This window comes from Adiantum capillus-veneris, chromosome 2 (assembly GCF_014529385.1).
Source record: "Adiantum capillus-veneris isolate H3 chromosome 2, ASM1452938v2, whole genome shotgun sequence".
NCBI lineage: Eukaryota > Viridiplantae > Streptophyta > Polypodiopsida > Polypodiales > Pteridaceae > Adiantum > Adiantum capillus-veneris.
In genome coordinates, this window is record NC_140932.1 from 146,154,486 (window position 1) to 146,226,574 (window position 72,089).

The following is a 72,089-nucleotide window of genomic DNA, read 5'->3' on the forward strand; positions in this document are numbered from 1 at the left end:
CAGCCATACAGGAAACTGTATGTGCCTCATTTGGCAGGGTAGTTCTTGAGAATTTCCATCAATGAAATCTATCCTTGGAAGAAATACTCGGTCTCTAAAATTGGAGCTTGTGATTATCTCTCCCTCTATGACTCTCTGCAATGCAATTGCCTGCATATTAACCTTGTGCCATTACAAAGTCCCCTTCTTAGATCCAAATTTCAAAACAGCATGACAGGATCATTTTCTTTCAGACACAATACATGTGGTGGATATACTCCACCTAAATCCAAGCTATTAAAAAATTTAATTGTATACAAAGCACTGCTCTCTTCTGATTCACATAGTGAGTTTGCACTCAAATACTCTCTATAATATCCACACATCTTGCGTAGAGAGTAATCATTGACCATGTCTACATCCTTGTTGCAAGGTGCAATAACTCCCCTATCTTTGAAGAATCCTACATAATCCTTGACTCTTTGAATATATCCATAGATGCTCTCAATAAGATCTGACAAACAGTTTGAATCCTTTGAAGAAGGCAAAGTGACATTGTCAACAATTGCCCCATCATGTATATTCCCATTACCGATATCAAGAACCCAATGTGAAAATTATTTCTCAGCTGCATCAGTCATACAATTTTGCTCACACATATTCTCAGTGAGCCTTAATATTCGTGTGTCTCCAAATGTACGAATGACACAATGTCTCATTCACAATATCTGCTCGACTAACTTTTCGTACAACTGGTAGAATTTGCCTAAAGTCACCTCCAAGAAAAACTACCTTTTCATTAAACAAGCTATCTGTTTGTAAAACATCCGTGAGTGTCCTATCTACTACCTTAAAAGCATGTCGATGAGTCATGGGTGTTTCATTCTATATAATCAAAATTGCATTTCTCAACAGTTCAGCAAGTTGGCAATTCACTTTTATATTGCATGTTGACTCAAAATTTAATTCTAGAGGAATCTTAACCTTGAATGTGTAGTTCTTCCATTGTTAAGGAGCAAAGCTGCAATACTAGATGATGCACATGCCAACGCTACTTGACATTCACCTCAAAGTTGTACAAGCAATGTGTTATAAATATAGGTTTTTCTAGACCCTTGCGGACCATCTAGAAAGAAGATACCCCCTCCTTTGGCTCAACTGCTTATAGCACACATTTGTAAGTGTCACGTTGGCCATTGTTTAAAGACCTTTCCATCTATTCTTCCATACTACATTGTTCGGTAGTATCATACATCGTCTCTTCTGCTAGCACACTACTACTACTTAAAGACATAAAACTTTGATCAATTGGAGGCATCCCAGGATAATCAGAGAGCCTCTTACCATAATGTTGTAGCAAAGAATGCAGATTACGAAGTGCCCAACTTTTAGCAACTTCTTGTCGAACTCTTGCATGTTTAAAGCATATGCATAGTCTTTAGAAAGCTCATCAAAAAACCTATCCCACAATGTCCCTAGACATTATGGCTCACAATATACCAATATAATAGCAAACAATTGGCACAATTTCAATCCAGTTTGTTAAAAAATAGGCTTTTTCCAAGCATGTGATCCACTCCTCGTCACTTTGCAATAACCCTCTAGTATTGCAAGTCTCTTTGAACGTGGCATAAACATGCCCTTCATATGTTTGCAAGTCATCATAACACTGGCATCGCTTACATATGGTTAGCAAAATCCCTAAATAGTAAATATATTTGGCAGTGGAGACAATGTTGTATATTCTTCCAATGGTATCTCCCAATTCTCTCTATGTCCATTGTTTTTTAGTCTTGTTATAGACCCACATAGGAGGACAGTCAGCATATGTTAGTATATGGGTCTCAGGATGATTTTGGTTTATGACAAACCACTCAATGAGTGTTATCTTCTTAGCTTCATTACTAACTCTGTCAAATCATCTGATCTCAAAAATTCACAGTATTTTGATTGGGAAGATGAACTTGAAATCTTTGGATATCAAACTTCTCTTCATGCATGTCAAAACCATAAATTTTCCAAATAGATTTAGATTCAAAAACATATTGTGCATCGAGAGAACTCTCAATTTTTTAAAAAACATCTTCATGATCACGGAGCACCACAATGGCTCAATCATGGCCCTTATAAACATACTTGTACAAATAGACAACAAAAATGGTCGAGAAAATCTCAACATTGATGTGTGCTTTATTGTTGTATGGAACAACCCATCTGTTGTCTAGCTTGCAATATCTTAATTGAACAAAACTTCCATTATCTTGTCTCATATACGTAGGATATCCACTTTCATCCACATTTGTAGATAGGCTAAATTTCATCCACGTGGTTCGTGAATATTGTAATGAATAATCACACTATGCAACTCTAGAAATAGCTCTTTGTTTGGGAGCTCAATTCACACCAATGTATCATAGTGGGATGCTTCCATTGGTTTAAACTCAGATGCTAAAGTCAACAATATATGTGTATGTGGAAGACCTTGCTTTTGAAACTCAATCACACATACATGGCCATCAACATCTCCAAAGACAAACTTTTTGATGAGCAAATGCATCATTTCTTTGAACTTTTGATAGAATACATGTGTAGTTATACCTGAACAATCTGAAGCACTTTATCCTGGTAGTAATGCTTCTTCTATTTCTCTCCATCATGGATTACATGTAAAGGTTATGAAGAGATCATGATTTCCCTCCTTACGAACAATTGTCGTGGCATTTTGGTACAATTGGCGCATGTATCTTGGCCCTCCAGTGAAAGAAGACGGAAAGACAATTCTACGCCAAGATGTTTGTCCCAACATAGCATTGATACCATCCCTAGCCTGAACCATATTAGCCAATCCTTGATAGACCTTAGCATTGAGTGTCCACCGACTATTTCTTAGCCACAACAAACGTGAGTCCTCCATGGAACTATATGCATCCACAATATATTGTTGGAGAAATCTACCACCCCATAAGAGACGCTCAGTAGTGGCATTTCTTATTTGTATCCAAAAACTATAGTATTGTTTTTGTATATTATTCTATCTAGATCCGCTTTGTAGCAAAGGATCCCATCTATCTTCTCCCATTGGAAACAAAAGAACATACATAAGAGGCATGTATGATTGATGCAAATCAGAAATCTTTTTTAAGCCCCCCTCTCAAAGATTTAACACTATGTCACTACAACATAACCCAAAGTTATCGACGCCTTATATATCGACGCTCGTACCTTTCAATGCGGATATCGACGTTCTTTTATCCCGTCGATATACGCATCGAAATAGCCGTCGATATGCGCGTGGCAAGGCGTGATTTTCCACGCGTATATCAATGCACTTTTCGACGCTAAAAAATTCGGGGAAAAAAAGGGGAACCCGCGCGCAGGGGCCATTTTCACCTTCAACGCGCGCGCTCAGATCTTGGCCGAAACCTGCCGCGCAAGTATTATGGCACTCTTCCGCCCCCCCCCCCCCCCCCCCCCCCCCCCCCCCCCCCCCTCTCTCTCTCTCTACATCGTGTGTGTGTGTGTAGGAAAGAGAGAGAGAGAGAGAGAGAGAGAGAGAGAGAGAGAGAGAGAGAGAGAGAGAGAGAGAGAGAGAGAGAGAGAGAGAGAGCGGTGTGTGTGTGTGTGTAGGAGAGAGAGAGAGAGAGAGCGAGAGAGAGAGAGAGAGCCGTGTGTGTGTGTGTGTGTGTAGGAAAGAGAGAGAGAGAGAGAGAGAGAGAGAGAGAGAGAGAGAGAGAGAGAGAGAGAGTGTGTGTGTGCGTGTAGGAAATTAAAGAGAGAGAAAAATGTATACGTAGAAAATTAAAACTAAAGAGGGAGAGAGAGAGAGAATTAATGTATGCGTAGGAAATTCAAATTAAAGAAAGAAATGAAATGAAATATTATATTAACGTCTTCAAAAGGTCAAAGTGACCTATGAGACCATAAACTTACAATGTGGTGGATTTGATACAAAGTCAGAATAACAAGATGACAAAATAAAATATTATGGAATCCTAAACTGCTGCGTGTGGACTAAGCAGCTAAAATAGCTAGCTGGGATAGGTAGATCATAGGAGATCCAGCATCTGTCGCGCTGGCGGACCTCATCAATCTCCTCCATGGTCAGTAGTCTGACCGGGCGTTGTGCATGTCGAGCCAAAGTGACCTGGATCCTCTGATGCAGCCTCTGTCGATGTTGTGTAGTCTGGCCTCCGCAATCGTGGGCGTCTGGATCTCCCTAGCTCAGTCGCTCGTTCGATCAATAGAGAGATAGGAAGTAGAGAGAGAGAGAGAGAGAGAGAGAGAGAGAGAGAGAGAGAGAGAGAGAGATAAGAAAATAGAGAGACAGAGAGAAAGAGATAGGCAATAGAGAGAGAGAGAGAAATAGAGTGATATATATATATATATATATATATATATATATAGAGAGAGAGAGAGAGAGAGAGAGAGAGATAGGGAAGTGGAGAGCGAGACAGAGAGAGAGAGAGATAGGGAAATAGGGAGAGAGAAAAAGATAGGGAAGAGAGAGAGAGAGAGAGAGAGAGAGAGAGAGAGAGAGAGAGAGAGAGAAAGAGAGTGATATATATATATATATATATATATATATATAGAGAGAGAGAGAGAGAGAGAGAGAGATAGGGAATAGAGAGAGAGAGAGAGAGAGAAAGAGAGTGATATATATATATATATATATATATATATATATATATATATATATAGAGAGAGAGAGAGAGAGAGAGAGAGAGAGAGAGAGAGAGAGAGATAGAGAAGTGGAGAGTGAGACGGAGAGAGAGATAGGGAAATAGGAAAATAGAGAGAAAAAGAGATAGCGAGAGCGAGATCGAGAGGGAGAGAGAAAGGGAGATAGTGAGAGCGAGATTGAGAGAGAAAGAACGAGAGATAGGGTACGTAGACAGAGAGAGAGAATTAACTAGAGATAGCTACAGAGGTAGAGAGAGAGGTAGATAGTAGATAGAGAAGAGAGAGAGAAAGAGTTAGGTTGGCTGACCAATTGTGTGAAAAGGACAGAAACTCTCTCTATCTCTCTCTCTCTCTCCCTCTAGAAGAAACTATGGAACTAAAAGAGGCAAAGGGGTTTTGCCCGCTACATGTATTGCCATGTACACCTGGGAGTGCACGTATGTGTCTACCCATATAGGATTTGACCAATAAAGACAAGATTTTGACACGGTGCTCCTGATCTCCGTACACCTCTGGACCGAGGTGTACGGAGATTGGGCAACACTAGAGAATGCGAGGTAGTTTACATTGTGAGGAGTATATATATTAAAACCACATTCATAATCATTGTAAATGGCAACGTCATCAATTAACATGAAGGAAAAAATTGCATGCTCGTGCACGCTCTGCAAGTATCAAATCTTGCGCAAGCGTAGGATATGTAATGAGCATGTGCATAAGTACGGAGAGTTTGCTAGAGAAACCGTACCGAATCTACGATACGACTCCTACGGAATGGGCATTGATTTTTGCAACATAGCACCTACATCTGAGAGAGAGAGAGAGAGAGAGAGAGAGAGAGAGAGAGAGAGAGAGAGAGAGAGAGAGAGAAAGGATTATGCGTGAAGGTCCGACCAACATAGAGCCAAGCATGGAAGCAGAAAAGGGCTCACAGACAGAAGACGACGGCATGGAGGAGATGTTGGATGCCTTCTTCCAGACAAGCGAGGAGAACGCTAACGAAGCAGCACCAGAAGTCGTGCTCCTATCTCCTCAAGACATGTTGAGGAAGTTGGCACGTCTACCAATCTATGAAGACGCCAAAATATCTGTGCTTCGTACTTGTCTCGAGTTTTTGAATCTTCAGTCAGTGTACGGGTGGTCAGATGCAAGCGTCACTAGTTTGTTTAGGTACGTAATTTACAAAAGAGATTTTCCGATTGCAACGGTGATGTGCTCGGAGAGCTTTAATTTTAATTTAATGTGGCTTAAACAGGTTATTGCGGGAGCAACTTCTCCCGGCTGGCAATGAAATGCCCCCCTCCAGGCCAGACGCAAAGCAACTTCTGACCTCAGTTGGCTTGGACTACAACAAGATTCATGCATGTCCAAATGATTGCATTCTTTTTCGCAATGAATTCGCAGATTGTCTGTCGTGTCCTAAGTGCGGAGCAATGCGCTACAAACAAGATGCAGTTGGCGAGACAGTGCCAGCTAAAGTGTTGCAGCATTTCCCTATTATTCCTAGGATAAAAATCATGTTTCGTTGTGGTTCCATTGCAAAGTTGATGCGGTGGCATTTTACGAATAGATCCACTGACGCAACATTTAGGGTGCCCGTTGATTCAAATGCCTGGAGGCACATTGAAGATACTTGGCCACATTTTAAGAGTGAACCACGCAATTTGCGTTTGGGCATGGCAATGGATGGAGTCAATCCATTTGGCTTGAGAAGCTCTTCATGGAGCACTTGGCCTGTGTGCCTTATCAATTACAACCTCCCGCCGTGGCTTTCCATCAAGAAGGGTCATTTGATATTAAGCTTGATTGTACCTGGTAAGTTCAAGGCAAAAAACATGGATGTTTATCTAGCTCCACTAGTTGACGAGCTCCAGGAGTTATGGCATGGGATCGACATAGCAGATGCGGTTGAACCAGTAGGAGAACAACATGCAAGGATCCATGGACTTCTTATGTGGACTATGCATGATAATGTGGACCCGAACATTGCGAGCAAGTGGTCTTTGTACCGGACCCTCGAGAGCGACAATGGTGGTTTGTGGTTCAGGTTGCTCCAAGAAATAAACATGTATTTGAAGGGCAATAGCTCCTGGAGGAAAGTCGGTCAGACGACATCCATACTATTGTGACATTAGATGAGGAGGACAAAGGTATGGCAAAGAAAGTTGACAGATATACGAGGGATGATGCAGACGAGGCAGAATTGACACTTGTAGATGAAGATGCAATGGATGAAGACAATCTGCCAGAACGAGTTGGGGCAGAGTTATGTCTGCAATTAGAGATAGACGATGATACGGTGCAAGATCTTATTGATGATGCCTCACTCGTCGAGGCCTAGGCCTGTAAGTGTTTGTGTGAAGATGTTGATTTAAAATTAAGCTTAAAGTTAATTTAAACAAAGGTGTTCTGACGCTTTATTTTACTTTCTTTGTGCAGGACTTTAGTATGGCATACCAGTTTCCAAATCCCGCTTCTATGAGTGCAGATACATTCATGGCCTTCGTCACACGGATGACGCCCAGTCAGATGGTAGAGGCTTCTCAGTACTCGGTAGCCAGAGGCACGGGTACTATGCCTCCGGGCTTCACACCCGAGGGTCCGACGCCTAAGGGGGGGACACCTATGAGGGGATGCCTATGGGGGGGGAACGCCTACGGATACGACGCCTACGAGGTCTCCCATCACGATCGCTTCGACACCAAGGGGTGCAGCAGAGGTGGGTACGTCCTCATCTTCGCAGCACAGGCGCACTCGTCGATCTCGACGGTCGCCAGGTGGAGGTATTGGTTGTTGTGGAGGAGGGTCCATAGATGCTTCGACCCCTCCTCGCTCACGACCCCCGTCCTACCCAGGCACACCTCTCGACACACCTCTTGGCACACCTCGGACACCTTGGGGGACACACGATCCTAGTACCTCCAAGCTCTATACTGTACGGGCAAATGGTTCTGTTGACATGGATAGAGTCGGGACTGAGATGAGATAGAGGATTCGCCAGCTCGCGGAGCTGCAATTTTTGACCAACATTCTGACACCTTGTCTTGAGCAGGCTGAGGACAAAGTCAATTATATAGTGGAGACCATCCTGAGAGAGTACCAGCCTGCTCCGAGTTCAAAGGCTGTTCCAAGGAGGTGGATCAAGGGTGTTGCACAGAACACCGTGAAACATCGACGAGATGCATCTCGACAGGCTTTCAGGATCGGCTCGCCGAAGCCTTTGGGCATCGCACAGGAGACGTGGCTGTAGATCAGGGAGGATGAGCGGACAGCGGACACGGGTTCAGACAGCAGCGTCAAGCCGCGCAGATACCACAGATGACCAGGGGGACATCTCATCTTGGCAACGGAGGCTTCGACACCTTTCCCTATGAGTTTGTGAGTTTCTAATCCAATCCTAGCTATGGCGATTTTTAAAACGTGATGAATCATGTATTCTTATTACTTTGATTTTTGTATAAACACAGAATCTTGCGATGCATTGAGCTCCGACACGCTAGGAGGAGATAGATGGATATCACAGAGGTATCTATGAAGTATTGAATGATCTTGATGCTTCTGGAGAGCCTATAGGCTGGGAGGCCTTAGAGTCTCGTTGATCGCTTGAGGTGAGACGTTAATATGTGTGAGTTGATTTAATTAAATAAGTATATGTGAAGTAATATCAATACTAATTTTGTGACTTGTCCTATGTGCAGGTTGTGACGCCTAGTCATCAGTGGATTTCATATATATGCTTTGTGAGACACAGACACGATTCTGTGTCTCTTTTTTGTATAGACATATATGGTTATGGTTATTGTTCAGACAATTATTGTTTTCCTTATGGTTATGGTTATTTTCATTGTCATTGTATAGACATGGTTATTTCTCCTATTCTTCTATAGACATGGTTATGGTTCTTGTTTTGTTTATGGTTATGTTTAACTTTCTGGTTATGCTTATGGTTATTGTTAATTTTGTTTATGGTTATGGTTATCTACATTATGGTTTTGATCAAAGTGGTTATGGCCGGTTATGGTTTTAATTTGGTTATGGTTTTGCACAAATTAAGTTCGTTATGGTTATGGTTTTAAGTTGGTACGGTTATGATTTTGCACAAAGTTCATTTCATTTCTTTCATTGGCCTTAAATCTCATGTGAGATCCTACATGGATAGCATGTAGGAGGCGTATACATGATATGGTTTTTTTTTTTGAAAAGTTTATGTAAAAACGAAGGGAACTCTGCCGAAATTTTTGCGGGAACACGGTTGATTTTGGTGGTGCTCTCTTTCTTGGGTAGAGGACAGGCGGTCTGGCTGTGGCTGTGTCTATCTTTTCACTGGGCACAGGCCAAGCTGCCTGTCCTCTGCCCAAGCAAAAAATTTTCTGTTATGGTCGTCGCTATGTGCATCGCTAAGCTCGTCGAAATACGCGTCGATAATATTACCTTTCGACGCGCATAATCGACGCATATAGCAAAGGTTTTGTAGGGACGCGTATATCGACGGGCTTTTCAACAGGATGCGTCGAAGGTCCCCTTTTTTGTTGTAGGGTGTCCCAATGCCCTATAGTTCTCCCATCACCTTGTGTAGGCAATATAGCAGCAATTTCACCACCACGAGGAGCAAGATATTGCCACCCATTAGAGCGAGCTTCAATTTTATCACCATCTTGATTTATAAAACGACAGATCCATTAACCATAGCACCTGCAATGCAAATTGCATGAGCATAAAAATTCAATCTATGCATCATTTCTTGTAAAGTTTGTAATACTTCAATGTCCAAGTGTGGAACATGAAGTATTCTATTTTGTAGCTCATGCTCCATGTCAAAAAACTACAATTGTACTGAAAATCTAGGAATTTCATCATGTCCTTAAATTGGCATTAAAGGACCAATGTTGTGTTAGATACAACCATGTGCCTTAAATGTGTAAACTTGTCTTCCCTCAGACAATTTTCATCAATGTGAGCACCCAAAGAGGCACATGCAAGTGCATTATTGTATCCACAGATATTCTTTAAGAAGTTCTTTCCTCTTTGCATCAAATCTTTTAGTTATGGGGGCGGCTCACTCAAAGGCAACAAACGGATCTTTCCATCTAAACAACAATACTTTCCTACAAAATTACAAATACTTCTTCCTTCAACCTTCCATGATGAAGCTCCACAAATGGATAATTCAAAGTCTAAGCAACCTAAGTTGTGTATCAAATATTTTTCAAATAGAATTGGTTCCATGAAAGGATTTTTCAAGATGGGAGTAGATGCATAGTGAGAGAAAATTGACAAACAATGTCTTGCCACCTTCCTATAATTGCCCTCCTCAAACACAACCGTGGTTTCTATGCACATTTGCTCTAAATTACTTGCATGGTCTTCAAAATGAATATACATGCACTCATGATCTGGCTCTTGGCCAACAATGGGTGGTTATGGTCTCTCTTATCTTCTTGTAAGGAAATTGTCAATATAGAGAGAGGGGAGGTGAGAGAGAGAGCGAGAGGGGGGGAGGGAGGGGGGGGGGGGGGGTGGAAAATAATGCAAAAGAGCTCTCCATATAGGAGGAGAGAGCCCTAACACCATCAATTACACTTAGAGAAAGTGATTAAGCAAACTATTAAAGAAACTATATACCATCATCCCTCATTTCTCCTTATCTTTCAAAGAAGAAGATGGAGAGAGAGAGAGAGAGAGAGAGAGAGAGAGAGAGAGATGACAATGAAAAACAAGGAGGTAGAGACCATTTCAACTTTTGTGATTCAACTTTATCAATTTGACGCATAAAAGACAATGAGAATGAGAATATATGTTAATTTCTTTATTAATCACTTGTTACCACTTAATCTTCATAAATACATGTTTCATTTAACACAAAGAGAGAGAGAGAGAGAGAGAGAGAGGAGAGGGTGGCAGATACACCATATTCCTAGTTTATATACGTGTTCTATGAGTTCTACCCTACCATATACATCTACACAGTTGTCCATCCATCACACTCTCTCTCTCTCTCTCTCTCTCTCTCTCTCTCTCTCTCTCTCTCTCTCTCTCACACACACACACACACACACACACTCACACACACACACCATTTGCATTTCCATCTATTCTTTCTATTGTGTAAATGGCATGTGCAATCACGTGTTTAGAGGAAGATACACCATAATGTAGCTTTGGTGTTTGATGTGTATAAATTCAAAAAGTCTAAAAAGTTACATAAAGCAAAATTCTCATTTTTTTTGTTGCATAGGAAAGTAAATGTTTAAGTACATATATCAAAAGCGGTTTGCATTTCGTTCATGTGCATTGTAACCAACACAATTATTTGACTTTGGCAAATTGTGTTTGACCATTGCATTTAGTTTATTTGAAGTGGCTCGAATCTGTGAAACTCCAAAACCTTGTAGCTTTGTTAAGGCACCCAGTTTATTTGGAGCGTCTCAAATCTTTGAAACTCTAGAATCTTGTAGCTTTGTTAAGGATCCCAACTTATTTGAAGTGGCTCAAATCTCTGAAACGTCAAACCTTTGTATCTTTGTTAAGGCACCCAGTTTGTTCACAGTTCTCCTTAAAGTGGGCACAATTTCACCCAGGGCACGATCTTGGTCATTGTGTTGGCCCCCAAGAATTCCCAAGACCTTTGTGCAAAAATTCCCAAGAAACTCCAAGACTTGTCGTTGACTCGCCTGAATCCGAGTGATGGCTGCTTGTAGGTGCACTTGATTTTCCAAGATCTTTTATTGGGTCTCTTTCATTTCATCATGCAACTTCCACACACTTCCACCCTCAACCTGATTGTTGGAGCTAAGTGTTCAAACCATCTCCACAATGCTCAATTGAGTTGTCTCTACCCACTCGCAGGAAAACTTGATTTTTCCAAGAGCTTCAAGAACTTGTCTCTTGCCGTTAGCCCACCCAACGTCCGGGCCAACCTCTTTGCACCACACACATTTCAAAGCAAAAGAGGTGTCATATTGGCTTCATCATCACTGGTTAGATTATATAATTCTATGTGACAGGGGCTTGTACTATTGGTTGCAGATGCAAGAGGTATAGGTGTAGTGCAAGTTAAATCTATTTTACTGCACATAGATGCACATGGAGGAGAGAGGAAAATAAATACATATATTTATTGAGAAACCATTGTCTCTATCATCTCTATGCTCAAAGTTGAACCACTTCTTCATTCATGCTCATGTTTATACTTACTATTCACTATTTCCTCCTCACCACAATGAGAGGAACTCGGAATTTTAAGGGTATTTGTACTTTTTAGGTACAAAGAGGTCATTGAATCATCATCTCAAACATGTTATCAAAAAAGTAGTGCATGATGCATGTGTCGCGAACTATTCTAAAGGGACAATTTTGCGACAAAGGGCTCTCTAAAACCTATTCAAAGGAGTAATGACTCATCTTATCTCAATAGATTCTCCTCATCTCAACTATTATGCTTCAAGTTTACCAACTTACAAGAATAAGGGATGATGAGATGACGTTGTTAAGAACTCAAATTTTAAGATGTTACAACAAGGGACCCTCACAAGCATGGTAAGGATAATGACTCGACTTTATGTCAACTTCTCTCAACATATTCTCCCCATCCCAACTATTATGCTTCAAGTTTACCAACTTGCAGGCATATGAGGTAATCAGAGAGAGCGAGCAAGAGAAAACTGGCTGTCAATAGTTTGTCAGTCTTGGTATATCTCTAATGGAATTAAAGATTATTGTAGGTGAAGTAAACAGTTGATAGTTCATTTGTAACTCTCTCTCTCTCTCTCTCTCTCTCTCTCTCTCTCTCTCTCTCTCTCTGTGTGTGTGTGTGTGTGTGTGTGTGTGTGTGTGTGTGTGTGTGTGTACAACCAAATGTCACCCAATCATTACTTGCCAACTATGATTCTGCAAAGGAACTATTGTTTGATTGTGCTTTATGAAAATATTCCATAAGTATTCTCAAGGTATTCCATTCAAGAAGGAGAAAGAGAAGACCAAGCAGCACTTGTTTCCATACTAAAGCAAAGCACGTTATTGCCACCATGGACCTCAAAATTTTGAGCTTACATTGTTAATTTGGACATGTTAAAAGAGGTGCATTATATCCACATGCATAGAGTTGTTGCATCTACATAACCAATTACCAATATCCATGAAGAGGGTCTAAGGTGTTGTTAAGACTAGTCTATGGGGAATAAGCTAGAGAAAAAACGATTTATCTAGGTTAAATATTAGGGCACCAAATAGATACAAGTTCAAAACGCCAACTATCTACCATCCATTCCATTGTGAATTGAGAATATTTCTGAGAGAACTATCTTATTGAATGGTGTGCCTCACAGAGCTACCATGTATTGTATGTCGATAGATATACACTAATTAAGCGGTGTAAGACTATGCATTGAGTCACACAAGGTCTCTCTCTACATTTTTGTGTATTATAGGCTTAGAGCAAGCTTATGTATATCTCAGTCTACTCTTCTTCTCTCTCCACATTTTTGTGTGTAATCAGTCTATGCATGCATCGAGTCCTTGTCTCTTGCACTAGTGTTCAAGAAAAATGTGTCTGAGATTTATATCGTTCCGTTTTCAATTTAAAAAAAGCCAATTGAGGTCAAGAGGAAAAGGAGAAATTCCGACCCGAAATAATAAAAAAATAGTGTCAAAAATAGGAAAAATAACCTACTTTTTTGAGTTTTCCTACTGGAAAACTCAAGGAAAGGAATTTTGTATGTTTGGAAAAATGGTTTTTTCCGAACATTGTCTTGCACCCATTTACAAGGGAAGGGGGGCGGGGGGGGATAAATGGTCCAAGCCTCAAAAAATTCTTGTCTGTTGATCTCTCTTTTCCATCTTGAACGCAATAGGGGAACGCAAGCTAATCTTCTCTCTCTCTCTCTCTCTCTCTCTCTCTCTCTCTCTCTCTCTCTCTCTCTCTCTCTCTCTCTCTCTCTCTCTATATATATATATATATATATATATCGTGTTGGTATTGTATCTCCAATACACTACCCCTTGCCATGCAATAAAGTCGAAAGCCGGATATGCTACCCCGTGCCATGCAATAAAGTCGGAAGCCGGAGAGAGAGAGAGAGAGAGAGAGAGAGAGAGAGAGAGAGAGAGAGAGAGAGGCTAAATACCTAGCCATGCTCTGCTCCTCTAGCTAGTTGTAGGTGCGCTCTCTCTCTAATGAACACAAGCTCGCAAGTAGTTGGAATGGATTCTCTCTCTCTCTCTCTCTCTCTCTCTCTCTCTCTCTCTCTCTCTCTCTCTCTCTCTCTCCAATAGCACACTCCCCCACTCTGTTGATTGTTGGGCTTCCTCCAACCGTTGTGGCACCTGGTCTTGCCTGTTGGCGGCTCACCACCTCGCTTCCCAACTCCTGCCATGTGGACGCTTGAAAAGTCTCTCTCATAATATGGTAATATAGACCATAAAGTAGCTTTGGTGTTTGATGTGGATAAATTGAAAAAGTCTAAAAACTTACATAAAGCAAAGTTCTCTTTTTTTTGGTTCCACAAAAAAGAAATGTTTTACATATATCATAAGGGGTTTGCACTTTGTTCACGTGCATTGTAACCAACAAGATTATTTGGGTTTAGTAAATTGTGTTTGACCATTGTATTTAGTTTATTTGAAGTGGCTCTAATCTTTGAAACTCCAAAACCCTGTAGCTTTGTTAAGGCACCCAATTTATTTGAAGTGGCTCAATCTTTGAAACTCCAGAACCTTGTGGCTTTGTTCAGGCGCTCAACGTATTTGAAGCAGCTCGAATCTCTAAAACCTCAGAACTTTGTAGCTTTGTTAAGGCACCCAATTTGTTCATAGTGCTCCTTAAAGTGGGCACAATTTCACCCAGGTCACGATCTTGGTCATTGTGTTGGCCCCCAAGAATTCCCAAGACGTCTGTGCGAAAATTCCCAAGAAACTCCAAAAATTGTCGTTCTCTCGCCTCAATCCGAGTGATGGCTGCTTGTAAGTGCACTTGATTTTCCAAGATTTTTTACTAGGTCTCTTTTATTTCATCATGCAACTTCCACGCAATTCCACCCTCAACCTGATTGCTAGAGCTAAGTGTTCAAACCATCTCCACAATGCTTTGAGCTAAGTGTTCAAAGCATTCCACAATGCTCAACTGAGTTGTGTCTACACGCTTCAGAAAAACTTGATTTCTCCAAGAGATTCAAGAACTTGTTTCTTGGTTAGCCCACCCAACGTCCGGGCCAGCCTCTTTGCACCACGCACATTACAAAGAGGAAGAGGTGTCAAATTGACTTCATCATCATTGGTTGAAGTATATACTTCTATGTGAGAGGGGCTTGCACTATTGGTTGGAGATGCAAGAGGTATAGGTGTAGTGTAAGGTAGGTCTATTTTATTGCACATAGATATGTCACATGGAAGAGAGAGGAAAATAAACACATATATTGATTGAGAAACCATTGTCTCTATCATCTCTATGCTCAAAGTTGAACCACTTCTTCATTCATGCTCATGTTTATAATTACTAGTCACTATTTCTTTCTCACTGCAATGAAAGGAACTGGAATTTTAAGGGTATTTCAAGTACTTTTTAGATACAAAGAGGTCATTCACTCATCATCTCAAACGTGTTTTAAGAAAAGTAGTGCATGATGCATGTGTCACGAACTATTCTAAAGGGACAATTTTGCGATAAAGGGATCTCTAAAACCTATTCAAAGGGGTGATGACTCATCTTATCTCAATCATCTCAACTATTATGCTTGAAGTTTACCAACTTGCAAGAATAAGGGATGATCATGAGAGGTTGTTAAGAACTCAAATTTTAAGATGTTACAACAAAGGCCCTCACAAGGGTGGTAAGGATAATGATTGGACTTTATGTCAACTTCCTCAACATTTTCTCCTTATCCCAACTATTACGCTTTAAGTTTACCAACTTGCATGCATATGAGGTAATGAGAGAGAGGGAGACAGAGAGACCGAGCAAGACAGGGAATGACCAGTTTGACTATAACTAATAATAAAACACCGTCATTAGGAAAATTTTGAGGTCATTTTTGTGCCTTTTAGAGTGTAGAGAGAGAGAGTGGTCTCAACCAATGGTTGAAGAGCTTCCGTTACGGAACCTCTATTTTTGAAAACTCAAAAAAAAAAGCAAATATTCTATCTTTACTGCAACTTTGAGCTGGTAAATAGCAATGTAAACAAGTAAAAGTGCAAAGGCATTCAATAGCTGTCGCTTTTAGAAAGACGTACTTCTCATATTATATTGTTTTCATTTTGCACGTCGCCATCATAAAACAACGTTTGGATTCTATCTCATGATCTTTTCTAGATTTGAACCGTTTTTTGCACATTCTGCTTATTCTTCTCTTGAACTCGGACTAGACTTCTCTGCTCATTTCTTTTTTCACCATGGAATCTTCATCACGATCAAAACGACCAAGAACTTCCATTGAAGCCATTGTCACTTACAACACAACTGATCAAAATGGACAATGGATTCCAATAACTATACACAAAGGAACGTGGATACTGATGCAACAGAACAAGAGAATAAAGTCTTCCACCAAAAACTCTTTCTTGGTGGGATGGAAGGGTATTGTTAAAGATTTCAGCTTTGGCGACAACAAAAAATCAATCAAAGAGGTGCTGGTGCAGCATGTGTACATGCATAAAGATCTGCATATTGACTCAGAGAGTTCTGCTTTGCCATTACATAGACCAAACTGTAAGTCTCTTAGCTTAAATCCTTATTTGTAATGCATGTTGTATAAGGTTATTTGTTGTACAGATTTGTATCCTTCAAAAATTATGGAATGGCAGCCAGTAGAATGTGTTATAAATATTCTGGATGTGTGTCATGGATCAATTGGTGAAGAAATATACAAGGGAAGGACTAAGGGTTCACTGGAAGAGAATGGAATATTCTTCTTTGACCATTATTATGTTCCACCTAGAAGGACTGGAGAACTTGGAGCCACAACCAAGCTAGACTTGCCTGATTTCAAAAGTGGAGAATGGTCACTCCCTAGCTCAAATACAAGTGAGGGCTACAGGTGCAAACAGTTTTGTGAGATTCAAAAGTGTTTGAAAGCAAACATAGCAAGCAAACAGAGTAGAAGTTCTATATTCATGCCCATTACAGTTTTTGTAGACTTCTTCTCTAATGCTGAAGTCAGAAAATCTAGAACAATGTTTTCAGTGAAGACTTTAGACTCAGCAAATGTACTTGAATTTGTGGATGAGGGTTGGAACACCAAAACAGTGAATGGAATCAGTTGTAATGTGCAAGCTGGCTCAATTGCTTGCAAATGCATGATAGGGACACAAAACTTCATTATGTCATTTTATTACAGAAGATGGCACTATGTTGGTGGTCAGCTAACTCCACTTGATCAAGACATGGAGGACTTCATTGACAGCCCAATAGAAGACATTGATATATGGGTAAACAATGAGCATCTGTCAATTGTAAAGATAAGAGGCATGTGTAGCTTACAGCAATTGAGATTGGACCTGCAAAATGATGAAATTGAACTGCCCACAATATTCTGCTTTCAAATAAATGGTGGAAAGGTAACTGTTATGCCTAAAAGTCTCTTGTTCTCTTATTGGTTCTTTATTTAACTTGGACTGTTTTTGTAGGTATCAAAAAGGAATGAAAAGAGGCTACAGTGCAAGGAAATCTTGGATGGCATTGTACATTTGGTGCCTTAAACATCCTTCAAGGCAATTTTGTAACACATCCTTCAAGGCAATTTTGCAAGGATCTTATTTTGTATCACATGACCTGCAAGGATCTAAAAGGATCTTTATTTTGTTATTGAAATGCAACTTTTCCAAACATCCAATGATTTGATTTTACTTCAATGATTTGATTTTGTAACAGAGTCTTAAAACAAGGTGATCAAAATGTATTCAATTTCAAATATTTGCACTTACATACAAGGGTCCATACAAGGGCCAATTGGTTACAAGTGGGCTATAGAATAGACAATTGGATACAATAGAGAACTGGGAAGCTTGATACAAGTGGGCTACAATAAGCTAGAATAGTTTTCTGCCAGGAGTTTTCCTGTCCCTAGGGGACTTCCTTAATGAGGTTGGTGCTTTTGCAGGAGATTTTCTTTTTGAAGTGGGCTCTTTTGTCTTGGGAGATTTTCTTTTTGAAAAGGGCTCTTTGGCAGGAGGGCTTGAAGTCTGCTTCCTCTTTCTCTTATCATCCATCTCTTCACTTGCCTTTTCCTGCTCACCACTCTCTTCTTCCTCTTCACTTGCCTTTTCCATCTTTGCTTTCCCCTTCTCTTCAACATCATCATCTTTAAATACCTCTTGCAGTTTTCCATTTGCTTCAATCATATACTTGATAATCCTAGCTCTTGTCAACCATACATGGTTCTCACTATAGCACTCTATGTTGATCTATACAAGGCAATAGAAAGCAAGTTTTAGGAACAATAAAATGAGAAAAAATACAGCTGGCAAATATGAATATGCTATACTTCTATATCCTGATTGTCATTGCAGTATATGAAGTCCAAGAGGAGCTTGGCATTTGTCACTACCCTCCATCCACATGAATGGCTTTCAGGCTGGATTGGAACCTACAATTCATTACATGTATTTATGGGAAAAAATCTTTGAGGATAATCCATTGAAGTGAACAAAGCATAAAGAATTCCAACCTTCACAACTGAAAATTGGATTTCATTCAGCATCTTTGGCATGGGTGGACAATTCTTCAGTGTCTCTATAAATCTTGTAGCAGCACTGTCCAAAATTCTTTATAAATGAGGTTCTGCTTTACTAAAAGTATGTGCTTGTGGTTTACAAAATGTGTCTGCTGCTATACTTACAATTTTGCTTGACCATGTACTCCAGCAAGAGAATTGACAAAGTAGCATTTTCTTTTCACAATATCAATTGCAATTAAACTCCAATGTGAGCTATAAAAACAAGCCTCAGTTAGCCTTCTAACATGAATTAGCAAATTCTCTTCACAAGGTGTAGGTAGGAAACTTACCTCTCATGATAAGGAATCAAGAAAATATCACAGATTTCCAAGTCCACATGAGTCAACCACTTTGTGAGCTCTCTAATGTTTGTCTCTGTCCTGAGAAAGTGGGAGATAGAAGGGTCTAAAAATTCCACCTTTTGTTGAAGGTCTGGCTCATATGTATGCATCATTAACCTAGTACAAGATATTGTTATATAAAGAGTTCTTGCTATAAACAAAAATACAAAGGAAAACAAAAACAACCTGAGGCATGTGATAAGGAGTGGAGAATTGATCTCCTTGGTCCAGTCCTTGAGAATTTCCAAGGTCTCAGAGTCAAGTGAATTGTAATCCTCCCTAGGATCCTCCTCACTGAATAGAGTGACAACAAAACCAGTAGGATTGACACTCCTCAAGAGGGGCACTAGCTTAGGTTCCAGCAGGTCAAGCTCCTTTCTCTCTGCAATTTTCTTGTCTTCCTTGGCTCTCTTTTTCCTTTCCTTTTCCTCTTCTTCAGTAATATCAACAACTCCTACTTCAGGCTCCTTGGGCTTCCTCCAAGGAGGAATGTTGAGAATATTGAATGCCTTAATATCATGCATAGGGACAGGCTCCAATTTTTTTGAAAACCTATATCTCAGTCTCCTGAGAGTGATCATGTCTTTGTCCATCAAAGTAACCCTATGGGCATGAGCTGCACAGATATAGGCATCTTGGAAAAGCTCAATCATAAAGTCCTCAGAAGCCTCCTGGATACATGCCAATGCAGCTCTAGTCCACCTCATGTCAATCTTGTACTCCTCTGCAACTTGTCTGCACAATCTCTGGAAGGGCAGTTTGGGAATTGCAAGATTGATGGCCTTTATGTCCTTCCTTATCTCTCTTAGACATTTGACCCCCTGCTTGAACTTTCTCTTTGTAAGGAGAGGCTTAAGCTGTAGAGGCTTGGAAGCTTTCCTCTGATGTGTAGCTTTCCTTTTGCTTGGTTTAGGGTCAGGTAGAGAAGAATCCTTCCTCTGAGATGTGCTCTTCTTTGTGCCCGCAGAGGTTGGTTTGCCAGGAACTTTGGAAGTGGATGGTTGGTTTGGTAAAGTACCAGTTGAAGCTTTGCTAGGATGAGGAACTTCTTCTTCATCTTTGGATAGAGGCTCATCAACCTTCCTTGCAGTCTTCTTGGTCCTTGCCATCTTCAAAAGGAATAGGAATGATTGTTGCACGACAAACAACAAACATTAGTAAAAAAAAGTAAAAGATGTATATATAATTTTTACTATTACTTTCACAGAGAACAATAGAAAAGCCTGTGGCCGTGTTGGCAATGGTTGGTGACACCCCGTGCGCAATAACAATAGCACTGGAAGCTTTCAGCGTCCAAGCGGCTCGCGCACGGACTGACAAGCGGTAGGCATACAAACACATGGTAACCTCCTCTGGTGGACTTAGTGGCACCCCGTACGCGAAATGACAAAGGGAGCAATGTCTTCACACTCACGCAGATCGCGCACGGGGTGACGGTTGATCAAAGCGTTGGAAGAATCGGGTTGTAGAAGCGCAAGAACCGGGTAAAACCTCCTTCAAAATGCACTTGATTTGGGTTTTGAGGAGCTTCTTGGGCTTGTATAGGGCACTATGCGCAAGTACCTAGGCGCACCGCTCCTCCCTAGGCTCATACTAGCCGTTGGTCACACACTTCGAGGTGGAAACTGCTTTGCACACCCCCCGAGGCGGTGTTTTTGGCCGTAAAAACAACCTACCCAACCCGCTTTTCCGCTTATTGTGCTTCACAAGGCTTAGAAATAAAGCCTCCAACCCTCCAAGCGACACCACGCGACACCCCGTGTGTGATTTTTGAAGCTGTCGACCTCTTCCTAGCACGTGGATTTCGCGTACCAAGTGTCACGCCGTGCGCAAATTTAGTGAGTGCCGACTTTCTCCTAACCCTCACAGCTCGCGTAGCAAGTGACAAACTTAGCAAGTGACACAATTTGATGTAATTCTTTCTTGCCTACTTAGATTTACAACTTGCATACTTGTTTATAAACCATTATTAGTTTTTTCCATTATGAAGGAAGGGTGGTTTATTTATATATTTTAGTCATAGAAGAAATTTACACACCATGTCATGTCTATTTCTTAATGTCTTGATGGACTTCTCTTTTCTCTTTCTCAGACATTTGTGGATTGTCATAATGGATCAAAGGATATACAAGAGACCGTTGATGACAGGCTGATGTCTTTTCTTTACAAAGTTGATGAACTTACAAGATTTCAAAGTGTCAAAGAGATTTTTAATGTTGCCTTTGATCTTCAAGTACTTGTGGATGGCTTCTCCACACAAATTAGTGACTTGAAAGAGATATATACAGCATTGACCAGAGATCATAGGCTTGACAATCTTGTTCATTTTGTTGATATATGCAAAGCAGGTAGCTTGTCAAGGACAGGTATTGCAAAGAAGTGGTCAAGCCTTCATCCAGACTGGCAAAAGATCATAAATCCTTGCAAATTTCATGGTAATATGCATTTCCAATTGGTAGAGTATGACCTTGGACTTATCATTTTCTTCAGTGTACTCTCAACACCAGAGGGCAAAGAGATTCCAAAGCAGATTTCTCAGGTTGAGGATGACCAGGAGGAAGAGGAGATAGAGATGGAGTTCCATAAAGAGGAAGAGAAACTACAAAGCACTGAGATGCTGGATATTGCAAAATTTAAAGCAGAAAACATCACTAAAGTGGAGAATGTTGACATTGAGGATGAAGATGTTGATCCTTTGCATTGCACAGCAACATTTCCCACATACAAAGTTAACAAAAAGGAATATGTTTTGCTGAATGACATTCAACATCTTTTTTATCTAAGGGAAGATTATGCTTTGGCAGTTTTGGCTGAGTGGGGATCTAATGACATAGGATTTATTGATTACTCACCTTGCCCCTTAGCAGTCTTGGACACAGAGGCAGAAAATTTTATTGACAGCTCAAGTGTTGGAAAGCATGTGCAGGACATTGTTCTGAGATATGAGCAACAGGGTGTACCTTCTGAAGAGGAGTTCAATGAGATCCAGAAAAGGATTAAAATAGAGCATATGGGAGAGGAAAAGACCAGAGATTATGAAGTAAGGCCAACTAGATCCATTGATATATGGGAACCTGCCTTGTTTGAGGAGGATGAGTCTCCTAAGGTATGTTTATGACCATTTTTCCTTGTCTAATTAATGTGCTGAACAATTAACCAAGACATATTTTTGCAGATTGAAATACTGGACACAGACAAATTCCTTGGCAGGGGGAAGGGTTCCAGACCCTTAAATTTAGGAAGGAACCAGAGCTTGGGACACTTTATTGGGAAGCTCAACAAAGAGACTGTCATTATATTCCATAACAAGTTTACAAGAGAACCATTGCTGCCAGTGCTTGCAATTAAAGCACTTGCAAAGTTTGTTGGTTCATATCAGCTTCCTCCAGGGTTAGAGAAGTTAATATTGGTGGAAAAGGAGGAAGCCATTAGAATTTTTGGATTCTTCCCTGGCCTTACTGGTTCTAGAGGTGGTTATTTTGTAACAATGGCATCCTATGTGCTTGCCCACTCTGGGGACCTCAAGAGACAAATGATAGGCTACAATAAGCAGAAGTTTCTGAAGTTTAGGGGTGAAGTTGATGTACCTTCATCAAAAGACTGACTTTGCTCAAACCTGTACTTTGGCCCACTTTCTACCTTGTCTCTCTCTTGTAGCTAGCCATTGTAAGAATTTTTCAATTGCAGATGAACTATTATATGAATTTTTTCTTTTCTGCTTGTTCCTGTGTAAGGCATTTGCTAAATCTGAGTTCAGTAGTGCTTTCTTTGTCATTTTTGATCTGGTTCTATGCCATATTTGTCTATAGAACCATTGGAAAACCTCAAGCAAGTTGTTTGCCTTCACTGCACCTCCCCCATGTCTTGTATGCTTGAAAAACTTGGTTCTTGCTTGATAATGGGATTTCTCCATGCCTTGTGTAGACCATATGGATAGGAAGCCCCATCTCTTTACAAACCAGGGAGTGTGATTGTAAATTTTATGCTGGCAAAGTAAAAGTGTGTCAATAATTTGTAAGTATGAGATTAATCATATGCTGCCAAACTAAAAGTATGTACATATTAAAAAGGTAAGAAAATAAATAAAAAACTTACCATGTAATGTGTGAATTCCTGATCCCAAGCATCTTTCATTGCACTTCTGAAGTTATTGAGCACTTTCTTGAAATTTGGCAGATCATTTTTGCCCCAGGATGTCTTATCACAGTAGGAAAATACTTTGTATAGTGATTCCCATACCTCTGCTTTTTTATTTCTTGATGTACCTTCAAGACCATGATCTTTGATGGAATTGTGGAGAGCTTTCCACTGGTTATACTTCACATTGGATGAACCCTTCTTGGCATTTACCTTTCCTAGTTTGCCATGAAACCCTAGGAAAGCTCTGGCCTTCACACCACCAACAGAGACCTTTCTAGGCACATTGTTTCCATTTGAAGACCTCTTCAGGTCTATTTCAATCTTAACCTTACCACTGTGAAGGCCAATTTCTAATAAAACCCTTTCAATACATTTGATTGCAGCATCTCTAGCTGCTTTTGGCTGTAACTTCCAGGCAAACCCCACATACAGATGTACAATTTTCTCCACAATTCTGCAAAGAGCATGCAGAGTGCATATGTGGACATTAGCAAGTGGAATATTTAAAACTGCTTTGAAGTTTGGATCTTGAGTATGCCTATTGGGTACTTTGTTCCAATTTGCAGGATTACATTCTTTTGCTGATGCCATACAATACAGACAAGGGCTCTTTGCCATAGCTCCTTTGGAGACATTGTACATACATTTAAGGGTTTTAAGGTCTCCTCCCATGTGCCATTCCACCCTGTAACTTCCAAACCATTCAACTTCAAGCTCTTCCCCTAATTCTTGTGCATTAATGACTTCGGGTATTGTTGTTTGATGGAAAACCCAATCTAGAACATCAAAGTCTTCACTCTCTACTTCAAAAGCACCTAGCCACCAAACATTCTTCTTTGATTGCACGCTGAAGTACTTGGTATCCTTCGGTTTCAATGCTCTATTCATTAAAGTTATGGAAATCCTCTCAATTTTTATGTTCTTAACAATCTCGCATTCATCAAACTTTATCACAAAACTGACAACACCATTTGCTTCTGTATGCTCCAGCTCATAGAATCTGATCATTTCCTTCTGAAGTGTCTTCAAGTCAAGGAAAATATTATTGAACTCGTCAAATTGAAGATCCCTCTTTTTACCATGATAGATACCATGAATGTGGTGAGGCTCACCCAACATCTCCATTATCCTCTCATTGATCTTTTTCCTTGCTTGTTGCGCAATGGATGGCTTTGGAAGCAAAGAGGACTTGACTTTACATTGCTTTAACCTTGACTTCATATTTCTGAATAGCTCGCTATAACCATCTCTGCTAATGCCTACCTTATCCATAGTATATTGCACATCCTCCTTGTCCAAGCAAGAGCTCTGCAAAAATCCCTCAATGCACTGCTCCTTTGCCATTTTAAACTTCTTCTCTGTGAAAATGTTTTTGGCAACCTTGGGAGGTAAAACATCACAATAATGTTTAACTGCCATTTCCATGTTTGATGCAGAGTTTGGTTGTAGCAAAGTCCTAAATCAAAAGGTACAAAATTAAATGATTATTGATCTTGTCCAAATGACACCAACAAAATAAACAAACAGTGATCAACTAAATTAAAGTTAACTGAATATTAATCATTTAATAAAGAACAATAGCATAATAACAACCTAACAAAAAGATTAACAACCTAACATAAGCATAATAATGTGGAGCAGAATCATAATACAACTTAACAAAGAAAAGTAACCTAAGCATATTAACAAAGAATAGTAGAAACTTAACAATATAAAATAAGCATATATACCTTGCTGCTCTGATTCTCCTGCTGCAACCTCCTCCACCACGTCTCAAGGCTTCAATGTTCTTTAACTTCTTTTCTCTTTGTCTGTTTCCTAACATTGTATTCTTTCTTCTAGCTTGTTTGAGCTGAGTTTGTAGATTTTCTTTGCTCTCTTTACATTCCTCAAGCTGTTGTTTAAGAGTATTTATCATTTGTTTGGTCAAACGATCTTCTAACTTAAGAATATCTCTCTGTGCCGCAAGACTCTGTGTATAACCCAGCAACCCTCTTTGACCATCACCCACAAATTTTATCAAAGATGAACAATTTGAGAATGGGGGAGTGCTCTTTGTCATTGGGTCCACTGGATACAATCTTCCATCAGTCCAGAGATCAATGTGTTTTTTTTAATCTTGCCGCATTGCTTCAAATATGGACGAGGACACCTCTGCACATTTGTTTCTCTTGCGCACTGGACAATATTCTTCATTTAGCTCAATGTGTAGATGGTATAAGCTTCTCTTCTCCATGGAAGTCTGTTAACAGTATTTGTCAGAGATAGTACTATAGGGAAAAGCTCTGCAGATACGAGGAAGAAGACGACACAGAAAAGGTTTGTTTCAGCTTTTGGAAATTTTGAATTTTGGGCCAGAACTGACGTTTTCGTTAGTTTTGGAGGGAGTATTTTTTAGAATACTAAAGATCCTAGAAAGATTTGACAAGGACATGTTTCGGCGGAGGTAAAAAGGACGCAAACTCACCTTTTTACAAACATTTCACTATTTTTTAAATAAAGTATATATTCTCTCTCTACATATTCTTACAGGACACAAAAGTGACCTCAAAATTCCCCTAATGCCATAAATCTATGTTTTATTATAAGTAAGAGAGAGAAGGAGATCGAGAGAGTTAATGAGAAACATATCGACTTGGAGTTACATTGACTCATCTCAATATTTTCTAACTCCTTATTCTCTCGATCTCAACTTGCATGCATAGGAGACAATGAGAATCTATGTGGCACTCGTCAATCTCTTCAATTGGAAGACCCTATGATTGGCAACAAAGGGCTCTCTATTTCAAAGGGGGCTCATGTCTACTAGAGCTCATGTCTACGCCTTAATCTAACTTTCAAGGTACACAATGCTCAACAATATACATATACATGCTAAGTTCAAACAAATGCAATTCTTGATAGAGTATCACACGTACTTTTTATTATCCTAGCCTAAGCTTGAGTAGTATCTATTTAGTATGTATTTAGCTTCTATTCCATTTTGAAACATGTACAATTCAATCAATCCATGCTATAAGTGAATCCATGAGACAATGAATCTATGCTATAAGTTATAACACACATCGTGGATGTGGGAATGATCACTACAACAAAAAAATGTGTTATCAATGTAGATATCGACGCGGCCCGTCGCTATGCGCGTCGCTATCCGCGTCGTTGTGAAACCAGTCGCTATTAGCGACGTAGATAGCGACACCTATAGCAGAAAAAAAATTTCTTGAGCAGAGGGCAGGTAGCCTGGCCTGTGCCCAGTTAAAAGATGGACACAGCCACAGCCAGACTTCCTGCCCTCTGCCCAAGAAAGCGAGCAGCACCAAAATATCAACCATGCTCCCGCGCGCAGAAATTTCGGCAGAGTTCCCTTTGTTTTTACATAAACTTTTCAAAAAAAACCATATCATGTATACGCCTCCTACATGCTATCCATGTAGGATCTCACATGAGATTTAAGGCCAATGAAAGACAACCGTACCAACTGAAAAGCATAGCCACAACTTAAAAGCATAACCATAACGAACCATAACCATAACCATAACTTAAAACCATAACCCGCTATAACCACTTTGATCAAAACCATAATGCAGATAACCATAATCATAAACAAAATTAACAATAACCATAAGCATAACCAGAAAGAGAAACAATAACTGTCTATACAATGACAATGACAATAATCATAACCATAAGGGAAACAATAACTGTAACTGTTTGTACAAAAAAGAGACACAAAAGCGTGTCTGTGTCTCACAAAGCATATAGATGAAATCTGGTCCACTAATGACTAGGCGTCGCAACCTGCACATAGGACAACTCACAAAATTAGTATTGATATTACTTCACATATACTGACTTAATTAAATCAACTCACACATATTAACGTCTCACCTCAAGCGATCAACGAGACTGTAAGGCCTCCCAGTCTACAAGCTCTTCTGAAGCTTCAAGATCATTCAGTACTTCATAGATACCTCTGCGATATCCATCTGACTCCTCCTCGCGTGATGGAGCTCGATGCATCGCAAGATTCTGCGTTTATACAAAAATCAAAGTAACAAGAATACATGATTCGTCGCGTTTTAAAAAACGCCATAGTTAAGATTGGATTAGAAACTCACAAACTCATAGCGAAAGGTGTCGAAGCCTCCACTGCCAAGATGAGATGTCCCCCTAGTCATCTATCGTACCTGCACAGCCTCACGATGATGTCTGAACCACGTGGCCGCTGTCCGCTCATCCTCCCTGATCTACAGCCACGTCTTGTGTGGGATGCCCGAAGGCTTCGGCGAGCCGGTCCTGAAAGCCTTTCGAGCTACATCTCGTCGATGTTTGATGGTGTCCCATGCAACACCCTTGATCCACCGCGCCGAAACAACGGAAGAACCCGGAGCAAGCTGGTACTCTTTCAGGATGGTCTCCACTATGTAAGTGACTTTTTCCTTTTCTTGCTGATCCCAAGACGTCAGAATGCTGGTCGAAAACTGCAGCTCCACGAGTTGGCGAATCCATTGTCCCGACTCTATCCATGTCAATAGAACCATCTCCCCGTACAGTATAGAGCTTGGAGGCACTAGGATCGTGTGCCCCCCAAGGTGTCCGAGGTGTGCCAAGAGGTGTGTCGAGAGGTGTGCCTGGGTAAGACGGAGGTCGTGAGCGAGGAGGGGTCGAAGCATCTGTGGACCCTCCTCCACAGCAACCACCACCTCCACTTGACAATCGCCGAGATCGGCGAGTGCGCCTGTGCTACGGAGATGAGGACGTACCCGCCTCTGCCCCACCCCTAGGTGTCGAAGCGGCCGTGATGGGAGAAGAAGGCATCATACCCATAGGCGTCCTGAACCCCGTAGGCGTCCCCCCCCCCTAGGCGTCGGACCCTCGGGTGTGAAGCCCGGAGGCGTAGTACCCGTGCCTCTGGCTACACAGTACTGAGAAGCCTCTGCCATATGAGGAGGCGTCATCCGTGTAACGAAGCCCATGAATGCATCTGCACTCATGGAAGCGGGATCTGGAATCTCATCTGCCATACTAAAGTCCTGTACAAAGAAAGTAAAATAAAGCGTCAGAACACACTTGTTTAAATTAACTTTAAGCTTAATTTTAAATCAAAGTCTTCACACAAACACTTACAGGCCTAGGCCTTGATGAGTGAGGCATCATCGATAAGATCTTGCACCGTATCATCGTCTATCTCTAATTGCAAACATAACTCTGTCCCAACTCGTTCTGGTAGATTGTCTTCATCCATTGCATCTTCATCTACAAGTGTCAATTCTCGCTCGTCTGCGTCATCCCTCGTATATCTGTCAGCTTCCTCTGCCATACCTTCGTCCATCTCATCTAATGTCACAGTAGTATGGACGTCGTCTGACTGACTTTCCTCCAGGAGATATTGCCCTTCAAATACTTGTTTATTTCTTGGAGCAACCTGAACCACAAACCACCATTGTCGCTCTCGAGGGTTCGGTACAAAGACCACTTGCTTGCAATGTTCGGGGAGAGCAAATGTGTCTCTCGCACCTGTCAAGTCTTTGTAGAATCTATTTGTACAAGTTTGTTTCCATCTCTGCGTACCGTTGCATTGTGACCAGAAGTAATCACCTTGAACCACTTCACATCCAACAAAAACATTTCAAACCGCCTGAAGCTTACTTTCAGGATATCTGACACCAGACCACAGTAATCCAGGTTGCTAGCGCTCTCATTCGTGTCTCTAGCACTGGCCCTACTCTTTTGCATGAAACTAACCATTAACCCACTGTCAAACATTTTTCTTCTGCTGTCAATTTGTTGTGTTCTGAAATGCTTTCCATGCGACCACAGTGCCATGTATGTATGATACTTCCAGTCACATCCAATAGCCAGCTCTTCCTCTTCTAGAGATATGGGATCTCCGATCTGTCGAGCTGCTCTCACTGTCTTGTCCAACCATGCCATTGTAGGGAATTCAGGTAGAGGAGCAAGATAGTCTGGCAAGGGTAAGCCTCTAGTCGTTCGACTTCGCCTGAAATCTTGTCGCTCTAGATTGCGTCTCTCTTTCTCTTCTTCGTACCTTTCAAGCCATTTTTACATCGGCGCTGAATTTAGTATACAGAAATTCATGATCTTTTCTCGCATGGCCAGGTTCATTTTCTTCGGCACCCCTTGCCCTTGCGGCTCCTCTCCCACCAGTCTTGCATCCTCCTCATCGCTCCACAATCGAGGCATTTTTGGGTCAGAAACGGATAGAAATTAGGTCGTCAATACAAGAGACTCTTGCACCAGCCATCCTTCTGCCATGCTCCGCTCTGGACATGCTTTTTGGGGAACAAAACCCTTAAGTGTTTTCATGAACCGCTCTAGAAAGAACATCCAACGGCTGTGGACTGTACCTGCCACTGCAACCTCATCTACTACATGGACGAGCAAGTGCATTTGGATAGTTAGGCAGCTCGTGGGTAGATACTTCTCAATCATGCAAACTGCCTCAATGGAGTTAGCCCTTGCGACTGCAATAGATTCCTCCCGTATCTCCTTGGAAGAGATCCACTGCACTAGCTCTCAAATCTTGTATATGCAGGTCCGCACTTCCTCCGTTAAACACCCCTTGATCGCAATTGGAAGAATGAATTGCAAGAACTTATGCCAGTCGTGCGATTTCAACCCTGACAGTTGATCGTCACGGGTGAATGCTGTCTTGAGACATCGCATATATCTTGTTGGCGTCCTGAACTCTAAAATCACCCTTTTCACTTGTCACTCTTTGTTTTTTAGCAATACCCATGGCGCTCTTGGAAGTTTTGTTTGACCAGCTGCATTGGTGAAAGGACACAGCTCTGGCATCTTTCCAACCGACTGCAAATCATCTCGTGAACCTCGATTGTCTTTCATTCCCATGATTGTCTTCCAGAGGAGCTCTCCCACATTCTTGAATATATGCATTGGATCCAGCAAATGGTTAATTAGTAGATCACCCCAGTACGGCAATGTATGGAGAATGGACAAACGTTTCATTCCTGGAACAGGTTGCCCCTCATGTTGCTCCCATCAGCGACGCCACTCTTGTACATGCATAGGACGACATTCGACGCGACCAAGCTGGCCTTCGCGCAAGTGATGGCCATCTGGAAGATAACGGTGGTGGCCTTGATAAATTGTCTTTCGAAGAGAGGTAGAATAGTGCACATCCAAAGACTGCCCGCAAATTGAACATGCATTGTATCCCGAAGTTGTTAGTCCTACATATATCAAAGCATGAATCAGGCCAAGGCAAAGGGCTTGCGAATAGCGAGAATTTTGTAAATCAATAACCATTACCAGAAGCTTCTCTGATTCCTGGCCAATCATGCATATTCCACATAAGAAGTCCATGGATCCTTACATGTTGTTGTCCTACTGGTTCAACCGCATGTGCTATGTCGATCCCATGCCATAACTCCTAGAGCTCGTCAACTAGTGGAGCTAGATAAACATCCATGTTTTTTGCTTTGAACTTACCGGGTACAATCAAGCTTAAAATCAAATGACCCTTCTTGATAGCAAGCCACGGCGGGAGGTTGTAATTAATAAGGCACACAGGCCAAGTGCTCCATGACGAGCTTCTCGCGCCAAATGGATTGACTCCATCCATTGCCATGCCCAAACGCAAATTGCGTGGTTCACTCTTAAAATGTGGCCAGGTATCTTCAATGTGCCTCCAAGCCTTCGAATTAGCGGGCACCCTAAATGTTGCGTCAGTGGATCTATTCGTAGAATGCCACCGCATCAACTTTGCAATGGAACCACAACGAAACATGCTTTTTATCCTAGGAATAATAGGGAAATGCCGCAACACTTTAGCTGGCACTGTCTCGCCAACTGCATCTTGTTTGTAGCGCATTGCTCCGCACTTAGGACACGACAGACAATCTGCGAATTCATTGCAAAAAAGAATGCAATCATTTGGACATGCATGAATCTTGTTGTAGTCCAAGCCAACTGAGGTCAGAAGTTGCTTTGCGTCTGGCCTGGAGGGGGGCATTTCATTGCCAGCCGGGAGAAGTTGCTCCCGCAATAACCTGTTTAAGCCACATTAAATTAAAATTAAAGCTCTCCGAGCACATCACCGTTGCAATCGGAAAATCTCTTTTGTAAATTACGTACCTAAACAAACCAGTGACGCTTGCATCTGACCACCCGTACACTGACTGAAGATTCAAAAACGCCAGACAAGTACGAAGCACAGATATTTTGGCGCCTTCATAGATTGGTTGACGTGCCAACTTTCTCAACATGTCTTCAGGAGATAGGCGCACGGCTTCTGGTTCTCCTTCGTTTGCATTCTCCTCGCTTGTCTGGAAGAAGGCATTCAGCATCTCCTCCATGCCGTCGTCTTCTGTTTGTAAGCCTTTTTCTGCTTCCATCCATGGCTCTATATTGGTCGGACCTTCACGCATAATCTTTTTTCTCTCTCTCTCAGATGTAGGTGCTATGTCGCGGAAATCAATGCCCGTTCCGTAGGAGTCGTATCGCAGATTCTATACGGTTTCTCTAGCAAACTCTCCGTACTTGTGCACATGCTCATTACATATCCTACGCTTGCGCAGGATTTGATACTTGCAGAGCGTGCACGAGCATGCAATCTTTTCCTCCATGTTAGTTGATGACGTTGCCATCTACAATGATTATGAATGTTATTTTAATATATATATATATATATACACTCCTCACAATGTAAACTACCTCGCATTCTCTAGTCTTGCCCAATCTCCGTACACCTCGGTCCAGAGGTGTACGGAGATCAGGACCACCGGGTCAAAATCTCGTCTTTATTGGTCAAATCCTATATGGGTAGACACATACGTGCACTCCCAGGCGTACATGGCAATGCATGTAGCAGGCAAAACCCCTTTGCCTCTTTTAGTTCCATAGTTTCTTCTCTGTCTACGTACCCTATCTCTCGTTTTTTCTCTCTTGATCTCGCTCTCGCTATCTCTCTTTCTCTATTTTTCTATCTCTCTCTATTTCTCTATTTTCCTATTTCTCTGCCATAACTCCTGGAGCTCCACTTCCCTATCTCTCTCTCTCTCTCTACTTACCTCTCTCTCTCTCTCTCTCTCTCTCTCTCTCTCTCTCTCTCTCTCTCTCTCTCTCTACTTCCCTATCTCTCTAATGATCGAACGAGCGACTGATCTAGGGAGATCTAGATGCCCACGACTGCGGAGGACTACACAACATCGACCGAAGCTGCATCAGAGGATCTAGCTAGGTCACTTTGGCTCGACATGCACAATGTCCGGTCAGAGTACTGACCATGGAGGAGATCTACCTATTCCAACTAGCTCGTTTAGCCGTTTAGTCCACACCCAGCAGTTTAGGATTCCATAATATTTTATTTTGTCATCTTCTTACTCTGACTTTGTATCAGATCCATCACATTGTAACTTTCTTGTCTCATGTCTCATAGGTCACTTTGGCCTTTCGAAGACGTTAATATAACATTTCATTTCATTTCTCTCTTTAATTTTTTTTTCTTTAGTTTTAATTTCCTAAGCATACATTAATTCTCTCTCTCTCTCTCTCTCTCTCTCTCTCTCTCTCTCTCTCTCTCTCTCTCTCTCTCTCTACACACACACACACCGCTCCCTCTCTCTCTATTTCCTACACACACCTCTCTCTCTCTCTCTTTCCTACACACACACACACACACCGTTCTCTCTCTCTCTCTCTCTCTCTCTCTCTCTCTCTCTCTTTCCTACACACACACATACACGATGTAGAGGTAGAGAGAGAGAGAGAGAGAGAGAGGGGTTGGGGAGGGTGGAGATGGACATAATACCTACGCAGCAGGTTTCGGCCAAGACCCGAGCAGGTGAAAATGGCCCCTGCGCGCGGGTTTCGCTTTTGTCCCCCATTTTTTTTGGCCTCGATATACGCGTCGCTATACGCGTGGCAAATAAAGCCTTTCCACGCGTATATCGACGCGTATAGCGACGCCCGCTAATGTCGTCGATATACGCGTGGAAAGGTATGGCCGTCGATATAGGCGTGTCGATATCTTCATTTAGTGTTGTAGTGGATGAATCCAGTGCCCCACCCTTCACCCCATTGGTTGAACCTAAAATGTGGTTGCCTGTACAACCGAATGTCACCCAACCATTCCTTACCAACTATGATTCTGCAAAGGAACTATTGTTTGATTGTGCTTTATGCAAATATGCCATAAGTATTCTCAAGGGATTCCATTCGAGAAGGAGACAGAGAAGACCAAGGAATACTTGTTTTCATACTAAAGCAAAGCATGCTATTGCCACCATGGACCTCAAAATTTTGATCTTAGATTGATAATTTGGACATGCTAAAAAAGGTGCATTTTATCCACATGCATAGAGTTGTTGCATCTTTATGACCAATATGCCTACTTGCTAGTTTTCACCTCTATGGCAGCCTCGTCTCCCTCTGTGTATAATGATTGGCTTTAATGTGGCTTTGCCACCTCGTCACCAGTGCTCGTTGTAGAGAAATGCTCGCATGCTGTTAGCCATCACCTCCCCCATGCCCCTATCTTGGGAGGCTATTGCGTGGTTCGAATGCGTGCGCGCGCACACACACACTGAGAGAGAGAGAGAGATTCGCATATGAAACTGCCTTCATCTTCATCATTTCATGCTTGGATTTTCTGTATGCCTAGTCCATATCTTCTACGCCAGCAAGTGTGGTTGTGTATTTGTGTGTGTAAGGAAGTCACCTCTGTATGACGGCCCTTCAAATTGTGTGAGGAGTCAGAACAAGTGCACATAGCAAATGAGGGATTTCAAACTGCGTGGGAGGATGTTCCATGGCCACTCACAAACTCACTAAGGCCTCCAGGTGGTTGCTTCAAACTGTGTGAGGACAACTGCACAAAGCAAATGAGGGATTAGAACGTCGTGGCTTCAAATTGTGTTGGAGGATGTGCCATGGCCGCTCACAAATTCAAGAAGGCCTCCAGGCGGTGGCAAGCTTGCTTGCCCTAACTGTGGAGAAGGTCTCGTGTTGGTATTGTATCTCCATTATGCTGCCCCTTGCCATGCAGTAAAGTCGGAAGCCGCATAGAGAGGGGGGGTAAATACCTGGCAATGCTCTGCTCCTTCTGAGCTCCTTTCCAGCTAGCTGCAAGTGCGATGTCTCTCACCGATGAACACCAGATCGCTAGTAGCAGCAATGGATTCTCTCTCTCTCTCTCTCTCTCTCTCTCTCTCTCTCTCTCTCTCGTCAACAGGAGCTCGCCATAGCTGGCCAAATGGAATGGTCTCTCTCTCTCTCTCTCTCTCTCTCTCTCTCTCTCTCTCTCTCTCTCTCTCTCTCGTGAACAAGAGCTCGCCATAGCTAGCCGAATGGAATGGTCTCCCTCTCTCTCTCTCTCTCTCTCTCTCTCTCTCTCTCTCTCTATATATATATATATATATATATATCCAGAGCACACTCCCCACTCCCCCACTCGGTTGACTGTTGGATTTCCTACAATCGTTGCGGCATCGGTCCTCTGCTAACCACCTCGCTTCCGAGCTCCTGCCACGTGGACGTTTGAAAAGGCTCTTCCATAGTATGGTAATATAGATTGTTGTATAGTTCTATAGAAATAGGCTAGACTATTTGCCCATCTAGAACGCTCTTGAGATAATTAGCCTAGTTGCCCGTCTCTAGCACTCATTTGTGACTTGAAGGTTGGAGGGTTCAATGTTTAAAAAAACCTAACTTTCTACGTGAGAAGAAGCTCAAAACAATGAGCGTTGGCCTTGGGGTAAGTGATGACGTATACAAAACTCTAAAAGTCAAGGGCTTGAAAACTAGTGGAGAGAAGTCAAAAAGAAAGAAAAAGGAAAAAAATAGGAAAGGCAAGGAGTAACAATGTTTTTTTTTTTTGGCAAGGTCAGGAGGACTCAGGAGTAAACGAGACATGAGGTAGCCTAGGAGGCTTTTGAGGAGACAAGATCCACCTTCACTTCATGTGTGAAGCCCATAAAAGCAAGGCGGAGGGGAGGGGGGCACACTTAGAGAGGGCGGCTTTGTTGAGAACGCAAATGGGGCCACGTTCTCATGCAAAAGAACAGGGCCCGATGCTACGTTATATAATGCAGCTCTCAATACTTGCACCTCTCTTTCTGCTCGCATCATCAAGACTAGGACTGTAGAACGTCAAAGGCTCTCTCTCTCTCTCTCTCTCTCTCTCTCTCTACACACACAGGCCCGCGCGCGCGGTGGGTTCCATCCCTTTGCAGGCGACTACGAGCTACATGCAGATGTCAATGGCCCACTTACGAGCTCTGGGCACTAAGGCATCTCTTCTTCGTCTTGCGATGGCGTGGGTGCTGATGGGCCTTAATGCGACAGTGTGCAACGGAGCGTACACACCATCTCCCACATGGAAGAAAGGCCACGCGACCTTCTACGGGGGCAGTGACGCCTCCGGCACGATGGGTAAGTGTCTCCACCCCCTCTTTTCATGATATTGTAATCCGTATGGGGATATATTCACATCGTTTTAAATAGTCATAAATTTTTTTACAGACTTAGTAGATTCGTTATAGTTTTTCTTAAACAGGACCTTTCAATAAACACTCTGAAAATTTTTAGTGCCACCCTACGATTGAAAGTAAGTTAACGACTGAAAGTACTCAAAACAAAACATATAGCTTGGTCCCAAGGGTAATCACTAAGGCTTACCTTATGGTATTAAGTCAACCAATGAATCACTCAAAACATGTAGCTTGGTCCCAAGGTATTCACTAAGGACCAAGGTATTCACCAAGGGTTACAATATGGTATTACATGAGGATACGATAGTAGAGTTTTGGTACCCCCCGTGTGCACAGAGGGGGGTAATCGTAAAACAAAGTGTGAAGTGATGGATGTGATGTGCTTGGCCTCCCGCACACAAGGAGTCAAAAAAACCTTTTATATGCATGCTGTTTTCACTAAATAGCATGTTTTTGGAATTATTTGACCACCACGGAGCAATTTGTGCAATTGGCACACAAGTGAGAACACTGGAATTGTTTTGATTTTTAAAAATCGTATTCTGATTCCTGCAAGAGTTTTCTAGATTTGAAGTTCTAAGAATAATCCGCATTATTAAGAACTTGACATTACCATTTTCATTAGCTTTAGGAGCGTTGTGGAATATATAATTTATCTCCGGTCTAGAGAGAGAAAATCATGATTTATAGCCACAAATCTTTATTCTGAGCACACAGAAGCCCAAATGCATGGTCATTATTAAATTCTCCTGAGAGATAAAATGCCTTTGGACTCTTGCCAAAATACACGTTTGGTGACTTTTTTTAATCTTTGAATAATTATCTGAGATCTCAATGTGGAATTGTACTCATAATAGACATTTCTTTATACACTGCACTAATAATATGTTCTCCATATAGTGAGGGTTACTTTTTGCATATACTAGTTAGAAAGACGAAGCCATGTGTATAAGGTTCTTGAAATTTTGGTTCACAAGAAGATTTAGACATTTTCTCATGTAGGAAAATGGAGTCTTTTTCAGTGCTTTTCATACAATGCATAACATCATGAGCTTCTGCTCGAGAGGCACCACATACCTAGCTAGGTATGATTGAGGGCACGGGAACCCCCCCCCCCCCCCCAACCCGACCGAAAGTCACTATGTGAGAATCTTCTTGTGTTTCATGTATGTAATCAGCTCTATGTCGACTTTTTCCTGAATGATACCATAAGCCATTCAAGCATAGAACTCTTATGTTCAAATACTATAATACAAAAGTATCGTTAATTCTCAGCGAAAGGTTCGTAAGCATTAACCCTACCTCTGGGTGCCTTGTCACAAACCAAGCAAGTGTTTTTGTCAGCCCCTCGATTGCAAGCTTGTATCTAGAAGTCAAACTCTCGTATTTTGTTAAGTATGTTTCTTTCGCAAATTGGTTGATGTTTGTAATGCAATGCAGGTGGGGCGTGTGGGTATGGAGACCTGTACAGCACAGGCTACGGGACAGGGACAGCAGCATTGAGTGCGGCACTATTTAACGGGGGGGCAATGTGCGGTGCATGCTTCGAGATCAGGTGCTACGGTGGGGCCAGTGCCGGCTGCTTGGTGGGGACGTCAGTGACGGTAACAGCCACTAACTTCTGCCCCACGGGCAGCTTGGGCGGTTGGTGTGACCCTCCGCGCCAACACTTCGACATGGCTCAACCCTCCTTTGTCCAAATCGCCCAGTTCGTTGCTGGCGTCGTCCCCGTCAAATTCAGAAGGTTGGATCACCTCCCACACACTTCATCCTTGCTTACTTTTTGGAATTGCAAATTGGAATGGGAAGAGAGAGAGAGAGAGAGAGAGAGAGAGAGAGAGAGAGAGAGAGGCAATTCATAATGTAAGGCAACCAATCTCTATAATCAGTGGCAAGTGGAAGTAACATAGGAGGACAACAACATGGAGCAATGGGGGTGATTGTGTGGACATTACATGACCCATAATCGTGTTGATGCATTCGAATTAGTGTGTATTTTGGATACATTTACCCTTCATATTCTTAACATTTACATGCTTTAATGGGTAAGGTATGTCCAACAGATTTAGTTCTCCATGTCATACTACCATGTTTTCCCTAATAATAGTGACATGGTTGCGTTTTACTTTCGTAAATAACTAGTTCTTTTTTCCCCAACAAAGCAGTGCATTTTATATTAACAGAAGAGAGAAGACAAAATTACATCGAAGCAATCCCGTATTCCATGACTCACATGTCCGAGACCAAACCATAACCAGGGAGACTCTCCCTCTTTACAAAACATTGCCTTGATACAAAACATAATGAACTGTCGACCATATACATCATAGACAGAAGTACCGACCATATACATCATGGACTCTAGTGTCACCCAACTGCAGCATACAACATAGATTACTCTTTCAGAGCATTGATCATGCCTTGCATCTTTTCCATGAAGCTTTCAGCTTTGGACACAACCTCAAACGCCTCCCAAGAGGCTTTCTGATTAGCAATCAGCATGCTCTTTATTTCCAGCAGTTTTCTCTTGGTGAAGGGAAGCTCGAGATCCTCATCATCCATTTCCATGTGAGCTTTCTCTGCGTCTTTGATAAGCCTGTTCCTCAGATAGTAAATGTTGACTTCGTTGATTTTCAGTTTGAAGACCTGTAGATTAAAGTCCACAAAAAGAGCTCTCAGGTTCGGAGCCTGGTAAGCCTCAGTAAACACATAACTGTTTCTCAATTTCCAAATGATCCATAAGAATTTAGCCCTCGTTTGGTTCAAGTAGTAGGTCAAGATTCCTATGGTTCTCTTCTGATGGGCTCGCTGTACAACCCATCAAGAGGTTCTCCCCCTCCACACTGCCTTGGTGCCCTCCCCTTTCTATCTCTTATGTGCCTTGTACAGCGAGCCCGTCAAGCTACCCTCCTCTCATATCTCTACTTCACTCATAGCATGCTTGGACTCCCTACTCGAGCCCATCGGGAGATTCCATAGGTATCTATGTGCTCTTACGATCCATCTCTAATGCACGAGGCTAATTGGTGTAGCCCCCTCAACAAATTATGGAAGAGGCATTCATGGAAAAACGGTGGGAGGGAGTCATGGAGAACATCTGGAAGCCAAGGTGGCCTCAATATATGAAGATATTTCTGTGGAAAGTGATATGGGGTGCTCTGTCAACGGGTGTAAAGATACAAGAAAGAGGAATTGGGTCCGATCGTTGCTAAGGGTGCAGAGTAGCTAGTGAAGATCTAGCCCACCTTTTCATGGGATGCTAGGCAACCAGTGGCATGGCTGGGAAAATATGCAAGTGAATTCAAAAAACATTGCAAATTAAGTTCTTCAAGACTGATTTGTTCTTTGGTAGTAACAGGTTGGGAAGTCCTGCTCTTCTTGTCTGCACTCAAATAATCAGGTACTTCTTTCACCATATTTGGCAAGCAAGGAACCGCCGCGTGTTTGAGGGGGATCTGGCTGTGGCAAGCTTTTGTAGAGTGACGATCCACATGATCGGAGGCAAACAAGCCTCAGAGGACTGGTCTAGAACAACACATGTCATGATGACATCTTGTAATAAGTAAAGCCTAGGAGTAGTTGTGGTTTCTCTTTCAAGCAGAAAAATTGTAATCCTTTGACCCTTAATGCTCCGTCTGAGCTCGAGGTTGGTGTATATTTTTGATGTTCTTAATACTATCCCACTCACAATTGTGCGTTTTGCAAAAAATTAAAAAAAAAGATCCATCATTGGTTAGCAACCTCCACATGCAGTCCTACAAGTGATACACAGCTTACAAGCTTTGTGCTCACATGTAACCATCACATAGGCTTGAGAAACTCCATGACACGGCAGTTTATAGGACACAAGAGCAAAAGACAACACAATCAAGCTCTGAAGAGAAAATTAAATCTAATATGTAAATGGAGAATGTAAAATGGTCCATGAAGGAAAGGGCCTTTCCCAAAAGAATGAACGGTGTGGAGGTTGTGCACAAAAAGGGAGGTGGGGTACTTACAACCATGAATAACGCTCGGTTGAATCTTGTAAAAATTTTAATGCTCAATAGAGAGGTGGTAAACCTAATACTTATGGGTATATATAACTTAAAAGGTGATGTAATGTGCAAAAGATCATATCATCATTGCTTATTTTGATTGAGGATCCAATAATGTGCAAAAGGTAATGTAATGTTCAAAAGATCACCATCATCATTGCTTATTTAGATTGAGGATCCAATAACAAGACTTGGGCTTGCATTCATGTGCTAATTACACCTTACATTAAAATTTTTGTGAGATTACAGAAAGACCGCATCGTAGCAACTTCACCTAACAAAACAACTTGTCCTATCAAACTACACAATTTTTGTATGTCTTGTTTCTACCATGAAAGACATTTCTTGAACCAGAAGATCCCTTCTATCTACCTTTCTCATGCCTTGCCAATGTAAGCTTCTTCTAATGCGCTAGATGAATATAGCCTAGATGGACTTCCCTATAGCCTAGATGACTAGATAGGGGTTATCGTGGGCCATGTGTATGATAACCTTTCTTTAGGGAGATCCTTTGGGACATAATCATTTCATATTGTAAAGATATCCATCATGAACCGAATAATTTTGTATGATTGGCTTTCGATCATCTTTCTTCTCGAGTTATCACTAAGTCTTTTAAATTTAGGATCAAGATGAGATACATAATTCTTTACCTCATCAATAATAATCAAACTATCCATAGGGTGGTCACTTTTTAAAACGTGTACCATACCCCACGAACTAATTGTAGGGGAATATTTATGATACTTACTTAATGCATACAATAGAGGGGGTAGGATTTTTTTCAAAGTGTAAAGATTGCAAACATCCATGAGTATTATTGATAATCACTTGAATGCACATGGTATAGGTAGGGAAATGTTTTTGTTGGTATGGTTGCTTCTCTGGTCACGGGTTGCCTCTCTTGTTTTGGTTATCCGTTGTGGTTTCATAGTGCTTATTTGGTGCCGTGGCTCGACTTGTGTGCAGGGTCTATGTTGTAGATTTTTTGGATTTCAATCATACAATACTACTCACTATTGTGAGTTTTTTTAAAAAAAATATAAATTTGTATATCAATATCTATCTACCTTATTTGTTGCATGTTAAGAGTGAGTTGGGTATGTAAGATAGTTTGTCCATAGCTTGAGAGTGCGTAGATAGCTAGAATTACCTAATTATAGATAGCATAGCTTGCCTCCTATGATGTAATTCATTGGTCTCTATTCTTAGACATTTTTTATTAAGATTGCAAGCATCAATGGGGACTTGAAATTGAGTGAAATTCCTTAATAAATTTGGAAAGCTTCAAACTTCCAAGTAAAGCAAGCATGGACTTGAAATGATCCAAAATCTGCATGTGGATAAGCAACCCTTTTGTCCTAGATTTTGTTCTAAAAGATCATGCAAAGAGGCTACTATTTTCACATAAGCTTGCTCTTAGAAATCAATAACTAGTACAAGACTTTTGACCAAGATCTATGTACTTACTTATAGCAATATAAGCTTCTTACTAAAGGACATGATTTGCATTCAATTCATCCTAGATACAAAATTTCCAACTTGAGTTTTGAGGGATACTTCCTAGTAATGGTGTAGTATTATCTATATGTAATCAAACCAAAAGAATAGAAAAAGGACTTGCTGTAGTTGTTGTCATATAGCTCTTCTACTATAAGACAAAGATATGTGTCCATGTTCTTGACTTTGTATTGGTCCAATACAATCAAGCTTTTCTTTTTTTCAAAACTCACAATGGTGAGTGGATTATATTGATATATCCAAAACATTACATATTCATGACAAGCCATGGCCATTTTAACGAACCATAGGTACATCGGCTGATGAGGAAGCCACCCCACGACCATAGTTGAACTCATACTTTCATCCTTGTGTGTTTATTATTGCAGCACCCAGTGTTCTATTCCACTCCTCTGAGTTCCTTTTCTTTTCAATGGCGATGATCGTTGCCTTGCTTTCTTGGACTAGCTCTGTGAACTTAGCTACTTCCAAGGAGTTCTCAAAGATCCGACAGTTCCTTGTCTTCCAAATGTGCTTAAAGTAGCAATACCTTACGATTTTTGTAGCAATGAGTAGTGCTTGTCTCTTAAATGTCTTCCCTCCCAAAAAAAAGGTTGTTCTTAAAGAATCCTATTTTCCAAGTTTTTTGGATCCATTGTAGACCTTGCCCACCAAACCACCGATTGACAGACATTCCTTGAAAAGGTGAGAGGGTCTTCACAAGCCGTTCTGCATTGTGAGCATCTGTCTAAAGCAATTCCCCTAGCAAGGACATTCACTCTAATTGGCATGGCTCCCCATAGCACCTTCCATAAGAATACCTTCATTCCATGCGGCCATTGAGGGTGCCATATGGCCTTTACTGTCTCCCATCTTGACCCTAGCCAATTTTTGCCCCATTGTTTATTGAGCAAGGAGAACCAATCATGTGATTCCATAAGGGTGAGATACACATCTTTAGTTTGCGGTTTCAAGAAATGTATGCTCACAGTCTAGTGCCATGCTTTCTACTCGAGCTTGGATTCACAGTCCGATAGATACCACCTATTGAGTCGTTCTAGGGATCTACTGATCAGTAATCTTTTTGGTCCCCACTAAGGCTAAACTCAAAGGCTAATTGGTCCATTCCTTTCCATCATCCTCTATTGTAGTCCCATAATTGGTCTATACGTCTAATACCTTTGTTATTAACCTTTTTGGCAACTTCCCTCCAGAAGGGATTCAGAAGATTGCCTCCAACCTTAGAGATCCAAGGGGAACATTGAGATAAAGAGTTGTGGAAGTACCTTGTAATCTCTCCCATTCCAAAGACTTCATTGCTTTGTTGCATTTTCAAGTAAGATCACTTGTCATACTCCCTAGTTTTAGGATGGCCCACTACGAGGACGATATCTTGTTGTGCACTTGAAGCCCTTTCCACTGGCCACCTTGAGAGCATATTCTGGAGCTTTCTATCATATCCTTGGCCATAATAGCCCAATTTTGATCTTGATTAGCAAGAGCTACAACAAACTTGGGACATTGAATGTCCGCGTGAGTGCTAGGGTTAAGGATCCCAAGCCCACCTTGCTCTAAAGGTTTTGCAACTGTTTCCCATTTCACCCACTGCTAGGATTCTGCATCTTTAGTTTTGTTCTTCCTCAGAAATCTCTTACTGATTTCAAGAACTCTTTCTAGTGACATTTAGCTAGCTTAAGCAGTGGACCATGGAAGGCTATATAGGGTAACATAAAAGAATTGATAATCTTCACTCTGCTTGCAAAGGGGAGAAGCACAAACTCCCACCTTCACATCTTGATCTTGACTTTCTCCATAACCGGCAAGAATCTCTGCTTATGGGTAACTTGCACCCCAAAGGGGCTACCGGGTCCCGAAATATCTTCCCTTGTGACACTATCTCCCCGATCCACATAGACGGATTAAACGAGCTGTTCTCAGAGAGAGATCAATCTAGATTGTTCAATGCTACTCTTAGACCCTGAGGCTAAGGAAAACGTTTGCACAATTTCTAGAGACTTCCTGATCACCTCAGGGAAATCCTTAAGGAAGAGCAGGGAGTCATCCGCAAAACAACATCATTATGGGACGCCGGTGCTTTAGTTGGGAGCAACAAATTTGTTTGGGGATAGGCTTAATGAGGCTTCTTTTGATGCTTAGGTCCAGGAACCCATCACCAAGGGCTTAGTTAGCCATTCTCGTGATGGGAGACTTAAGATAATCCCAAAATTCCAAGAGGAACTCAATAGGCAGTCCATCCCAACCCTGGGACCTCTCTTTGCCCAGATCATGTAGCACACAAGAGCATTCATCCTCAGTGAACACCTTCTCTAGAAGGTTGGCTTCAAAGTGGGATACCGTCCTTTTGACACTCCCTAAGTGGGTCAATCTTGCATCGTCTATCGTCGGAGAGTGGGCCTTGGACTGGCCTATGATATGTTGCAGGTGGTTGAGCAATAACAGAGCCATTTCATTGTTAGGAAATAAGATGTAGCTAAATAGATAATTGAGTAGATTACTTAATGGAGAGAGACAGATTTACATTCACGAGATTATAGAGTAGAGAGAGAAAGAGAGTACACACAATATACGTGGTTCACCCAATGTGGGCTACGTCCACGGGAAAGCATCCACTCAATGGTTTTAGTACTTCAAAACAAGAAGTAGTTTACAAAGGGATTATACCCTTAATGGAGCTCCCGCCTTGCTTCACTCTCACCACCTCACACTCACCTTGTTGCATCAACTTCACACTCTAAAATGTGTGTAGAAATGGCCTCCTTTTATAGGCCAAAAGGGTTGCCCTCTCTTATGAGAGGCAGCCATGTGTAGCCGCCCTTGTGTGAATAAGTCCAAATCGGACCCTCCAATCCGCCCATGTGTGGCCGCCCTTGTGTAGACAAATCCGCTTTTGAATTCGGCCACCAACCATTGACTTCCGACCCACCGACCATTGACTATCGGCCACCAGCCAACCGACCGGTCGTTTTCCGACCACTTTTCGGCCGCCGTCCGGCCATAATATTCCGGCGAAAAGGATTATTCTGGCGAGAGAAAAAAAAAGTCTCGGGGGCTTCCGCCCCCGAGGCCCCTAAAGTTGCCCCTGATTTTTTTCCGTGAAAATTTTGGTTTCCAGCGAGTGATTTTCCTTCACGCACGATGGCTTCTCCTCATAATGGGGGCCTTACAAATGTGCACTTTTACCACAGAAAATTACAAGGGTAAATCAGGCTCCATACTTAACAATCTCCCAACTGATCTCCAAACCAAACATGTGACTGCTTTCCATTCTGGCTTCTTATCCTTGAATTCCGATTGAAGATGAGCAAAAGCTCAACTTCTCCTTGTTGACCACCTTTGTAAACATGTCTGGAGGATTTTCACTTGTATGCACCTTTCCTAGCTTTAGTTGTCCCTCTTCCAAAAGAGTGCGTATGAAGTGATATCTCACCTCAATGTGCTTTGTCCTTGAATAAAAGGCTGACTTCTTTGCAAGATGGATAGCGCTTTGGCTATCATTGTACAAGACACAATTGTCTTGTTTGAATCCAAGCTCTTCTAAGAATCTGTGAAGCCACAGAATTTCTTTACTTGCCTCCGTCATTGCTACATACTCTGCTTCCGTGGCAGAAAGTGAAACCACTTTCTGCAGCTTTGAAGCCCAGCTTACTGTTGTGCCTCCAACTGTGAACACATAGCCAGTAGTTCTCCTTCGAGTATCTTTGTCACCTGCCATATCTGCAATAGCATACCCTTCTAGAAAAATATCAGTTCCTCCAAAATACAAAGCATTTGTTGTTGTACATTTTAGATACCTAAGTATCCACTTCACAGCTTGCCAATGCTCTTTACCTGGGTTGTCCATGAACCTACTCACAACTCCCACTGCATGTGCAATGTCTGGCCTTGTCCAGACCATAGCATACATTAGAGAACCTACCGCTGCAGCATATGGAACTTTAGACATATAGGCTATCTCCTCTCGTGTCTTTGGACACATATCCTTCGTTAGTTTAAAGTGACCAGCCAAAGGTGTAGAAACTGGTTTTGCATTTTGCATTGCAAACCTTTCTAGTACCTTCTTGATGTAATCTTCTTGAGATAGCTTTATTGTCTTCTTTGTCCTGTCCCTTGATATTTTCATACCAAGTATCCTCTTTGCAGCACCTAAATATTTCATTGAAAAAGATTTAGACATCTCCTCTTTTAGGTCTTTGATGTCCTGTATGTTAGCACTTGCAATCAACATGTCATCAACATACAACATTAGGATGATGAATTTCCCATCTCCCAAATTCTTTGTGTAGATGCAGTGATCTGAGTTGCATCTTGTGAATCCATGATCTAACATCCATCAATCAAACTTCAAGTACCATTGTCTTGATGCTTGCTTTAAACCATACAAGCTCTTCTTTAATCTACAAACCATTTTCTCCTTACCTTTTACTTCATACCTCTTTGGTTGAAGCATGTAGATTTCCTCCTCTAAGTCACCGTGAGGGAATGCCGTATTTACATCCATTTGCTCTAGATTTAGATCATGAGCAGCCACAAGGCTTAAGACAAGCCTAATTGAGTTCATTTTTACAATAGGAGAAAATATTTCATTGAAGTCAATACCTTTCTTTTGAGAAAACCCTTTTACCACAAGCCTAGACTTGTACCTTTTCTTCCCACCTTTTTCTTCCTTTAGCTTGTACACCCATTTGTTTTGAAGTGCCCGCTTACCTTTAGGTAACTCAAACAACTTCCATGTTTGGTTGCCATGTAGTGATTCTATCTCCACTTGCATGCTCTTCGTCCATTCTTCTTTGGATTCATGTTGCATAGCTTCTTCGTATGATTCTGGCTCTCCAGAATCTGAGATCAAGAGATGGTTGAAGGAAGGAACAAACCTTTCTGGAGGTCTACTTGCTCTTGTAGATCTTCGGGGAATGGGTTGAGGCTCCTCATTTGGTTGACATTGTTGCACATTGTCACCGTTTTCAGTCCTTGAGTCTTCACCGTCCTCAAGCTCCATGTACTCATCACCTGTTTCTTTTGTTTGTTTTCTTTTCAAGTAATCTTTGTACATATTTTGTTCGTTAAAAATTACATCCCTACTCCTTAAGATTCTACCATCTTCAGGATTCCATAGGCGATACCCAAAGTCACCTTCTCCATAGCCAATGAAGAAACACTTTTTGGACTTTGCATCTAACTTTGATCTTAGGCTTCTATCTATATGCATGAAAGCCTCACACGCAAACACTTTGAGAAATGCATAATTCACCTGTTTACATGTCCATGCCTCTCTTGGAACCCCCCCATCCAATGCCGTTGAGGATGACCGATTGATTAAGTACACAGACGTACTTACAGCTTCCGCCCAAAGCTCAAGCGGTAGGCCTGCATGTAGGCGCATGCTTCGTGCTCGCTCCATGATTGTCCTGTTCATCCTTTCCGAAATCCCATTTTGTTGAGGTATCCTTGGGGTTGTCTTTTTCTTTCGAATGCCATTGCTAGCACAAAAGCTTTCAAAAGCTTGGTTACAATATTCGCCTCCATTGTCGGATCTGAGGCATTTAACTTTGGTACCTGTTTCATTCTCCACAAAGGCTTTCCACCTTTGAAATATGGAAAATACATCGGATTTATTCTTCATGACATAAACCCTGTTTTTCTAGTCGCATCGTCTATGAATGTTACATAGTACAATGAGCCACCAAGTGATGGTGTACTTGCAGGACCCCAAACATCAGAATGAACCAACTCAAGTTTTTTATTTTTTCTTTCATTTCTCGATTTTTGAAATTTTACCCTCTTTTGTTTACCATAAACACAATCTTCACAGAACTCTAAGTCCACTTCTTTCAAACCTGGTAGAAGCTTCTTTGTTTGAAGGATTTGCATTCCTTTGACACTCATATGTCCAAGCCGGTAGTGCCACACCGCACTGTCAACTTCTGTAGTTGATGCACAAGCTGAAGGTTGTGTGCTCATAGTACATAAGTAAAGTGTACCGGTCTTTTCTCCCTTGGCAACCACCAAAGATCCCTTTGAGATCTTCCACCGTTTGTTTCCGAATGCAATGTTGTGACCTTCATCGTCCACTTGTCCTGTAGAGATCAAATTTTTCCGAAGAGAAGGAACATGCCTAACATCTTTAAGCTTCCATTCATTTCCGTTAGCAGTTTTGACAGAAACTGTACCTTTGCCGACAATCTCACAAGATTCATCATCTCCCAAGTATACATACCCAAAATTACCTTTGGTGTAGTCTTGGAAATGTTGCTTATGTGGTGTCGCGTGGAATGAAGCCCCGGAATCTACTATCCAAGAATTAGACACATTGTCTAATGAGAGAATTAGAGCATCTTGCTCTACTTTACCTGCCACATTGGCCTCTGATGTTGGCTTGTTGTCTTGAGACTCAGTCTCTTTCTTCTTCTTGGACAAGCAATCCTTCTTGACGTGACCCTTCTTGCCGCAGTTCCAACATTCAAGAACTGACTTTGTGCGTGACTTGCTCCGTCTTGAGTGATCATGACCCTTTTGGGTTTTGAATCTCTCCTTAGGCCTTCCTCTTGTTTCCACTGGCAGTGCAGCACTTGATGATTCTCCTGTGCTTCTCCTTCGTACTTCCTCGCTTAAGAGAACACCCACAACATCATCAAACTTAAGAGTATTTGTGCCAGAAATAGAATTACTTACAGCCATCACAAGGCTGTCCCAACTATCCGGTAGAGATGATAGTATAAGGAGAGCTCGCACTTCGTCATCAAAATTGATTTTCACCGATCGAATTTGACTTATGTTTGTGTTAAAGTCATTTAGGTGTTCTGCAACTAAACCATTCTCTGCCATCTTTAGATTGAACAAGCGCTTCATGAGAAATACCTTATTGGATGCCGATGGTTTCTCGTAGAAGTCGTCAAGTGACTTCATCAAGTCCTCCGTGGTCTTCATCTCCGAAACATTGAAGGCCACCATTGACGCCAAGCTTAACCGGATTGTTCTCAGTGCCTTTCGATCAAGGACAATCCATGCTTCATCTGCCATCGTTGCGGGCTTCTTTGCAAGACCGCCTAGTGGCAAATAGAGGTCCTTCTGGTAGAGATAGTCTTCAATCTGCATCTTCCAATGTTGGTAGTTTTTTCCGTTGAACTTCTCAATCTTGAGCTTCCCTTGCTCCGCCATAACTCCCACTCAATTCAAGGAATCCTTTCCTTGAGATAATTTAGCTACGAGCAAACCTTGCTCTGATACCAGTTGTTAGGAAATAAGACGTAGCTAAATAAATAATTGAGTAGATTACTTAATGGAGAGAGATAGATTTACATACACGAGATTATAGAGTAGAGAGAGAAAGAGAGAGTACACACAATATACGTGGTTCACCCAATGTGGGTTACGTCCACGGGAAAGCAGCCACTCAATGGCTTTAGTACTTCAAAACAAGAAGTAGTTTACAAAGGGATTATACCCTTAATGGAGCTCCCGCCTTGCTTCACTCTCACCACCTCACACTCACCTTGTTGCATCAACTTCACACTTTAAAATGTGTGTAGAAATGGCCTCCTTTTATAGGCCAAAAGGGTTGCCCTCTCTCATGAGAGGCAGCCATGTGTAGCCGCCCTTGTGTGAATAAGTCCAAATCGGACCCTCCAATCCGCCCATGTGTGGCCGCCCTTGTGTAGACAAATCCGCTTTTGAATTTGGCCACCGGCCATTGAATTCGGTCACCGGCCACTGGCCATTGACTACCAGCCACCGGCCAACCGACCAGTCGTTTTCCGACTACTTTTCGGCCGCCGTCCGGCCATAATATTTCGGCGAAAAGGAATATTCCGGCGAGGGAAAAAAAGTTCGCCTCTAAGGTGAACCCTTTCTGTTTTTTGGTGGTTAAGAACTTAAGTTTGTCAGTGAGCTGATAGCGCCATATCTGATGGTTTTTCTTTCATCTAGGACTTGCAATTTTGATGGCTTTTTGAATACTCTTGGTCAAAATATCCTAGGCCCTAGGGGTTTTTGAGTCCACATCTTTCAGAAGCTTTCTTAGATCTTTGCGAGCCAAGCTTTTGAAGAGAGGATCTTTGAATAGGTGGGTCCCTATTGATAGTAGATTTTTAAACCCTTGTGGATAATAATCTTCTCCTTTGTTTTTTTTCAATTTAATTCTTAACAAAAGGTGATGTGACAGGCACTGTGAGGTCATCACCTTCATTTCTAGGCTTGCAGGTATTCAATCAACTTGGTGAGAGCAAAAGCAGTGGTCCAGTCAAGAAGCCATACCGGCATATCCCAGGCTAGTGTATGTAAACCCCTACAAGATGCTCCATGGGCCTATTTCCCACATGTCCACCAATGCCTACTTCTCACATAGAGTAAGCCACTTGGACCTTTCAGGACCAGCTAACATTTTTGATGTGCTAGTTTTATCCCTTCTTTTTCCACCATAATAAAATTACCCACCAAGAGCCATTCTCCTTCAACCTGGATATTTTTAGGTTCTCCCATAGTTTATCCCTTTTCTTTGTTGTAGAAGGCGTGTAAACATTGATAATAGTGACAACATGATCAATCCATTTAATCCTTATTCCGAATGCCCTCCCATAAGGATGATTAAAGACTTCTTTAGCTCAAGATCCCTGTCCACAATAGCGAGGACGACATTGAATCCATTAGCCCCTCTCCATAGAAGACCAACTTCTTACCCATTGTATACTTTATTTTTCTTGTGGCATCAAGGTTGTGCTCTTGGATGTCCCAGAAGCTGATACCCTTGCATCTTCTGACTTCCTCCCAAAAAAGTGAGCTCTTATTCTGGGTTTTGATCCCCTTCACGTTCCAAGAATGACAGACCAACTATTCCATTATTGAGAGAGGGGTATGAACTCTTCCACTTCAAGGAATTCTTCTTCAATGCCCTTTTTCCTCCTATTCTCTTCCATTATCTCAATCCCATTCCCTCAGTGACCTTTAGGTTTTCAGGGTTCTCATCCCAAAGAAACTCAAAGATATTCTCATAAAAGAAGGGGGGTTTGGGGGTATCTGGTGGGGCTTCTTTCATCTGTCCCACTACCTGGGCCTTGGATTTGAAGTGCTTACACAAAATGTTGGATACTTGGTGTCATCCTTCTTCTTTCTTTCTAAACATGGGAGACAAAACAATCTTTTGAACTAGAGAGGATGACGGTTTCCTGTAGGCAATGGACGTGAAAATAATTGGGGGTGGCCTTGCCATTGCTAGATTGGGTTTTCATGGGTTTCTATACATTCCCTTTTGTCTCTTGGTCGGAGTTAAGGTGCCTATCTTCCTGTGTCTTCATTGTACCTTCCTGTGGAGTCTTCTCTTCAGTATCCATCTGTCCCGTTGTTCAACTTTATCACTCGTGATGGGGCCTGGGGTTGTTGATGACGTATCTAGACACGATCTAGAAAAATGTCCAAATATGTTGCACTTGAAGCATGCCCCAAACAAGGTACCAAAGTTCAATGGAATGACCTTAAGACCAGCTTCGACATTCACTACTAGATTCTTGGGCTGGGCCTTCTTGAGATCCCACCATATATACACCTTATTTGGCTACATTTCCCACTACTCTATTAGATGGTACAAAGAGAGGGGTACATAAGGCTACCGCAAGGTCTTTTAAATTGGTTCTTAGCCACATCGAGCTTAGACACATCGAGATTCTTGCCTCAAAACAAAATGCAATCATTAGGTAAGAATGTATCAAATTCTAATTTCAGTCAACTTTTGTAGAACTTTTTTGCATCAACCCTTGATTTTTCCATGGCATTGCATAGTGGCAAGATGTTGCTAGCCTAGTACCTTAGTCTTATCCCTAAAGGGGAGGTTTTCTCCTCCACAAACGCACATGGTTATTCTTGTAAAAGACCATTTTCATGCCTACCTTCTCATGTGGGTTCCATGGTTGGGTTATGGCTCACGTACATATTTATAAATCCCTTGACAACATGGACCTCCATGAGATTATACACACACTTATGCTAGATGAGGTATTGGAGGAAAAATGAAGAGAGAAAATTCTTGTAAGAAAAGTCACCTCCCAAGAAGTTCTCCCTTTATGAATGTTTTATCAAAACCACAATGTTTTCTTGACAATAATTTAAAATTGTGTACTTGAATTTTTCTTTCTTGTATGTTAGTTGTGTATGTATGGTTAGTGGATGTAGGGTCATTTTGCACGCCCTCATGAAGCCTCTCCTTGCTACCTCCTTAGGCCTTTAAAGCTAGTCTAACTAAGTGTGGGAAACATTTATTGTCACTTTGAGCATTCTTTTCAATCAATATTACATAAGTGAATTTGATTGCAATTGGTCTAACTTCTTGTAAACCTTGATCCCATTGTTTAACAATTCGTTCATCATCAGCATAAACAACTCAATTAACTCAGCTCAATCATTTAACACCTTTTTCTAAAAACTCATTAATGCCATAAAGACTTTCACTTAAAACAAATTTGAATAGAGATTGAGACTTGTAAATGGACTCTAATTGCTCGTTACATTGCCTACAATGATGTCAACATACAAAAAATATATGTTGTTCTTCAATAGAAAGGATTTTTTGCAAAAAGGATGAGCCAAATATCTTGCTTCTCCCATTACACAATCATCCTACAAGTTGCATATCCTTGGTCATTCCAGGGTGATCTTTTATTCTTGGATAGCACAAAGATCTATGTCTTCAAAAATCTCAACCATATACCCCTTTGTAGCTTCTCTTGGATTTCCTTGAGCACCAAATCCTACTTAAACTTTTGCATGCCAAAGTTTAAGCAATAAGTTTGTAGAACTTCTTTGACAGTATGAGCAAACAGGGATCTTCAAATAAGAAGCTTTGAACTCTTTTGTTAGTGCCTAATCTCTGCAAAAGTTTGACTATAGTGATGGACTCTTTGACCACGCCTTGGATGTGGGGTTGCAACACCTAGTGCCCTTCTTGGCACTAGTTTCTTCCATTTCTTATAGAAGCTACTCTTGCACTCGTGGCTTGGTCAAGGGGAACCTACTCCTCTTGTTGTGTTGCCTCCTCATACTCTTTATCATCATCTTTCTCATTATTTTCTTCATGTTGTCCTTGAGCATTATCTAGACATTCAAGGACTTTCTTGCCACCTATAGTCAATCATGCTCCCATGGAACATGGTCATCAATAATTTTTATTGGAGGAGGGACTAGACCACTACCTACATCTCATTGTGACCTTAAGAGCAAGGTTTCTATCATTTGATGCCCTCCACATGAAGGTTGGAAGGGGGAGATCTTCACACGCCTATTACATGGACCCAATATAGATATCTTTTGTTGTGTTGTTGAACGGAATGATGGGTTTCCACAAGCTATCTATAGAGGCCCTATTTGGCCTGTTTAACATTGAAAAAAAAGTAATAATGTTTACCATTTTTTTTCTCCCTTGATCATTTCAGCATCTTATGCATGATTCATACCGTGATCTTCATTAGGGACCTAAGTTTTTTTCACAAAAGTGTTCCACTTTTGGACACAATTATGTACAAGGTTTGTATTTCTTTGAGAATAGTAGACATTGTATAAATGCAACAACACCTCGCTTGCATTCTAGATGTACTTTATGGTCTTCGTCTTCACGTCACCTCCCAAGTTCAACTCTAGCATCAAATGTCCCAATATTTGGCACCTCAAGGTTTTTACATGTAATTTGAGAATTGATGATTATGTAATTCATGGCATCCTTGAAAAGATCCATTCTAACACTTAATTTGTCTCCTTGGGTACCTCAATTGTGCAAAGCCATCATATCTCCTCTGAGTATACATTGAAAGATGAATAACGAAGAGATTTATTCAATAAGGTCATACTCATGATTATCTACAACTTTTCATGATTTGGCATTCACGCAACTTGAGGACAAAACTCAACTTGCTCCCATGCACTATAAAATAAATAGAGGACCAACTGCTCCTTATTTTCTAAGAGCATCCTTGATGAGATGGTGGAGGCTAGGTAGCCCTTCAAAATTATACGAGCCTCATCACAAATGCTTTGCATGTCAAGATATATCACTAGATTAGATGATGTGCGTGGCACATGCTCAATGACCTTTGTAATTTTTGTCACTGATGGTGCCTCAAGAATGGTCAAAGTATTCTCGAGGCAACTATCCAATAGACTTTCACAATCTTGAACGTTACCACTTCCATATGCCTCTTTGATGAAGTTCCTTATAAACACAAAGACACAAAAGCATTTCTAATTAGATTCTTGAATGTCTTTGAGCCACACATTTTGTATGTTAACACATATCACAACACGACCATCCATTTGCAAACCTTCTTACCTTGTGAAAGTGTCTCAATAGCATTAAGGGTTCACTACCAATCCCTCCCAAGAAATGGTGTCTCTTTTATGTGCAAATCTATGTCCTCTAGCGTGGAGCTTGCCCCATCTTTTTCTTCAATATTTCCCATCACTTGATGAACCTTTCTCTTGAATTGTGGTAGCTTTGTTGGAGGTCATGGAAACTACAGTGCATTGCTCGATGACAATGGTGCTCCAGCTAGATAATTGTCTTTTTCTTGACTCATGCATCAATAGACTTGTGTATTATCCAAGGAGCACTCAACCTCTCTTGCCAATAGATTGTAGAAATGTGTAGATATTTGTAAATGGTGGAGGCATTCTAAGAACTGGATCATTTGATTACAAAACCCCTTCTACCCATAGGTACACATTTGCTTGCCCTACAACTTGTCAATCTCTTGCTAGAGCCACCGATCCTTGAGCATTTCATGGTGTCCATACATATTGCATACCAATGGTTTGAGATGGACGTGATGATGGCGATAGATTGGTGATTTTCTTTAGCATCTCCATTCAATAGACACAATGCAAAGGAGAGCATAGAACCAAATGTTGTTAGGAACAAAGATTAGAGAGATCATGGATTGGGGGAGAGGATTGATTATTTTTAAAACATGATACTCCACTCAATAAGGTCTAATTTGGATAAGAACAACTAAGAAAATAATAGTTATGGAATGTGTTTTGGAGAGAGATCAAAGATATATGTTTTTATAAAACACAACAAGCATTGATTGAGGAATAAAAATGGAAAAGGGGTCCATTATTAGAGGGAAAGAAGATCATTTTGAAAGATTTTTCAAAAACTCAATCTTTGAATCCCCTTCATCCACTTCTTTATTGTTAGGTGGAAATTGGGTAGTTATTGTCAATAAAAGTTTAGCATATGTTTTGGAAGAAAATCAAAGGTAAATGCTTGTTCAAAAGAGAATAATCATTGGTTGAGAAATAGAATCTAAAAATGTTAATTCTTAATCTAGCTACAGTAATAGTGGAGACCCTCTTTAGAATGAAAGAAGAGCGTTTCGGAAAAAAAAAATCAACTTTTGGGCTTCCCTCACCTTTGTTTTTTCTTTGGTAGTAAGTGAAAAGATAAAGAGTGAATGTAGGGATTCTAAGTTGAAAGTCTATTGTTCTTGGGCAAGGGGGCTAGTATCCTTAGGTAAGAGGGCTAGAAAAAAGGCTAGATAGATGGGTATACTTATGCACTTTGTCCCTTGATTACTTAAAATATTCCCCCTTAATTCCTTAAAATTACAAAACCTTAGAAGGCCCCTAAAATTTCCAAAGGGTTCCTAGTTTTAGTTGCTAACTCATTATAATACAAGGTGATACATTTTTTCAAACAAACTATCAAGTATTCCTCTCACATGTTAGGAAAGAAGAATTCCTTGAGAAAACTCTCAACGGTTCTTTCTCTTTTCAAATTTAGGGGAGATCATTGTATGTCTAGGAAAGTCTCTCATGACCATGTTTCCCTTTGATTAGACTTGGGTTTATTCCTCTTTGGTGATAGTTGGTAGTTCCAGAGCCAAGATTGTTCTAAAATAAGAGGAACAAGAGGAATTTAGAGACTTAGAACATGATCAAAATGGACCTTTTAGTATGGGTAACTAAGGGACTCTTATAGAAGAAGCAAACATGCTTCAGACCTATTCCTTGATGTTTTCCTTGTTTCTCGATGAACCTAAACCCTACTGTTTATATGAGGACACAAAACCTTAAAAATGCTAGATAGTGTTCAACTATAGGTATGATGGTTCACAAGACTTCTTCTTTCTAAATATGATGTGGATCATCATGGAAAAGCACTTTGGCAATGTGGGTGACCAGATCCATGCACCAATTCCCATTTGGAGTCGAGAGAGACTATGTGCAAGAATATGTGTATCTTAGAGTGATGTTTTTTGGTCCAAGACTTTCACTAAGAGGAGTAGCCTAGGTCCGGTTTGGCAATGTGGGTGGTTGAATTCTTGCATCAATTCTTATTTGGAGGAGAGAGAGACTATGCACGAGGATATGTGTATCTTAGAGTGGTGTTTTTGGGTCGAAGACTTAGCCCAGGTCTAGATCGGCACAAAGTTATGTAGCATTAAGAATCTCACGAGACAATGTGCTTAGATACAATGTTGAGAACCTTATACGTACCAATTTGTGGTCATTCAATACACTAGTGACACCAATTGTATGGATTAGAGGTCTAGGGATCTAGACTATACCATAAGCCCACTTATAATAATGCTAACCTGAAGAAAGGTGATTATGATGGTCAAAATAGTCTTGAGAAACCAATAGTCGATATTATTTTATGCATGACTTGATGTAAGCTATCTAGTCTACATTTTACTATGAGAGCAAAGTTGGGGGTGGCACATATGGTGGTGGAGGCACTTTTCAAAGATGACTTTCTTACATAGATTATGGGAGCTCCCTAATTATAGATATTCTAGCAATGATACCTTCAAGAAAACTATCATAAGAGGGGAACAAGGAGTGTTGGCAATCCTAGATGACTACTAAGATGAACTGGTATGGATTGAATATAGACTCTTTCCACACTTCAATGATAGTTTGGACCCACACTTTCCCTCAATAGTCCATAATTGAATCAAGTTATTAGTGCCAATGTCTTGAGGAATGAGATATAGAAGACTTAAATCCAATCGCCAATCCCTTTAGGGTCCCAAATGAGGTTTTACTACAATGATTCTATAAAAATTCTAGTGGATGGGTTCATTATTCAACCACAATTTATGGATGCACATCTCTCTAATGAAATAAAAGTTTCCATCGTCAAGATTCTCACTTCCACTCACACGCTAAGAACATAGACATGTTACCACTAGACCAAATATGTGAGTTTTGCAACTATGGCTTGAGAAAGAGGAGCATTACATACTTAGACATGCAATATACTACGATCTTCAAGTATTATTGCCTCGTCAAGGAGGGTTTGGGACCCCTACTTCATGTCATGGAGTACGAGAACCATAGATGCCTTGGACTCTTCCTTATAGAGATCCAAAGACATTGCATAGCACTCTTATGAGGAGATAAGAGAATAGCCCACCCAAAATAATCCATACAAAGACAAATTATAGATTTCTTTTATAGATTGACCCTTGTAGGAAATCACAAGTCATAGAAGAAAAATCACCCCAACAACCATTACAAAGACCACGTCATGGAGTTCTACTAGATAAAGCCAGTGTGCTTTGTTGAGCGTGAAGCCTAGAACCTCAAGGACCACAATAGAGAGAATCACATCAAAATACAACCAAAGCCATTGTTACAAAACATCAAAGACTTTCATTTTCACTACATCAAAGGTCCTACGTTGGACATCATTGTAAAAGGCATCATTGGATGATTATGAGAGGACTTTTTCTCTAGCAGATCTGTATATTTTTTTAGCACTTAGTTTTAGATGCTATTTTTTATTTTTGTTCATCTTTTTAAAAAAAATAACGGCTTGGATGTATTTGATGTTTTTCTCATACGCCACATCCGCCTTCTCTCTCTCTCTCTCTCTCTCTCTCTCTCTCTCTCTCTCTCTCTCCTTCCTTCCTTTATTCACCCACTAACTATGTTTCTCATTGTTTGAATCAAATTTTTTTCTCATTATGCTTTTCATCAATTCAAACATTTATTTAAGAAATTTTTCGTGGTATTAAACCACGTCTCATCACAACACATAGAATGAGATGCTTGAAGCTTTGTTATGTTGTCTAATTTTCAAACACAACCCCAAAGTCAATCTTGTTAAATTAAAATAAATTTGTGTGTGTGTGTGTGTGTGCGCGTGCGCACGCGGGGGCATGCATCTAGATGTATACATTGATAACATGCATGCACACACACAAATTGTGTACAAATATACCAATATATGCATATTTGTAGGTATTTGGGTGTTTATGTGTGTACTTATGCATACATCTATTGGGGTGGGGGGGGGGGGGGGGGCGGGGCGGGTTTGGTTTACATATGAATATGTGGGGTAAAGAAAGATAGGCGTAGGCTTGAGCAACTAAGCATCTCATTTTTTCCTCCATTAATACTTTTCTAATTTTGTGTATTGTAGGGTGTGCTGCAACAAGAATGGGGGAATAAGGTTCACCATGAATGGTAATGCCAATTTCAACTTAGTGCTAATAACCAACGTTGGCGGAGCAGGGGATGTGATAGATGTCAAGGTTAAAGGCTCAAATACAGGGTGGCTTTCAATGACCCGCAATTGGGGAGATAATTGGCAAATTTCTATTTCCCTTGTGCACCAAGCCGTCTCATTCAATGTCATCACTAGTGATGGTGTGTCATGTGTTAGTATCAATGTGGTTGACTCAAGTTGGCAGTTTGGGCAAAGCTTTGTTGGCAATCAGTTTACCTAGCTCCTTTGAATGGATATTTTGGATGTATCTTTTACCCAAAATTATCGTAAGAGTTTCTCATTGCCGTGATTGTTTCCATTTTTTAGGCATAGGTCGTGGTGGGCTCATATTTAGACCCTAATCGCCTTTCAAAAGTTCATGCATTGGCAATGTTAGGTTCCTATCTAGATCCTACCAATATTTTCCATACTTTTACACCACACGATGGTGAGAATCTCTCTCTCTCTCTCTCCCCTTCTCTCTCCTTTGAGTGTTAATTTATAACTTGTCAATTTTTGGCACACACTTTCTTGCTCTCTTTAAGATCCAATCCATTTTCGTAAGTGTCACAAAGTGGTTAGCACATTTTCACATCGTACTCTCTCGATAAGAGGCTTCTCTTTGTCTTTGTATATAGACATCCATCCATGTAGCAAAGTCATAAAAAGTGACATGTTGAGCCTCAATACTCCTTTTAAAATAAGATTCAAAGCTTCCCACTTAATTTCTTGTTCTATTTTATTGATAGAATCAGTAAGAAGATCTACAATGGTTAATTGTTTCACTTGAAGGGCAGAAAGAGTTTTCATGAGGCTCAAACTATGCTAGATTTATTTTTTGTCCATGCTCACAATTATGAGTAGAGATGTTATACTATCTCAACAAAAAATGTACAAAGAACCTCAAGCACAACTTGTGCCTTGAGGGAACAACATCATCAACGAGGGGCTTTTTGGTTACAAAAATAAGAGAGTTACTAGGGAAGATACATTGGAGGGTTACACACCCAAGATGGCTTTGAAAGCTTGATCCTAGATTTTATAACTCTTGAGTTTTCCCATGTCAATGAGCACATCCTTGCTTTCTTGTACAATCTTTAAGAAGCTAGCTATCAAGAGATCTTTTTCAAAAAGATGTGCCAATAGTCATATAATAGAAGCGACCAATTCGGGTGTAAAGGCACGCTAGGTTGGGGTTGTTGTTGGGGTTCATCAACACATGCAACACACACTCAAACATGCTATCAGGCAAGTCTTGGCACACATGCTAACTGCAATTATGTGATTCAGCAAGATTTGACTAACCAACAAATGACTAAATAATGTCCGACTGAGCAACATAACAGACTCAGCAATATCCGACTAAGCATTATCCAGTCAACACATGGCACACCCCGATGGTGGATTTCATAGAAATTGGACTCGGGTCCACACATACCTTGATCAAAAGACATACCAACTCCAAAATGTTCAAAAAGATACATTACTGCTCATTTTGACTATAACTAGGGCTAGACTTCATGTCCACTGCTTCCTCAGCAGCAACTTCAGCTTCAACATTAGGTATGAGAATATTAGCATGATCAAAACCATGTCCTTCTAGCATTGAATGCTCAACTGCAATTGTCCCAGCTACCTGCACTTCTTCATCATCATTGCTATTCTCCACATCTTGCTTGTCTTGCTCCTTCAATGGTTGGCTTGAACCTTCTGCTGGCTCTAGAAATAGTTGAATCTGCTTTCCCCCTTGCTTTACATCTTCAAAAACCAATTTCTCCATCTGGATTGAAGATTCTGCACCTGACCAACCCAATACTTCCTTTCTTTTTTTAGGTGGTCAACTTCAATCAACAGACTTGCCTCATATGCATTGACAAAACAAGTTTTTACTAGTTCATAGGGATGCTTCAGCACAGTACTCATCCTCTCTCTCATGGCTTGCCAAGCCTTCTGTATAGCATCCAACATTTGCTGTCTGAGCACTTCCACATCCCCTTCAGACATGATCACCCCATTGGCATCCACTTCTTCCTAACTTAGCACCTTCTTTTCTAAATCCAACAAAGTTTCAACCTATGATCCAATATCTGGTTTTGCACCTGCAATTCTGCATTTCTAGCAGCCAATTGCTCAAGCTCACCTTTAACTCTACCCTCTAAGGCTTGGGTCCACTCTTTGAACATCCCCAGTGACATTTTGAATCTCACTTTGGTGGTGCACTGACAAATTTTGAACTTCATCTTTATGCTGACACTTCAGCTCCTCCAGCTCTAATTTCAAACCCTGCACCAGCTCACCCTGTTCCTGTAGCATGATTTTTGCTACCCCTATTTCTTCCACTAATTGCAGCTGATGCTCCATCTGAGCTTGTTGCTTTTTCAAAAATTCTGAACTTTAGCCAACATTTTCACAGCCATCCTTGAATCTTCAACCAAAAGACTTGATTCCACCATTTGAGTGCTTGGGGCTGCAAATTGTAGTTGTTTTGCAATGTCCTTTGTCTTAGTATCCAACCTTCTTTTCTTTGACAGTGTAAACACTTTTCCAAGCTTGCTGGTGTCTTTTTCTAAATCTGAGGGTTAGGCACAGAAATGTCCAGATTTCTCATATACTCAACCATTTTTGGAGTCTGCAAGCACCTAAAGGCTTCCTCCTCAATATATCCTGCTTGCACAAGGAATCTAAAAGACTCCAACTTTTGTTGATCACCCCCTAACTCAGCTTCTAACTCCCTTTTTTGAGTAAAGCTCTGATCATTCTTTAGAAACCACTGCCTTGCTAGATGATTCATGCAAAGATTGATCATCTCTGTAAGAAATTTCATTTGGCAACTTGTGTTCATAAGTGAACATGGCAGCAAGGTAGGCAGACAACCTGTTACCATTATGAGACTTCCTTTTGTCCAACAAAAACACTTCAGTTGACAACTTTTCATAGAGATAATGGCCCCAAAATTCACAGCACCCCCTGTTCTACAAAGCATAAAGGAGCATAGTTCTCCTTGGACATGTAATCAAATTTCATCAAGAAGCAAAGCCTCTCCAAATACCATTTCTACTACTCTCTTCTCCCATAACCTACATTCTTCAACCTGGAATATTTTATGCCCCCTTCAATATTACCAAAATCTTTTCTAAGTAGCACCTTGGAACACTTTGGGACAATTTTTATACCCTTTAGAGGTAATCTGAAAACATTCGATACCAATTCAGGGGTGAAAAAAACAGTGGTAGAAATCATACCTTTGGATTTTCTTAAAATCTCCAATTGGGACTTAGCATAGTAGTTGTTCTTCCAGTGAATCTAGGGTAAGTTTGCAAAATCATGCAATCCCATTTTGTGTAGCCAAGTAGAATTTATCTCGGTTGTGCAGTCGATGCCGACCTTGAAATCCATAAAAGGGTCCATAAGGGATTGCCTTAGCTTTACAGCACTCAGCAGGGTCTCCACCTCTACCTCCTCATCTAGATAAGCTTCATCCTCCTCAAGACTGCTTATGTCCACGCTAACCACAACCCCTTTCCGATGTAATCTCCTTGGAGGCTCATCATCAACAGGCTGCATGGCCTATGGAGTCTTACCCTTCACCATAGCTAAGGGCAAGTGGAAGGCGGGTCTATATGGCAGAGGCTCATGGGAAAAGATTCATGAAGGACTAGAATAATCAATTTGATGGAGTAGAACTTCAAATGGCGCACCTCCACTTACACAAAGATCTAATCTCCCCCGCGCTGCAATGATTCTATTTAGTGGAAAATTGTCCCACAAAGCAAAGCATTTTTCAAAAATTCCTCCTTAAAAGTTTTAACCCAGCTAAATCCAACTTGCCCAGCTTTGACAACGTAGAATCCGACTGACCAATATTGGGCTACAAGCTCTTGGTACCTCTGAATCAAACTCTGATGTCTCCATGTACTTGGTCCAACATCATGTATACTTGCAAAAAGTTGCTCCTGGTTTTGACCATAATAGTCAAGTTGTTTGTTGCCAATATGATGTAGCATAGCTTGCTGAAAAGCACCACTTCCAATAATGCTATGCTTTGGAATTTCTTCTGACTCAATCAACCTTGTTTGAGGCCAATCCAAATGAGGTGGTCTTCCCTAAAACTTCTTTAATCTGAACCCATTCATTGGATTTTCAACTCTAGTCCCAAAGACATCAGCCACAATGAATGTTCCTTGGCCCAGATCTTGTACAATCTTATAGGGACCTTTATACCTCAGAGTAAGCTTGCCTAGTTGTGGTCCTACTTTGGAATTGTAAAGCATCACCTAATCCCCAACTTGAAAAACTTTAAATTTGACACTCATGCTTACCCAAGCTTTCCTCCTTCTTTGAATTACCTCAGTGATATAAGAGCTCACCAATCTGTCTTCCTCTAGCTGCATCAAATATTTGCTTCTATGTTGAACTGACAGTCTAGGACTCATTTTCTAAGTACTAACTCTAAGACTTGGAACTACAAACTCCATTAACACCACAACCTCAAGACCATAGACCAGTTTAAATGCAATCATACATGTGGTAACCTTAAAAGCTATCCTGAAAGACCATAGATCTAAATCCAATTTCTGATCCTAGTCCTTGTGGTTATCTTGAACAATCTTATTTAAAATTCTGACCAATGTCTTGTTGGTGTTTTGTGCTTGTCCATTGGCCTATGGATGATAAGTTGTAGACTTTTTGTTCATAATCATGTGGGTTTTTGTTAGCTCAGAAATCACCTCATTCAAAAAGTGACTCCCTCTATCACTTACCAACTCCAGAGGACACCCAAATCTGTTCATAATATTATGGTGAAGAAATCTGGCTACACTCTCAGCTTTATTATCTTTCAAGGCCACTACCTCCACCCACTTGGTACAGTAATTAGTAGAAACTAAAATGTATTTGCAGCCCTTGCTGGTGGTAGGCTTTACATGACCTACAAAATCCATACCCCACTTTTGAAAAGGCTCCAGAGGTAGAATTGGATGATCTGAAATTTGATCCCTAGAGTCTAGCTGACCAAGATTCCGACAAATAACACAGCTCTTGGCATGTTGATGAGAATCTTTCAACATTGTAGGCCACCATAATCTAGCATGCAACACCTTTTTCATGTAATATCGCCTAAGAAATGCCCTTCTGCTGCTCTTGAATGAGCTTCCTGCAAAACAACCTTTTGTTCAAAATCAGGCACACATCTGTTGATTACCTGATCAATCCCTTTTCCATATAAAGCACCTGCTATCACAAAAAATGTTCTACTCTTTAGAGAAAAATTCCTCCTTTGATCAGTTCTAAAGCTTGCTGGCATAGTACCATCTGTCAAGTAAATCAACATTTGATCATACCATGACTCAAAAAATTCATTCTGAACCTCAAACAATTGAGCATCAGGGAGATCATCACCTATACCCGTTGGTGCTTCTCCATTTTCCAACCTACTTAAATAGTAATCAATTGCACGCTCTTTACCTGGTGTGTGTACATCACAAAATAAAACTCTTGCTACAGCAACATCCATCTGGCTAATCTCCCAGTTAACAATGGCTTCTTGATCAGATATAGTAGATCTTGGTGATCTACATGAAAGACCACTCTATTGCTTAACAAGTAGTGCATGGACTTGTTTAATGCATACACCATCCCCAAAGCTTCTCTTTTAGTAACATCATAATTACTCTCAGCTGGTGTTAATACTCTACTAGCATAATAGACAAGTTTGAACCATCTACGGACTTTCTCTTGGATAAGAACAACACCAATAGCAATATTATATGCATCCACAAAAACATGAAAAGGCAATGTCCAATCTGGTGGCTGTAATATAGGTGCAACTAACAACATTTTCTTCAACATCTAGAATGATTTATCATGTGGTTCATCCCAAACAAAAGGAACATGCTTTTTTGTCAAGTGTGTAAGAGGCATGCATACATTTGCTAAATACCTGATGTATCTAGCATGCCATTTAACGTGTCCAACAAACGTGCTGACCTCCTTCACATTTTTTGGAGATTTATCTGCTTTAATAACTTTAATATTATTCTCATCGATGGACATTCCCTCTTAAGAAACCACATGGCCCAAAAGAACTTCACTTTTAACAGCAATAACACTCTTGTAAGGATTCATATACATTTTGAACATCCGACATCTTTTACAGCTTAAGATGATGGGGATGCAAATCCCTTTTACCAAACAATGAGAATTCATCCACAAAACTCTCGTAAAACCCTACAAATAAGGCTCGAGTGTTTTATAAGCTGTAAAATTGAATGATGGTGGTCCATTTTCTAGACCAAAATTCATAACTGTGGGAACATATGCTCCCCATTTAAATGCTATTTTGTGATGATCCTCCTTAGCAACCTTAATCTGATTGTATCTTAAAAAACCATCCAAAAAGCTATACATCTCCTATCCTGCTATTGCATCTAGAATTGCATCACAAAATGGCATTGGAAATGGATTAGTTATAGTGGCTGCATTCAACTTCCTATAATCAACACATATTCTAACTTTTCCATTCTTCTTTGGAACCACAATAATAGGTGTCAACCATGTAACCTCATGGATTGGTTTAATGAAACCCACAACCAATAATTTGTCAACCTATTGCTTGACTTGTTGTGCAAAATTAGGATTCATCATATACCTTTGCTACACAATCGGAATAGCATCCTCTTTAAGGTTGATATAATGCTGGTGAAATCCATGATCTATAGGCTTTTACCTCAGAGTAATGCCAAGCAAACACATCTTTATATTCTCTCAATAGCTGAAATAGATCCTGCAAAAACTGTCCATCAACTTGAATGCTAACTTTCACCATTTTAGGGTCTTCTTCAATGCCCAAATTCAACTCTTTAAGCTCATCCTGCTTAACTCTAGTTGATTCTCCAAACCTTTTGTTGTATATCTTCTCAGCCAAATCTCTTGCCTCCTTTTCTTCTTGCTGCAAAACTTCCTTAGAGCTTGAGGCCATATTTTGATCCACCATCTATACCAACTCGGATCCCTATATTTGCTACCCTGGAACCAAATATAAATCTGGTTCCTCCCAGTCATTCTCCTTCAACAAAATTCCTTCAATATCTACTTCAAATACAGGTACAATGGTTGGATAGCCTGCAAAAATGCTTCTTCTTCATCATCGTCAATCTTCTCAGCCAAGTTAATGGTTTGAGCATACAATGGTCTCTATTTGACAAATATTTCTTTCCCTTCATAGGAATGACTATTACCTCTTTACCTTTCCTCAAAACAACCTGGTTATCACCCCAATCCTGTTTAACTTTAGTTGCTCTGAACCAAGGTCTCCCCAATAACATCTCATATGAAGCACTTCCTTGCTCCATTTTGAGCACCACAAAGTTCACCTAAAAATCTATGCCTACAATTTGAATAATCTCTTGTCTCAAGATTCCTAAGGGTTGAACCCTTCTCTCTGAACTGCCATCTGACTTGAAATGGTGTGGTTCCAACTTACCTAATTGCATTTTTTGAGATACTGACTCAACAAGAATATTTACTCTAGATCCACCATCCAACAACACCTCCTCAAACAAAGTGCCCTGAAACACCACCTTTATAATTGGGACTACAAAATCCACGTCTGCTGGATCAATGGTGTGAACTAATGGTTCAACAATTTGGTTTGTCTGAATTGGATATTCTTTTGGTAACAATCTATTCAGTAACCTCTCCTTAAAACCTGGAACCTTGCATAACAACCGATCTAATGACAACTATAACCGAGAGTTAATAAATACCTCAAATCAATCCTTATCATCTTTTCTTGTTGCAAGTCTTTCTAACTTGTGCTTCACCTGAATGTCTGAATTCAGATCCTCTAGCATCTGATGCTTTTTCTCCTTCTGAACCTGTTTTTGAACATGATCTTAATACCTTTCTGCTCCTTCCAATCAATTGGTCCCTTTGCTTTGGACCTAGTAGTTGCCATTACATCAGCATTCTGATTATGAACACACTCATTACACTCACCTGCCCACTCATCACAATTCTCCCTCATTAGCTGCTCCTGACTTTCTTGGATTTGCACATGTGTTTCTTGATGATCAGGTACATCAATAATGATCACATTTGCTTGAGCTTGTGCTTGATTTTGTTGTTGTTGAGGTGGCATTGCTTGTTGATTGTCCTGATTATAAGGCACTACATGTATACCTCTTTCTTCTCTATGCTTTACCCATAAAGCACAATTCAGACCAACCCAATGATCTGGTGCACCACAGTAAACACATGGCATCACTCCTGGTGGTCTTCTCTGATTATTGTCTTGGTTTATCCAAGGTCTTGAAGGTCTCTAAAATGGTGTTCTACATCTAAATGAAGCCACTTGATTAGTTTCAACATCATTTCTACATCTACCTGCATTAGTACTAGGTCTACCCCTGTTAGTGGGATTATACCAACATTGTATTGTATTATGACCTTCTCTTTCACAAATGTGACAATACTGCTTCTCCTTTGGGAGGTACCACATCATACCCAATCTTCTTTAGCTGGGTAATCAAATCCTCTTCCTTATTCTTCTTATCCTTCTTCTTCTTATCCTTCTTCTTCTTAGCACTATGATTCTTCTTCTTCTTCCCTTTGGTTCTTTTAGCCTCACTATCTGATGATACATCAGAATTACTATCTTCATCAGATTTAGAGTCAACATTTGACCCATCCTCTGCATTCGAGGTACTCTTACTTTTGACTTTTATCTTGGTCATACCAAGCCTTTTGTCAACTCTTGTTGCAGTTGTAACCAAAACCACCTGCGATGTCAATGCTAGCTATAGCATTCTTCGATCCCTTTCTCAAACCTTTCAAGAAATATCTTGCTAACATTTCATCTGTGGGCCTTTCATTACCTTGTAATTTGTCCACCAAGCTTTAGAATTTTTTAGCATAATCTTCCACCAACATATTGCCTTGCCTGCTATCTCTGATTTTCTTCAATATATTTGTTGGAGTTTTCTCCTTTCAAAACCTCTATAGAAATGCATTCTGAGTTCGTCATAAGTTTCAAAATGTGCCATGCCATACTGGACAAGAGGACAATGTGTGCAGATGTAAGAAGGATTTGTGTGGGCTGAAGCAATCTCCTTATGATTGGTATGAGAAAGCTCACACTCATTTGGTCAAACAAGGCTTTCATAATAGTCCAACAGAAAGCACATTGTATGTCAAGCGTGAGGGCAATATACTTCTCATTGTTGTTCTTTATGTGGATGATTTGCTGATCACTGGTCCCAATGCGGCACATATTGCTAAATTTAAGGCTAATTTGAATGCTACTTTCAAGATGAAAGATTTGGGGCTGTTGCATCATTACTTGGGCATACAATTTAAGCAATGTGATGGTGGTATTTCCTTGTGTCAAAAAAGTTACATAGAGACATTGCTATGTAAGTTTAGACTTGAGGATTGCAAACATGTTGCCACTCCCATGGAAATAGGTTTGAAGTTGAGTCTACATGATGCTCGTGATCGTGCTGATGTCACTCTTTACCAAATTGCTATTGGCTGCCTCATTTATGTATGCAACATGAGGTCGTATATTCAGTTTGTAGTCTCACAAGTTAGCAGATTTATGCATAGCCCAAGGTCTAAGCATTGGCAGGCTGTTAAGAGGATTTTTGCTACTTGAGTGGCACTTTACATCTTGGCTTGTTTTATCACAAGGGGGGATCATTGCTACCAGACTTACATTCTTTTTCCGATTCAGATTGGGCTGGTTGTTTTGACACGTGAGTGTCCACAAGCGGTTTTTGTTTCATGCTTGGCAGTTCATGTATATCATGGTTGAGCAAGAAGCAACCTACTATGGCCACTTCTAGTTGTGAGGCTAGTACAGGGAAATATTCATAGAGCTATGGTTGAGTGTGTATGGCTCAGACGCCTTATGGCTGATTTGGGTGTTTGACAGGACACCGCCAACACTATCTACACTAATAGTTAGAGCACATTGGCAGTTGCGAGGAACCCAGTTTTTCATGCTCGCACCAGAAAGCACATTGAGGTGCATTACCACTATGTCAGGGAGAGCTCTCAATAGGAGAGATTAGCTTGGCTTATGTGCCAACACAAGACAACCTTGCAGATCTTTTTACAAATGCATTGTCTCATGAGAAGTTCGAAGCTTTCCGCAAAGCTTTGGGATTACTCCCTTTTGTGGAATGATCATGTCCTCAAGGCATGGCACTTCCCTTTACTCATGTGCTAGCTCTCCTTCATCGCATCACTCTAGGGGGATTTGTTACTATATACATGTGGTAGTGATGTGTGTGAACACACTTAGGACCGTCGGGGCATTTTTTCCCCTCACTAGGAGGTTTTTTCCCCAGTGCATTGTATATACGCCCATCATTCTAGGGCATCTATCTTTTTGTTGCACACTAAGTAATACACTCTCTATTGTGTGCCTTGAGTTTCCTTTGTCTTCTCCAAGTTGTGTGTGCTTTCTTGCACCCCTAATTCCAACAGATATAGATAAAGCATATGAGCTAGCATTCAAGCGCTCTTGTCATAAAAATCTCGGACAACAATTGGAAATAAGGAGCACATGAGGAGTAAGCATGTAGATCTTTGGTGTGATGGACACCTCTACCCTTTAGACCCTAGGAGACTCTCTCATCCCCCGTTTAGTACACCTACAAGCTTATTAAGATTTGTTGGTGACGATACAAATGGATTGCTTGGCTATTGTAGGTCTCAATGAAGCCTAATGCAAATGCAGTGTGCTGAGATTAGGAGGCTAATGGATGTGTAGAAAACCCATGAAGGTACAATTGAAGAGCTACACAATCAAAATAATGGTCTTCAAAAGTAATTACAGACCATGAGACAAAAGGAGACTGCATTGGGAATCAGGTTAAGGAAGCGCAAGCTCAAGAACATGGAGAACTTAAAACCAAGATCTAGGGGTTTGAAAAAGATAATACAAGCAATCAGGTTTGCCACAAACTACACATAACTACTATTATTTGATTGAGTATTTGAATAGTAATCCTCACTCAATCTATGTGACATGTGTAGGCTTGCAATCCAACTTGACAAAGAGAATGTTGACCCAAATGTAAAACCCTACTAAACAGCTCAAGCCATTAGTTTCATCAAAGCTGCCTAAAGAGCTCTTGTAAGAAAAGAAGTTCAAAGTAGTGCAACAAGATATTGTGGGTCAATTTGTGTCCAAGAACTGCATCTCTTCTAATGACGTACAAGAGAGTATGGACTCATTGGGTGTCATCAAAAAAGGTTATGCAACACTACAAAAATCAATATATAAAACTCTTAGGTCTAATAGAATCAAGCATAACTTCTTGCCCAACCCAACAGCTGTTTGGAAATGTAGGCAAGAGTTAAATGAAGTTCAGCTTGAGCACTTTGGGACTCCATTTTTTATCATAGAAGAGTATGTAAGCCAGGAAGACAGCATGGTGTATGATGAATGCAACAATTTATTAATGGATCTTGAGTTTCTACAAAAGAGAATGGTCGAGTTTTATGAAATGACTTTAGAAGAGTGCTTGGGAACATTGCACTTTGTCTTGAAAATGGATGACTGTGAGGTGTTAAAGTAGCAAAAGCTAGAAAGGGTCACAATAAAAGTACAATAAAAGGACATGGGTACTAGAATGGGGGGAAGTAATCAGGATTTTTATAACTCCACCTCGCAGTGGTCTCTTTGCTTGACAAAAGAAGCTAGAGTTAGCCTAAACTCTTACTGGAGGGAAATTGCTAGAAGGATGAGCAATAAAGGACTCTAGCGGCCGATCCATTTTTGGGATGAAAACAACAAGCACTAGAAATCTTCTAATTTTCTAGAGATGACCAATATCAAATAAATGGCATGGAAAAGGTGCTTATGTGCAGAACGGTTGAAGGATTGGACAAGGCTCACACCAAGTACATCTATCAAAAGCTCATGCACAAGTAGGATTGGTTTGCGCTCTTGAAAAAATAGTGGAAAAACCAATGGTCGGAAGCCTAATGGGTCATGGTCACGATGAATATCTGTGGACCACAGTGGCCCCAATATACAAAGGTGTTTCTGTGGAAGGTGCTATGGGGGGCCCTACCGACGGGCGTCAAGATTCAAGCACGGGGCATTGGATCCGATAGGTTCTCAAGTTGCCAAGGGACTAGCAAAGATCTCGCACACTTGTTCTTGGTCTGTCCAGCTATTAGAGGAATGGCAGGGAAGGTGTGCAAGTGGATACAAGAAACGTGGAAGATAGGCTTCTTCAAGAATGATTTTTGTCTAGGTAGGAAACAGTTTCAAAGTCCTGCCCTTCTTGTTTGTACTCAAATTGTAAGATTTTTCTTCTTCCACAATATCTGGAAGGCCAAGAATTGTTGCATCTTTTATAACAAACTTTTTGTGGCTAGTTCTATCAATGATTGTACAAGAAAGTGAGGAGCTTATATATGTGATCAGTAAAGGTCATAACTCAGATGACTAGCTCAGGGCAACCCGAGGCATTCGGATGAGTTCTTGTTAATAGCTTATATATGTGATAGGTAAAGGTCACAACTCAGATGACTAGCTCAGGGCAACCCGAGACATTCGGATGAGTTCTTGTTAATAGCTTGTTAGCTTAAATATGATGTATTTTTGGAACCTCAAGGATCGGCAGGAGCTTGAGGTTGAAGGTTGTAATTTCTCTACAACATTCTAATACAATCACTCACAATTGTGAGTTTTGCACCCAAAAAAAAGAGCCACCTTCCAAAGTTCCATTCAATTCTTTGTTTAACATCACTTTTCTTTAATTTATCTTTGAAATTCATATTCTAAGTTAAGGGGGGATGAAAGTTAAGGAGACTGAGTCTAAACGAGAGCCCACAAACATCTAGGATTTTTGTTGTGTTGTAATATACTAGTATGTGACCCCCGCGTTGTTGTGTTTAAGAAAAAGTATGATCTAGTTTAGGTAAACCCTTCCCCCCTAAATTGACAACATTTTCAATTATTCTCTATCCAATTCAAGGTAATGACAACCATATCTTAAAGGATTCATAATGAAATTAAAATTACAAATCATTCAAAGTTGTAATAAGAGTTTCCATCTTTTCTTGTATTGCCTTAAATCTTTTAGTCATTGGTAATATATCATCATGTTTGGATGTGATGGAAAGTGCATAGAGAATTCGGTAAAAGAAAAAATAATATAGTATGTGAACGATGCATTGGTGTGGAGCCAAACAGTGCAGTATTAATTCCATTGAAACTCTTAAATCTATAACAATACTTTAGCTCTCAATACCTTTAGATACATTGTCATGGCCCAGTACTGACAATGAAGTTCTCTCTATGGGACCGATTATTAGGGGCACTATTGAAAGGAGTTAAGATTCATGCCAGAGGGATTGTCTCAGATAGTTGTTCCCACCGCAAAATGGCTTGTGAGGACCTCCCCCACCTATTCAAGTAATGCCCGGCTATTAGTGGCCTAGCAAGACAAGTTGTAAATAGGTTCAAAAGACCTGGAAAATAGGGTTTTTCAAGAATAACCTGGTCCTGGGAGGGATGGTGATGAAAAGACAAGTTCCTCTTGTGTGCACACAAATCGTTAGATTATGCTACTTTAAGGAATTCTGGAAGTTCAAGTGTTTGAAAATTCTCTTTTACTTGCAAGCTTTGTAGAGATCATTCAAGAAATTAGGGAACTGATTGTGTCCACTGGTAAAAGGAAGGACTCGAATCCTCTTGCTTTTGATAAGTCAATGAAGATCTCAGTTTCTGCGTACATGATTTTTGTCAAAGAGTCTCTAAAAGATACTAATGTTTCATCAAATGTAAATGGTAGGAATCAAGAAGAGTTAGACTTGTCTAATTTTCTAAAAGGATTTCGAGATGTGTTTATCGATGATATCCCTATGGACTTACCTCCAAAACGAGGGGATGATGACCATCGTATTGAGCTCCTTCCTGGAAGCTCACCACCTAACAAGCCTCCTTATCAAGCCTCACAAGCTCAACAAGAGGAGATCATGAGACAAGTACAAGATCTGGTAGACAAAGGGATGGTGAGGCCTAGTTCCTCTCCCTTTTGTTCTCCAGTCCTTTTAGTGCAAAGAGAAAGATGGTACATACTGTATGTGTGTGGACTATCGAGCACTAAACCATATCACTATCAAAAACAGATTTCCCGTACCTCGGGTAGAAGATCTCTTTGATAAGCTACAAGGCTCGACCTACTTCAGTATGATTGACCTTAAGAGTGGCTATCATCAAATAAGGATAGTGGATGAAGATATCTTAAAGACCGCGTTTCGCACAACGTTTGGTCTTTATGAATATCTAGTCATGCCTTTTGGATTGACTAATGCACCAGCTACGTTCAATCTTTTGATCGTTGGAGAAAATTTTTAGACCATACCGTAAATTCACTGGAGTGTTCTTTGATGATATCATCATCTACTCCAAGTCTTTGGAGGAACATAAGCAACATCTCCAAGTGATTTTTCAAGCATTGAGGGAGAACAAGCTTTTTCTCAACCAAAAGAAAAGCGAATTCTTCCTACAAGAGATCCAATACCTAGGTCATATTATCTCTAAAGATGGTATCCAAATGGATCCATCAAAGTTAGAGGTAATAAAATCATGGCCTAACCCAAGAAATCTACATGAGCTAAGAAGCTTTGTTGGTATGTGCGCATACTATAGACGCTTCGAAGCAAAATTCTCTCAAGTAGCAGGACCACTACACGACTTAACTAAGAAGAACGTTAAG

The 72,089-nt window shown here is 40.8% G+C and overlaps 1 protein-coding gene across 1 annotated transcript; it reads left to right on the forward strand.

The window, feature by feature from the left end:
- Positions 1-34,952: 34,952 nt before the first annotated feature.
- LOC147463809 (expansin-A11-like) lies at positions 34,953-57,693 on the forward strand. The gene is made up of 3 exons (XM_086529569.1): positions 34,953-35,257; positions 36,757-37,060; positions 57,283-57,693. Exons 1-3 carry the CDS (start codon positions 35,074-35,076, stop codon positions 57,587-57,589), a joined length of 795 nt encoding a protein of 264 aa, XP_086385695.1. The 5' UTR covers positions 34,953-35,073; the 3' UTR covers positions 57,590-57,693.
- The last annotated feature ends 14,396 nt before the right edge of the window (positions 57,694-72,089 follow it).

Excerpts from the sequence above, each read along its gene's own strand:
- LOC147463809 (XM_086529569.1), top strand. The coding sequence starts at position 35,074 with ATGCAGATGTCAATGGCCCACTTACGAGCTCTGGGCACTAAGGCATCT. Across the intron at positions 35,258-36,756 it reads TGACGCCTCCGGCACGATGG|GTGGGGCGTGTGGGTATGGA; the intron begins GTAAGTGTCTCC and ends AATGCAATGCAG. Across the intron at positions 37,061-57,282 it reads GTCCCCGTCAAATTCAGAAG|GGTGTGCTGCAACAAGAATG; the intron begins GTTGGATCACCT and ends TGTGTATTGTAG.